At 46.9% G+C, this 70402-nt stretch overlaps 2 protein-coding genes across 2 annotated transcripts in view; both read left to right on the top strand.

Moving 5' to 3' along the window:
- Positions 1–4095, top strand: part of LOC137447757 (myosin-1B-like) — a 21204-nt gene extending 17109 nt beyond the window's left edge. The window contains exons 33-39 of the mRNA XM_068151632.1: positions 1–145; positions 1625–1828; positions 2391–2516; positions 2612–2782; positions 2872–2976; positions 3112–3207; positions 3809–4095. The exon at positions 1–145 is cut by the window's left edge and continues 164 nt beyond it. Of these exons, the coding sequence (XP_068007733.1) occupies positions 1–145; positions 1625–1828; positions 2391–2516; positions 2612–2782; positions 2872–2976; positions 3112–3207; positions 3809–3964 (1003 nt within the window). The 3' untranslated portion in view covers positions 3965–4095. The remainder of the gene's footprint in view (positions 146–1624; positions 1829–2390; positions 2517–2611; positions 2783–2871; positions 2977–3111; positions 3208–3808) is intronic.
- Positions 4096–28691: 24596 nt separating this feature from the next.
- Positions 28692–49514, top strand: LOC137447759 (myosin-1B-like). Its single transcript, XM_068151633.1, has 38 exons — positions 28692–28910; positions 28999–29142; positions 29235–29391; positions 30094–30121; positions 30220–30334; positions 30425–30517; positions 30999–31062; positions 31143–31241; positions 31335–31438; positions 31514–31652; positions 31896–32014; positions 32108–32257; positions 33681–33851; positions 36708–37014; positions 37123–37208; positions 37628–37715; positions 37810–37927; positions 38394–38517; positions 38603–38739; positions 38834–39089; positions 40695–40937; positions 41045–41221; positions 41307–41452; positions 41540–41630; positions 41719–42108; positions 42224–42350; positions 42583–42701; positions 43013–43209; positions 43599–43782; positions 43861–44026; positions 44134–44258; positions 44447–44755; positions 44919–45122; positions 47985–48110; positions 48206–48376; positions 48466–48570; positions 48706–48801; positions 49236–49514. Exons 1-38 carry the CDS (start codon positions 28707–28709, stop codon positions 49389–49391), a joined length of 5835 nt encoding a protein of 1944 aa, XP_068007734.1. The 5' UTR covers positions 28692–28706; the 3' UTR covers positions 49392–49514.
- The last annotated feature ends 20888 nt before the right edge of the window (positions 49515–70402 follow it).

The following is a 70402-nucleotide window of genomic DNA, read 5'->3' as shown; positions in this document are numbered from 1 at the left end:
TGAGATCAGGAGCAGGAATGAAGCCCTGAGGCTGAAGAAGAAGATGGAAGGAGACCTGAATGAAATGGAGATCCAGCTGAGCCATGCCAACAGAGTGGCTGCAGAGGCACAGAAGAACCTGAGGAACACACAGACAGTGCTCAAGGTATGCTAAGGGTAGGCACATAGATGTGTAACTTGTCTAATGTTTTAGTATCATTGAATCATTGAATGGCTTGGGTTGAAATGGACCTCCAGTGATCATATAGTCCAGGCCCCTGCCATGGTCAAGTATAGCATTTACTAGATCAGGCTGCTCAAAGCCCTATCCAACCTCACCTTGAAAACTTACAGTGACAGGGCATCTACAATGTCCCCTCAAGGTGGGGCCACACCAAGGTGTAACACAACAGGAATTCAGCTCCAACTGTGCCCTAGTTTTCCTGAACTTATCCCTGCACTTGGGAAGCATCCCTGTATTCTTCCCAGGATACATGTCTTTGGTTACACTGCCTGTTCATTTCCTGCTTAAGTTTTGGTTTGATCAAGAGGTTCTTACTTAGCCTTGCTGTCCTGCCATCTTCTCCTGGTTGCTTACACTTGGGAACTGAGAGCTTCTGCACTCTAAGGAAAAGGTTCGTAAAAGTGTGGCCCGCAGGGCTAGGGAGGTTCTGCTCCCCCTCTACTCTGCCCTGCTGAGACCACACCTGCAATACTGTGTCCACTTTTGGGCTCCCCAGTTCAAGAGAGAGACCTGCTGGAGAGAGTCCAGCAGAGAGCCATGAGGATCTTCCCTGTGAAGAGAGACTGAGAGCCCTGGGGCTGTTTAGTCTGGAGAAGAGCAGTCTGAGAGAGATCTGATGAACGTCTATCAATATCTGAGGGGTGGGGGTCAAGGGGAGTGGGCCAAGCTATTTTTGGTCGTGCACAGGAATAAGATGAGGAGCAATGGTTATAAACTTGAACATGGAAGGTTTCAATTCAACATGAGGAGAAACTTCTTTACAGTGAGGGTGACAGAGCCCTGGAGCAGACTACCCAGGTGTATTGTGGAGTCTCCTTCTTGGAAGACTATCCAACCCCACCTGGATGCATTCTGTCTGTGCAGACTGCCCTGGGTGATGCTGCTCTGGCAGGGGGGTTGGACTGGATGATCTCTGGAGCTCCCTTCCAACCTTTAATGTACTGTGATTCTGTGATACTGTGAAATAGAACTGAACAGAACTTTGAGCTCCAAGACTGACCTTCAAACTGGATCTTGTCAGTTATTCACCTGCTCTTGATTTTCAACCCAAGAGCATTGTGTCAGTTATTATATAGCACTTTAGAGGGTGGGGGAAGATTCTTTCCTCTGTCCCAAGCAGGGACTAAGGCCCAATTTTCTTCCTCTTGTAATTTAGTTTTGTCATTCAGATGGAGTTTGGGTTCAGGGTTACCTTCCCCATTCACAGCCTGGGACAGTGCCCAATACCCCTCCATCAACCTTCTGCTTGCATTTTTAGATACTATACATGTACTAAGGATTCTGCATATAGATATTTAATTATTAATATTTTCCTGACATAATAATTATTAGATTTATGTGCTAAATGATGCTGTGCAACAGTGCTATGCCACCTCTTAATTTCTCTTTCCTCTCTTAAAGGATACCCAGATACATCTGGACGATGCTCTCAGGACTCAGGAGGACCTGAAGGAGCAGGTGGCCATGGTGGAGCGCAGAGCAAACCTGCTGCAGGCTGAAATTGAGGAGCTAAGGGCAGCCCTGGAGCAAACAGAGCGGTCGAGGAAATTGGCTGAGCAGGAACTGATGGATGCAAGTGAGAGAGTTCAGCTCCTCCACACTCAGGTTAGATTCACAAGATTCAAAATTTCAGAAGTTGGGTTTTTATTTGTTTTGTTTTGTTGATTTCCAGATTTTTCATCTGTGTAACTTCTTAAAACCTCTCTTGCAATAAAAAAGTTGACCTCAAACGGAATTATTATCCTGGTACATAGAACTGAATTAGTAGGATTATATTAGGAGTTAGAAGTGCTCCTTAAAACTTGAACTCTCTACTGTCCAGCTGTGTATGAACTGATAAGGTGCATTTTGCCCGAGGAGGTGGTGGAGTCACCATCACTGGAGGTGTTCAGGAGGAGACTTGATAGGGTGATTGGTTTAGTTGATTAGGTGGTATTGGATGATAGGTTGGAAACAATGTTCTTGAAGGTCTCTTCCAACCTGGTCTGGTCTATTCTATTCTATTCTATTCTATTCTATTCTATTCTATTCTATTCTATTCTATTCCTTTGTAGGAGGGTACAAATATTTAGACATACAGATGGAAAGTTCAAATCCAAACAGTAAAGTTCTGAAATAAATGTTCTGGTTTTGGAATAACAGAGCAATATTTTTTGTTGTTCAACAGAACACCAGCTTGATCAACACCAAGAAGAAGCTGGAAACAGACATTGCCCAAATCCAGGGAGAAATGGAGGATACCATCCAGGAAGCCAGAAACGCTGAAGAGAAGGCCAAGAAGGCCATCACTGATGTGAGTTGGGGACTCCTTTTGGTGCTGGTTGTGGATGAATTCTGCCCCAAAGTGTCTCCAGCACCAAAATGGCTTTGACCCTTTGCTCTACTCAGGCAGCCATGATGGCAGAAGAGCTGAAGAAGGAGCAGGACACCAGTGCCCACCTGGAGAGGATGAAGAAGAACCTGGACCAGACGGTGAAGGACCTGCAGCACCGTCTGGATGAGGCTGAGCAGCTGGCCCTGAAGGGAGGCAAGAAGCAAATCCAGAAGCTGGAGGCCAGAGTGCGTAGTAGAGCTGGAATTGGTGTGTGAGTGAGGAGATCCCTTGGAGAGGTGTGAGGGAAGCTGCAAAGTTGGGCTTGTCCTTGCAGGTGCGAGAGCTGGAAGGGGAGGTGGATGCTGAGCAGAAGCGCAGCGCTGAAGCTGTGAAGGGTGTGCGCAAGTACGAGAGGAGGGTGAAGGAGCTGACCTACCAGGTAAGGCAGGAGACACCCTTGGCCTGACAGGCTCAGGAAGCCAAAGCTTTCACAGGAAGTCCAAGGCCAAAATGTAACTTTGTGTTTTGGATAAAGCAATAATTCTGACTTTTTCCTCTTTGCTCACTGCTTCAGTCTGAGGAAGACAGGAAGAATGTTCTCAGGCTGCAGGATCTGGTGGACAAGCTGCAGGCGAAGGTCAAATCCTATAAGAGACAAGCTGAGGAGGCTGTAAGTATTGCTCAAGGAAGAGGCACAAGACACCTTCCACTGGGGCAGCAAGCTCAGTGAGATGTGTGTGGGTAACAGGAAAGGGCAGGACAGAACCTGCCAAGAGACAACAGCCTTGGCAACACTCTGTCCCTATTGTGACATGAGGCCATGCAAAGTTCTGGGCACCCTGCAGCCAGGGCTGAACTGAGAAAAGCTCTGCAGCCTGTTTTAGAGCAGAGCTCAGACCAAACAAGCTCAGGGGCACATCCACTGTTGGAAGTGAACTGAAGTGCAGGAATCTCAGGGTCTTTCTCAGCCTAGCAAGTCACACTGACAATAGAGCAGCAAGTAGAGGAGCAGAAGTACACCAAAGAGAAATCCAAGGGACCAAATTTATTTCTCAAGCATGACACAGCCCTGCTGAAGCTTGTCACAGTGGGGTCCTGAATAGGGAGGATGAGGAGGTCTGTGGGAGGCTTCCATGTCAGCAGGGGTGAGTGGGGAATGGAGGTCTGAGCCTGCCCCCAAGGGAAGAGCTTCAGCCATGCAAGGCCAAGTGGCAGCAGGAATTAAGCCCTTGCCCTGGGCCCCTCCCCACCAACTCCCTCTCCCCGCACAGGAGGAGCTGTCCAATGTCAACCTCTCCAAGTTCCGCAAGATCCAGCACGAGCTGGAGGAAGCCGAGGAGAGAGCTGACATTGCAGAGTCGCAGGTCAACAAGCTCCGGGCCAAGAGCCGCGATTTCCAAGGCAAGAAGATAGGAGAGGAGGAATGAAGCTGTCATGAGACAGCAAAGTGCCCTGAGGGCTGCACAGAATGTGAACCTCTCAGGCACCTTCTCATGCAATGAGACTTTGTAACTATGTCAATGTCTAGAGAATAAAGACTGTAGATTCTTTGCACACACCCCAGGAGCTGTGCCTTTTGTTCTTATCATGCAGGTCTGCAGCTACGTAAGTTTGGGACATTTTCTAATTTCATTTTAACCCTTGGACAGTAGCAGAGTTTTAATGCTTCAGTATTTTTCTCACTGTTTCCTATTGCATTGCAATTTTATTCCCATACTGACAAGTGAAAGGTAGAAAGAGTTCTGTCTGCTCTGGAACAGCAAAAATGTTTCTGCCTTAAGGAGTCCTCTTTCTAAACAGGTGCAGTGCAGATCCTCTCTTTTCTGGTCTCATTCTCACTGTGGCAATGGAGGGGCAAGTTTCCCCATTAAAAACAACCAACCAACCAACAAAAAACCCCACCAAAATACTCAAACTAAATGGAATCTAAGTGCTTCTGGGTCCTCATGGGGAAAGTTATGCAAGAGCTGAGGTGCTACCTCCTTTGAACAAGGCAATTGAAAAATTGAAAAACTCTAGTGAGTGAGGAGCTTTTTACTGAGAAAAACTAAAGATCAGGCCAGGACTTTTTTATGGGAGAAGTTAGTAATAATCAGTGCTAAAGCTGCTGTGGTTTAATTCCAGCCAGCAATGAGGCACCAAAGAGCTGCTTCCTGTGTGGTATTCGGGGAAAAATATTGAAACTTGTGGGTTGTGACAAGAAGAGTTTAGTAACTGAAACAAAATAAAACATACTACTACCTGTAATAGTTGTAGTAACAACAATAGTAATAGTAAGAGTAGTAACAGTAATAAATAGTAATAGTAATGAAAAGGGCTATAACAAAATGAAGGAGAAATAAAACCCAAGAAAAGAGAAGCAATGCACAAAGCAATTTCTCACCATCCACTGAGCAATGCCGAGGCTGCAATCTGCCCTTTCTGCCTGAGTCCCTCCTATGCTAAGCATGACCTGCTATGGCAGGCAGCCTGCCTTGGCTAGTTGGGGTCAGGGGTCCTGGCCATGCTCCATTCAAGCTTCTTGTGCACCTGCTCAGTGACAGAGCATGGGAAACTGAAACATCCCTCACTTCAGACAAGCACTGCTTACCAACAACTAACCCAACAGCGCATTACCAACAATATTCTCACACTAAAGCCAAAATACAGCATTGTACCTGCTACTAGGAGGAAAATTAACTCTGTCCCAGGCAAAAGCAAGACAAAAGTTAAACAAATATGTTTGAATAAGAAGACACTGCCATTCCCTACTCTTGCTGTTGGACCAAATATCCAATATTAAGGCAGAAGGCTTCTCTTGTAAATGAAATGGAGGTTGATGAATAGGTCAGCAGGAGTGAATGTGAATGAGGGGACTCAGCATGGGATAAAGCCCAACCAACATAACATGCAGAGCCACCAGCACAAGCTGCAGCACTCTGTAGTGTTTTCAGGCATAATACTATAACAAGCTCTTTTGTCAGGGAACTGTTTTGATCATGTGAGGTAAGACTGAGTAATTCTGGGAACATTACAACTTTAAAGAAATTACAAAATCTAGCACTTTACAGAGCAGAAAACCCCAACTGATCATCATCCAAATTGTGTCCTACCTGACTGACTCCTGTGACGGCAGATGGGTTGGAATGTGGATGCTAACTGTATCACAGCTGAGCAGAGATGAAAGAAGTCACCTCCACCATGTGTGCTTGGCTGAAGCCTTAAACAAATGACAGCTTAAGAAGCAGGACAGAATGAGGAAAGGCTGTCCATGAGGAAGACCCTCAAGGCAGAAAGGATGGCTCACAGCTCCAGCCACTCTCATCAGTGCAGTCTGCGCAGAAGACATCTGGATACCATTGGTGCCTTAACTCTGAGGCAAAGATAATCGTACCCCCTGGGAGATCACGACAACACTCACATTAGTGCTTCATTTGTCTGGAATAGGAAATAGATGACTGCCTAATTACCTGTGTCTTAAAATACAGAACAACCATTCTGGCAGCACGGGAGCATCGCCAAGCTGCTAAAGGCCAGATTCAACAAGCAGATGTCAGGAATGCTAAAGGAGACTTGGCTCATTCTCACTACAGATCCCTCGAGGTTCCTGGCCAGCTCTATACAACTGCATTTTCAGGGAGCACTTCAAGAAGTTGTGAAGTTGCTGGGAAAGAAGCTGTGGCTCTTGCTGGGAAAATGGGGATGAGACAGCAGGAAAGAAGCCTTTTGTGCTGAGCACAGCAGCCAGAGTGTTTACAGCAACAGCAGTCAGGATTAGGAGGATCTCTGCCTCCCAGGCACACTGAAGTTTGCACCCCAAAAGTTCTCCCATGTTCTAACCAAATATGGAAGTAGTTTGCTAGGCAGCAGCTAAATATATTGAAGGCAAAGGTGACACCATGTGCTGACTCTTGTGGCACTGTAAGTGATGCTCTTGAGACAAGACAGCATCTTTAGGTGTGAAGCTGTGAAAGTTGCACCAGTGCCAGCAGCATCTGGGCACCAAAGAAGGGCAAGCACCCCTCTTGCCCCAGAGTGCTCCCAATTCTTTCTTCACACACTAAACTTCTCTTGCCTCACCTCCAGAGGAAGCAGAAGGACTCTGTTGGTACTAAACAAGCAAAATACCTCAAACTAATGATACCAAAGGCACAGCTTAACTCCAAAGTCAGTCTATGGCACCTGTGCCTCAGTAAAAGCCTGCAGAAGCTTTTCTAGCTCCATGGGTCCTTCTGTGCTCCTGCTGACTGACTGGCAAACACCACAGCAACTCTGGGGACTGTGTTTGGATGCTGAGAATCCCTCAGGCAACATTACAATGGCATCCAGGACAGCCAAGCTGTCCTGACTGTGCAAGCACCATGATGCACTTGAAGCATTTGGAAAGGTTTGGGCTCTTCTCTCACCTGTAAGAAGTAACAGCTTGAGAATCTGCTTGCTCCTAACTGCTGAGATGATGAAAGGTAACATTGCAGGTTGCTTAAATAACAACATCTTGGTCTGATGATCTGCTTCAAAGTGTGTGTGTGTGAAACAGAGCCAAGTTCCACACTTTGCACTGGGCCAGTCACTGGCCCTCCTGAAAAGCTTTCCTGGAGCCTTCTTGGAGTCAGAGTGGAATATTAATGGGAAGAGTGAGGAAAAGTGATTTCTCCTTAGCCTGTGACTTGCTGACTTAGCTGGGGCACAGGAGTCACTTTGCATTGACACCCTATTTCTGGAGTCAGACTGCCTGTGACCTGACAAGTGCTGATGCAAAGGTAACTGATCTTAGGGAAAATTATGTGTCCTTAACAGGCATAAATAAACATCTCTTAGAGAAGGTTTAAAATAGATGTAGCTGATGAGCTCCACTAGATCTGCTGTTACATGTGAACTATAGAGTCCTCTGACCTTAAATAGCTTTGGTGTGAAGTGTCCTATGTTTCCTGAGCGGAAAAGCATCAGCCATATATGGCACTAAGACATGAAGAATGTATCTATGTCCCAAAAAATGAAGTTCTTTACAGAGACTTCTTGCAGCTATGCCAGATTCTCTGTGCACATTTTTTTCTAAACATTGCCTTGACCAGAAATTGCCTTTGACCAATGACCGAAAAGGAGAGGAAGAGAATGTGAAAAATAAAGGAAAAGAGAGGGAGAAAGCAATGAGAAAGCAAAGGGAAGGGAAGCAAAGGGAAGGAAAGGGGAAAGGGAATGGGAAGTGGAAAGTCAAATGGAAGGGGAAGGGGGAGGGGAAGGAGAAAGGGAAAACGGGAAAGGGAAAAGAAGGAAGGAAATGAGAATCATTTAGCTGTAGTGTTTGGGTGGCTTCAGTGGCTAGAGTAGTCATGAAAAGAACACAGGTCTGCAGGGAACTCACTGCGGTGTCACAGCTGTGCCTGCACTCTGGAAGGGGAATCCACACTGCTCTTGTGAACCCATTGTCCACCCACCCTTTTCCTGCTCATTGCCTTGGAACATCAATGCTTGTCTCACTGGGTCAAAGAGAACCTTGGGGGACAGGCCTGATTTCTGAATGTCTGCTTTGTCTGGGCAATGCCAGGATGGGTAGGCAAAGAAACTGTGAATGATGCCGCTTCACATCCCAAGTCCCAAGAGAGGAGCACCTTGGGACAGCAGGGTCCTGGTGGGGACCACAAGTGTGGTTGGAGTGTGAGCCACTGCCAATAGAGTGGAGAGAGTAAGGGCACACTGAGCCCTGGGTGAGATGCTCTTTTGTAAGTGGGTGACTGAGATACAGTCAGTATGAATGTGACCTTAAAACAACTATGGACTAAATAGCAGCAAGGTCATGGTCCTTCTCACAGCTCCAAGCTTCTCCTCATGCTATCATAAGTATATCCTTGCAGGATCATCATATCCCAGAAAATAGACTGGAAGTGCTGTGTGAGGTTACAAAGACCTGGAACGGACATTTTATGGAGGCAATTTCAATCTCAGGCTGCATCCAAACCAGTGATAATCCCACTCTACTCACCACTTGCCAGGGCACAACTGGAGTGCTGTGTCTACTTCTGATCTCCATAATACAAGAAATACTCGGATAAACTGCAGATGGCCCAAAGGAGGATGATAATGACAATCAAAGGACTAGAGAAGCTGCCCTGTGGGGAAAGACTGAAAGAGTTAGGTCTTTTCTCTCTGGAGAAGAGATGGCTCAAGGGGGAAACCTCATCACAGCTTTCCAGTATGCAAAGGGTACTACAAAAGGACAGAGGCTCCCTCCTCTCAAGGAGCCACGTGAATAGAACAAGGGATAACGGATGTACATTGACTTAGGAGAGAATCCATTTTGATGTAAGAAAGAAAATCTTTCAGTGACAACAATCATTCACTGGAACAATTTCCCCAGGAAAATGGGGAAGTGTCCCCACTGCTTGAAGCTTCCATGATGGAACTGTACAAGGTGCTGGATAATTTTATCTGGCTTCCCATTCCTATAAAAGTTTGGACAGATGATCTGTTGAGATCCACTCCAGCCTGGGTTGTGCTAATCATTCTGTGATGGGTTTTTTTTGAGCTTTTACACAACAAAGGCTGTGACAGAAGAGATGCAATATTTATATAACCCCAGTGTTTTAGCCTCAAAAATGTCAGGCTTGAAAGTGAAGCTGATACATTTCCACACAAAAATCTGTACGTTTCTACCTCATCAGTTTATTTTTAACCCCTTCTCTCACTACAAGCTCCTCATTTGCTTTCTCTGGTTAAAGACATCCCTGCTCACTGTGGGAGGGTTGGACAAGATGACCTTCGAGGGTTCCTTCAAATCCAATGTGTTAAGTGATTCTATGATTTTAATACTGAGCTTTGAACCCTGATTTCTGTCATTTCTGCATCACTTTGCAACATTCCAGACGTTTCCAGATCTCATCTTCTTCCCTTTTGACTTCTCAGTCAATGAAGTGCAAATTGCTACATCCTCTGAGCAACTGAAGCTCCAGTGTATGGTGGAAAACATATCCTCATCTTATTGAAAACACTGCTCAGGTGTCATCCTCTCAGGCTTGTGTGATACTAGGAGGAGGGGAACTGGCTGACTGTCAAGAAATGCTGATCCTAACACGCCAGGTCAAAGTTCTTACTTTCCTGTCTAGACTCAGTAAAATGATTCCTTCCCCTTAACTGCAGATTATCCATCACTGTACCTTTCCAGAAAGCCTCTTGGAGTCCACACTGACAAAGGATGGGATCACCTTCACAAAAGTGCAACTCCCAACCTTCCATACCAAGACAAATAAACTGGTGGTTTCCATGGATTGAAGCAAGACTGTAAGTATATGCAAGCACTAAGAATAGAGGGACAGGTCTTAGGGAGAGGGGAGCCTGCCAGTCACACAAAATCCAACAACTAACCCCAACTTTCACCAACAATATTATCCTGGGGCTTACGCTCCAGATCCATGAAATTTAGTTTACACCTCTCAAGTCCATGCAACGAACATCCTGAGCAGCTTTTCATCCCAGGGGATGTGTTCAAGTTCCTTATTAATTATTGTCATTAGCAACTTTCTTCCAGAGGTCTGTCTGTGTTTCCCATGGTTTGTTTTTTTCCTGCACTAGCATGGAATTCTCTAATAGAGATGTCTGAGAAGATCTATAAAACATGTTTCTTACCAGGCAGCACCTTGCACCGGCCACAGTATGACGCGCAGCCTGCAGCAAAACCAAAAAGATTCCTTAATTTTATTTTAATCTGTCTTAATTCTTATTGATTCTAGATGCAAAGTATGTCCTTACCATCACCACGGTCCAGCACTCAGCTGTATCTTAGCAGAAGAGTAGGGCTGAGAAGTTTTGCTCTAGCAGATCAGAGCATTAGCATTTGTTTTCAGCTTGTGCTGACATTCCTGGCAGCTCTCGTTTTACACAGAGGGCAGCAGAACTGGTACTGAGCACAGGCTGGGAATTCCCTGTCACAGCTCATGGAGATGCCCAGGGTGCACCAATCTCTCCAGCACACCTTTCTCACAACGAGAGCAGGGCTGCTAGCAGCACTTGCAAACTGCAAACCCCGTTGGGAATGCTTTAAATAAAATAACCTGAAGGAGCAGGCAATCCAAAGAATGACAAACCTCAGCCTAACTGGAAGCTCTGCTGTGTTTGTCTGTGCTAGCAGCCAGCTTTCAGTGTAGCTTATGGCACGGAAGATAAATCTTTACATGACCCTTTTGGTATTTGCTACATTTCTGACAGCTTCAGTATTATCATAGAATCTCCATTGGATGGTTGAGGTTGTATGAGAAAATAATACACTGAACAGTGACACGTAAAATGCAGCAAATGTTATATACCCAGGAATATGTAAAAACCCCACAAGCCCCTCAACAAAATACCAGATTGAATTGTGGTAGAAGTGATCCCTTGTTTAAATCATTGTTATAGGTTGTGTGAGAAGAGAGCAGTAGTAGCCTCTCTGCAATATCCTTTCAGGTAGGTGTGGACAGCGATGAGGTCTCCCCACAGCTTCCTTGCCCTCCTCCGCACTGGCTCCAGCTCCTCTGCGTCTCTCTTGTATTGAGGTGCCCAAAACTGAGCATAACACTCCAGGTGTGGCCTCACCAGAGCTGAGTACAAGGGTGATATGCGAAAAAACTTCACAACGCCACAGCTGTAAAGTAGGTATGGATTTTATTCAGCGCTGAGGCACATGGGGATCATTCCTTCCAAGCAGGCACAACTTCAGCAACTCTAATTACCCTGTTTGTTCTCTGAACCGTTACATATGCAGTGAGTTTCACAATCCGCCTATACATACTCATTTCCTGGCCCCTGCCTGGTCTTGCTTCATATTATAATGAGCTTGAAGTCCTTTTGTGCTTGCACAGCGTTCTCTGGTGGTCGTACAAGATGAAGTGAGTAGTCTTCCTCAGAGATAAACTTTTCACCTTTCTTCCACAAATGCTTCCTGCCCTCCTTGCAAACCGCTTATCACAGCAGCCTTGCATCTTCTAATCCTTTTTTCACAAGCAGTTAAGCAATGTACCCTTCTATCTTGTATCCTTTCATTCTGTTCTGTGAGCAATAAATGTCAAGGTCTTTCCATCCTGTTTTTCGCAAGCAATGAATGTCAAGTGATATGTATTGTCCACTCAGCTGCCCCTAATCAATCAATCCTTCTTTCACTCCTAATTCTCTTGCATCAAGGGCACAGTCACCTCCCTGCTCCTGCTGGACATGGCATATCAGGATGCCATTGGCTTTCATGGTGTGGTGGTTCAGGCTGGATGCACTCCTGCTGTGGCCACATAAGACATACCCCTGACAGACCCCTGGTGTCCCGAGGGTCCAGCCCAGTGGGTGGACATGGGAAGCTATGTATTTCATCCCACAATGACCTGCTCCCTTATAAAACCACCTAGAGAGTCCTGCACTTCCTCTTTCTTCCCTCACCACTCCTATGGAGATGGTCCCTATCTGGTAATAGGGAGGAGTCCTCTTCGAGGCCTCTTGGGGCCTGGCTAGGCCCAAGGCCAGGAGCAGAGAGGGGGAAGGGCAATCTCAGATCTGGCCAGCTGAGATTAGCCTAACAGTGGGAAGGGGGGGGAGGGAGGAAGAAAGAGCCCTGGGGGTTTTGGGTGTACCCTCGGGTGGGGAGAGGGACATGTGGGGATGTTTTTGGGTATGCTTTGGGATCTGTTTTGTCACTGTGCTTGTGTTCTCTGTACAATATTCACTGCTTTTCCATTTAAACTTTCCACCACTTTTGCAATCTGCTTGTCTGAGTTTTGGTTTTTTTTTCTGCCCATGGTGGGAGGGAAGGGAGGATTCTCCACTCAGCTGCCCCTAATCAATCAATCCTTCTTTCACTCCTAATTCTCTTGCATTAAAGGCACAGACACCTCCGTGTTCCTGCTGGACACAGGATGCCATTGGTTTTCATGGCCACTTGGACACACTGCCCATGTGTAAGAACATGGGTAAGTGCACTATGAGGAGATCTTGCAAGGCATACATGGGCTCCCACATGACATGGACAAAAAGTTGCTTTGATTGGAAAGAAATATTTACCTTGTGAAATAAGACAGGACATGAAACATGGAAATAGAAGCTTAGCTGATGTGGGAAGCCATGAGCAGAGATTGTTACAGGGTGCTCCAAAACCCCTTCCCCCCAATTCCACCTGCAGAGGTGTGAATCAGGAAAGATAAAGGCATGGAATTGTCTTCCCCTCCCGCTGGGGGCTTGAGCGAAGAAAGGTAAAACAGGTGCCCTTTGCTCCCACCAGGAGCTTAAGTCCCTCATGTGCATTTGCACAAGTATTCACCTGTGCTGCGATTTGCAATTGTGATTGGCTGGGCTCTTCATGCCCAGTATATATTGGCACTGGACACATTGTCTATGGAAATATTAAACAGAGTGATCAGAAAGCAGTCTCAGACTTGCTGTGAACTTGGTTTCCTGGGATTCGTGCTGGGACTCACTAGATTCATGGTGACATCATCCTGTAGCACCCAGACCTGGCTTCTCCCCGGACTTGACTACTCTGGGGTCCTGCTCCTTGCCCCATGCTGGAGTGATCCTGTCTGCCATAAACTGTGGATATTGGCTGGAAACACATTGGCATTGTGGCTTCTTTTGCGCTGCTAAGACAGTGCTGCTCCACGAGATCTTGCTCGTGGGAGATGTGTCTAAGGACACTTTAACTTTGATAGCTCCCTTTTCCTTTGGTTTTATGCCACATGATTCACAAATTGGATTATAAACTTGCAGTCTGGAGGTGGCTGCGGAGAAGAGATCCAGGGTTCTGCCCTGGTGAGTAAAATCTGACTCATAAGCTTTCCCTAGGCTCCTGGCTTACCTTTGATTTTATAAGTGAGGTAGAGTTATTTTGTGGCTTAGCCTTTTCCATTTTCTGAATTCTCTAAATTGTACCAAAGTTGCCCATAAGCATCCTTGTACAATTTGTGACTGACTAGACCCTGCAAATAAAATCTAATCAGTTTTGTGCGTAATTCTGAGGTGGGGTTTTCAGCACAATAAAAATAACTACAATTACCACCTTGTTAATTTAATCCCAATCCAAACATATTATGGCGCAGTGAGCAGGATTTTCCATAGTTGAATTCTCTCATAAAACATAATTACTGGAATTTATTTGGCTTGGGCACACGAAAATTGTGAAAAACCAGAGCTGATTATGGCAAAAGTAGCTGAAAATGCTGAGGATTTCCTCTGTCATTCCCCAGCTGAATACTACACTGTGGTCCTGGGTTCAGTGGTGGTCCAGGCACAGGACGAATTTGCGATTCATGAGGACAAGATTTAGGCTTTGGAAAAGGAATTAAAGGACAAAAAGGCACAAAACCAGAATCTGGAACTAGCCCAGCCAGATGACCAGACTCTCCCATGGTGAGCTGTGAGGAGAGTTGTAGTGAGAAGGACATTATTGAACATAAAAGCATTCATCCAGTGACTAAAACAGAGGTTTCAGACCATATTGGCAAGCACGGCGCCATGATCACAATTACACAGATATATGCCAGCGTGCAGCTCCGTGAGCTACAGATTCAACACCCGAGGAAGGCAGATCAGTCTGTCACAGATGATGTTTGTCGGGTGTCCTGCACTGGGGGGGATAAAATCTTTTTGGACTTAGAAGTGGCCAGGGACTGGGAGGAAGATGTATTTTTAACTTGTGAACTGGACTTCCTGACTGCACGATTAGCAGTTTAGGGGCAAACCATTAGAGTCAGAGGTTCCCAGCTCCTCTGAACTGACCAGGACACTTTGTAGGCTTGCCAGTTTACAGGCAATATATGACAAAGGGAAATATGAATCTCCATTAAGTGTGCCAGTTGACCCAGACCGGCTACATATGGTTATGAGGGGGTTGCCTGAGAGTTTGCAGGGAGGGATGTGCCTCAGCAATGGAGGCAATTGAAAAGGCAATAGAGGGGGATTGCATATCAAAAAATTCCTGGGAACATGTCATGATGCGGACTGCACATTTGCTGGACTTTTGGCCAATGCATAGCAGCAAGGCAGGTAGTCCCCCTTGGGGTCAGCATGTGGCAAAAAGGCCATGGAGACCTGGAGCCCAGGTGCTGCTGCTGCAGAGCCAGGGCAGGCTCTGCTCCCTGGGAGGGGAGGGTAGGCTGGGCATGGGCAGTGCCACTGATTGTGGCTCTGGGCAGAGTGCACCTGTGAATTGGATTAATTCAGAAAATAAGGCTTCTCACACTTGATAAGCGGGATGATTAATTTACAAAAGGAATTAATTTATTTTATTAATAATAATTTTCCACACCAAACATTAATAAACCTATTTATAATTTGTTTAGGTTCGGGTATCCGGTGGGGAATCACTTACACAAAATATTGGTAATACTAATGATGTGAACACTTTAGATAGAGGAAGGATTCGATCTAGAGTAACTACACTCCTGATATCAATCTCAAAGTTGAAGGGAGGGCAAGGAGCCGCAATTCCTGACTCAGTAACAAAGTGGGTCTCCTTTGCTCCCTGATGGAGCAAAGGCAGAGGGGAAGAAGGAAATTAATGTCCAATATGCTTTATGAAATCAATAATCAGAATCACTTACAAAGCAATATTCAGCCCAGGGATTCTGAATCAGTCCAAGACCTGGTGTTGAGAGCAGCGGGCAGGAAAGTTTATACTCCAGAATTCTGTTCTCGGTATAATTTTGTAAAGCCAAAGAAAAGTAAAAATAGGACCCAAGCGCATTGTCTGACACTGAAAGCAAAACTGGAGTACACGTGGTAGATGCTGGAAGAGGGAGATGGATGAGTAGCATATGGCTCGCTGGCTGGAGATGAGCCGGAACCATAGGAAAAAAGGGGCTGGGTTACTAAAGAATCCCTCTGTTTAACTGCTTTTTTGAAACAAAACTGACCACTGGCAGAAAAGTGATTTGAAACTTAACCAGTCACCTTCTGGGCATCAGCACAGCGGTGAGTGGTCAGGATACCTGCCAAACAGGTTTGGCTGGCTTTTTACTGGTACATGTTTTCTTTTGTCTATCTCCCTCGGCTTCTTAGGGCTCTTACTGAAACTTGTTTTGGGCCTAGTCATGCCCAACCAGGACAACCTGGGAAGGAAAAGCACTCCATGCATTCATGGAGAGGATGGAAAGCTGCTGGAGCCATGTCTAGCTGGGATCCTCTCCTTGTCTGGGCAAAGCAGCCTTTGCCATGCCTGGTAACACTGGCTTCAGGCAGCTCTTGGGTTTGAGTTTGGCAAGTGTATGAAGTGCATGAGACAGAGAGCCCAAGGAGGCAACACGCATAGGATGGCTTTGCAAGGATCTGTCCCACCTGAAGCAAGGGGATGGCTGGTCAGTGCCTCTTGTGCACTGGCCAAGGTCCAGAAGGAAGGGCAGTATGCTGGCACATCATGGAGGGAGGAGGAGCTGAATGACTGGGCCTGAGGCCAGGCCTAAGGCATCAGTTGAGGTGCCTCAGACAGAGGCAGGAGCAAGTACGGTAGCAGGAGTGTGTGGCAGACAGACATTAACACCCTGCTCAGGTCTGGAGCTGGACAGGAGTTTGGTGAGTAGGTCCTGTATGGGGTTAGTTGAAACTGAAGGCTGTCTTGTCCCTCCAGTATATTCACCTGAGCTTGTGCAGATCCAGTGTTCTTAGGGTTTCATACAGTATCACTGCTGTTATCCCAGCAGTTTCCAGATGTCACCTGATGCACTCAGCATCATCTTGCTTCTCTTTGCCTATAGCCTATAGCACTCCTGTGAGTTCCACCGGTGCTCCGAGATCTCTCTCCAATGTTTTTGCTACCTCTGTGTTACACAGCTCACACACCAAGGTACCATTTCAGCTCTCAGTTTAGCCTTCACGACAAACACATTCCAGGAAAAAAACTAAACCAAAAGCAGAAAAAATGGCTCAGGTTTTTGTGCCAGAGACAGCAGTCAGGGTAATACCTTTGTAAGAATCACACAATTTTGACATGTCCTCATTTTGAGCTGGAGGTAACATGCACATGCCTGGGATTATGAATTTCTTGACATTAACTTGTTCTAGTTTCTTGCAGATGCAATCTCAGTGTTGACTTCTTTGAACCTGTCATGGTTCATTTTAGGAGCAATTCCATGCATTTATGCTTTGAAATAATTACTAATTTTTGTCTCATTGTGACCTTATTCTTTATGCTTTCTTTTGGGTTTTTTTTAAGCACAATACCTCCTCTCATATTTTTTTCTTTCTTAAGACCTGTTTGTAGGCCTCACAGTTGCAGAAATAATTTCCTGAATGGGGGATCAGCAAGTGCAAGGTTTCTGGGGCAAGAATTTTTGCAAAATTACTTCACCCACGGATCTGATCAGGTCTCCACATCCAGTGCTGGCCGAAGATGTTCCGGTGTACAGAGCCTCGTCATTCTACCTGTAGTGGCAGAGTACTTTTTAGTATTGACAATCACTGGGTCTTCTGGGAGCTTTGAAGCAATAGATCTGCCAGGTATCATCATATCTCTTCATGTCAATCAAATCTCCATATTCTTTACCATACTAAAAACTGTAAAAGTTTGATTTTTTTGTTTGTTTGTTTTTTAATTTGAGTGGGTCACGAAACAGTGAAATTTTCCTATGGAAACACATTAGGTTGTGCCCCAGAGTGATGTATAAAGTGTCCCTCCAGCATACAACTACCCAACTCCAGGAAATGGGTGAATTCATAGACTAAAAATCAGTTTAGATGTTAAATGCAGACATTTTGAATGGCTGGGAAAGTGTCCAGGTACAAATCAAAGGGGCTGTGGGAATATTCTCAGCAAGATCCACACTTGGTGTGTTCATATATTCTTGGTACAACATAGTCACCAATGACCTGGATGAAGGGCTAGAGTGTACCCTGAGCATGTATGCTGGTGACACAAAAGTGGCAGGGGTGGCTGACTCACCAAAAGGCTGTGCTGCCATCCAGCATGATCCAGAAGGGCTGGAGAGTCAGGGGAAAGGAATCTTCTGAAGTTCAACAAGGACAAGTGTAGGACCCTGCACTCAGGGAGAAATAACCCCAAGGACCCAGAAAGCAGTTCTGACCTGGGAGTCCTGGTGGACAACAGGCCGCTGACACCATCCCCCACAGCAAACTCTCAGCTAAGCTGGCAGCCCGTGGCTTGGACAGCAGCACTCTGAGCTGGGTTAGGAACTGGCTGGAGGGCTGAGCCCAGAGAGTGATGGTGAATGGTGCCACAGCCAGCTGGAGGCCAGCCACTAGTGGTGTCTCCCAAGGATCAGTGCTGGCCCCCATCCTGTCCAATATCTTTATTGATGATCTGGATGAGGGGATTGAGTCCATCACCAGTAAGTTTGCAGATAACACCAAGCTGGGGGCAGGAGTTGATCTGTTAGAGAGTAGGAGAGTTCTGCAGAGGGACCTTGCCAGGCTGGAGAGATGGGCAGAGTCCAATATGATGACATTCAACAAGCCTAAGTGCTGGATGCTGCACTTTGGCCACAACAACCCCATGCAGTGCTAGAGGTTGGGGTCAGAGTGGCTGGAGAGCAGCCAAACAGAAAGGGACTTGGGGGTACTAGATGATAGTAGGCTGAACATGAGCCAGAAGTGTGCCCAGGTGGCCAAGAAGGCCAATGGCATCCTGGCCTGCATCAGAAACAGTGTGGCCAGCAGGAGCAGGGAGGTCATTCTGCCCCTGTACTCAGCACTGGTTATGCCACACCTTGAGTCCTGTGTCCAGTTCTGGGTCCCTCAATTTAAGGACATTGAGAATCTTGAAGGTGTCCAGAGAAGGGCAACGAGGTTGGGGAGAGGCCTCAAGCACAAGCCCTATGAGGAGAAGCTGAGGGAGCTGGGATTGTTAAGCCTGGAGAAGAGGCTCAGGGAAGACCTTTTTGCTATCTGCAACTACCTGAAGGGAGGTTGTAGCCAGGAGGGGGTTGGTCTCTTCTTCCAGGCAACCAGCACCAGAACAAGAAGACACAGTCTCAAACTGCACCAGGGGAGGTTTAGGCTTGAGGTGAGGAGAAAGTTCTTCATAGATAGTGTTGTTAGGCATTGGGATGTGCTGCCCAGGGAGGTGGTGGAGTCCCCATCCCTGGAGGTGTTCAAGAGGGGATTGGACATGGCACTTGGTGCCATGGTTTCGTAGTCATGAGGTGTTGGGTGACAGCTTGGACTTGATGATCTTTGAGGTCTTTTCCAATCTTATTGATTCTATGAGTCTCTGATTCTATGATTCTATGACCTTGTGGCTAGGAAGGTCAATGGCATCCTGGGGTGCATGAAGAAGAGTGCCCCATGTTGGGCACCAAAGAATGTATTTGGTTAATGAACCCCTGTGTAACCTGCCTGCTCCCCCAACATGGAAGTGAGGGAAGAGGAAAGCACAAAACCAGGGGTCAAGATAAAGAGATAAGAGTTTCATATAACAAGAGATATCAGAATCACAATGCATAATGCATAACATTCTCCACCCCTTATTCTATACCATCTGTATCATGCTCAGCAGCAATCAACATCAAACAATACACATCAGACATCAGTCACTGTCCATTCTCACTCAAAATGAGATCACTTTGCAGTACACAGAAGACTTCTCACTGTAGATGTTCTGGAGTTCCACAGTTATGGACCAGTCCAGGACCAGTCCAAACACTGGGGATGTGTTTCCACATGGAGCAGCTGGGTCCAGTGACTCCTTTCACCTCTCCAGGTGAATGCAAAGTGTGGCTTTCATTCTGGTGCTCAGCTTCCAACACATACAGGAGTGGAGAACTCTCTGTCACATCAGAAACACAGATGGGTTCCACCTCTTCAACCTGCCAAGCCAGTAGTTCTGTACAGTCCAATAAGCCCAGATGTCCCTCTCCTCCACTTGGTTGGAGGCAGGGCCCTCTAATTCTGACTGGAATCACTTGCACCTTGTGAAGAAGCCTTGGAAGTCCCTTCAGGAGGATCAGAAGCAGTGTCAGCTTGTCTGCTCCTTTTTGGGTGACTTTCCACTGGAAAGAGGCAGCATTCTTCGAGGGAGAATTCCCCTGTAATTCATATACTTGTGCAGCCAGGACTGCAGTGGGGTTTCCATCTCACTTCCTTGTGTCTTGCCCATGGTCACACAAGTAAAACCATGGAGTATGCTGGTGTGTATACTTCCCAGATTCTCTCCCTTGGACAGGGGAGCACCTGCTCCTCATGGCTGAAACACAGGACCGTACAGGTGGGGGGCAGAATGTGTTCTTGTGGAGTTGATGGACCTCCTGAGACAGTTCCTGAGACAGTCTGGCCTGCAGGTCAAGGGAGGATCTCTTCTCACTCTGCTCTGCTCTGCCCTGGTGAGGCCTCATTTGGAGCACTGTGTCCAGTTCTGAGCTCCAGAGCTCAAGAAGAACAGGGAAGTGCTTGAGAGGGTACGGCAGGAGGCTGTGCAGATCATCAGGGGACATCTGCCTTGTGAAGAAAGACTGAGGGGTTTTGGGTTTTCTAGCCTGGAGAAGAATGAGTGGGGATCTCACCAGTGCTTACAAATACTTAGAGGGTGGGGGTCAGGGGGATGGGACCAGTCTCTTTTCAGTGGTGCTCAGTGCAGGACAAGGGGTGATGAGCACAAACTTGAATAGGAAAGCTCCATCTAAATATGAGGAGAAACTTCTCTAGTTTGAGAGTGGTGGAACATTGGACAGGCTGCCTGGAAAGGAGGTGGAACCTCTGTTTCTGGAGACATTCAAAGCTCACCTGGACACTGTCCTGTGCAGCCGGCTCTAGGTGGACCTGGTCTGGACAAGATTATCTCCAGAGGCCCTTTCCAACCCCTACAATTCTGTTGATTCTGTGATATATTCTGTGTGGAAATCTCCTCTTGGCAAGTGTCAGAAAGAAGATCATGGGCTAGGAAGATCTTGATACAGCCATTCTTATGTTCATTCCCATAATATGAGCAACCAGTAGGACTCAAATGTGACAAGAGGAATTTCACAGCATCAGAAACAAGCATTCTTGAGACATTTCCACTTACTTCTATGATTGAAATGGTACTAAAATGTGGTCTCTCTCAGGTTCTTTTTGATAATCACAGAACCTGGGGGACAAGCACTTGCATAAGGTGTGGTAGAAAGTAAAGCAGCTCCCTGATCTGGGTCTAGGTGGCAACTGGGGTCTAGGTGGCAACTGGCTTTAGGTGACTCTACTTGCAACGGGGGTGGGGGGGTGGGGGGGGTGGACCAGATGACCTTCAGAGGTCTCTTTCACTCTGTCATCCTGTCTATCTGTGATCTTCTCAAGATCAATCTCTTTTCAGCATGTCTGAATCCCTTTTCCTTCCCTGGGGAATATCAACACTGCAGTGCTTTGCCCAAACCATGCTGCTGTGCAGGACAGTTTGTATCCAGAGATATGTTTCAGTCTGCATCTTCTCTTTCAGCTGTGTTGTTTTTTGCCTTCTGCTTCAGTAGAGTGCAGCCCTGTAGAGATGGATGAAAACAAGAATAGCAGAAAAATGATGGTTGGCAGGAAGCACTTCATGCTTCAGAGTTTGCTTCATTTGTCAGATATTTTCCACAACAGAGAACTGCTGCACTCTTTGGGCACTCATTACCTAGCTGTATTTCATAAACATGGCAAAGCAGTGCTTCCCCAGAGCTGTCCCACAGTCCTCAATCAAATTATGCAAGCATGACAACAGAAAAAAAAACATTTTAATGTAGCAATAGTGTAAATACCTCAGAAATCTGTGACAGAATTGAACTGCTCCATTCAACAGATTCAGCATCATGTCAAAAGGGACACTCAAAGGTCATCTTGTCCAACACCCCTGCACTCAGCAGGGACACCTCCAACTAGAGCAGGCTGCCCAGGGTCACATCAAGCCTCAACCACCTCCCTGGGCAACTTGTTCCAGTGTCTCACCACCCTCATTGTGAAGAACTTCCTCTTGATGTCCAACCTTAATCTGCCCTGCTCCAGTTTCCAACCATTGCGACTTGTCTTGTCACCACAGGCCCTTCTGAACAGTCCCTCCCCAGCCTTCCTCTAGGTCTCCTTCAGGTATTGAAATGCTGCTCTAAGGTCTCCCAAGAGCCTGAACAACCCAATCCTTTCAGCCCATCTTCATAGCAGAGCTGCCCAACCTCCATCAGCTGCTCAGCACTTACCGTGACAGAGATTTGTGAACAGTGAAATTTTAGCTGAACCTAAAGAAACAGTTTTTGGAGATGAGGTGAACTGAAGTGGCAAATTGTGCCTGAATATGATGGGAGAGCCCACATCTCCTCTCCAAGGACTCCTCTTCCAGGCCTGAACAAAAATAAAGGGCAGGGGAAAGGCCAGTGAGAACCAACTCTCCTGTTTCATCAGAAGGCAGCTGTTGCAGTGGCTCCAGTGACTGTTACAACTATCTCAGTTTATCCAATGGGGAGATGAACAGGTAGTGACAGACAGTGACAGAGAGTGGCTGTGGTAGCCCTACACTGAACAAAGTGAATCTGCCCAGGAATAGACAAGAAAACTGCAATCCCTTTTTCAAGGATGAACAACAGAAGGCTGTAGTCATTCATATGAGAGGCCTTTACTGGACTCTCTCTGGTATGTCCATGTCTCTCTTGTACTGTGGATCCCAGAACTGAACAAGTATTCCAGGTGTGACCTCATCAGTGCTGAGCTGAGGGGAAGCACCACTTCTCAACCTGCTGACAACACTCCTCCTAATGCAGCCCAGTACATCACTGGCCTTCTTTGCCACACCACTGGCTCAGATTCAGCTTGGTTCAGGACCTCCAGGTCCTCTTCTGCAAAGCTGCTTTCCAGCTGGATCACGTCTGGAAAATACTGGTACTGGCAACTGTTCCTCCTCCCCAGATGCAGGCTCATTTCTTAACTCAGTGAGGTTCTAGTCAGTCCATTCTTCCAGCTAGTCAAGGTTCATCTGGAAGCAACCATATGGTATATTAGCCCCTAATATACAGTGAACTTGCTAAGGATGAATTCTGCCCCATTATTTAGGTCGTTAAATGAAGGTGTTAAACAAGATTGGACCTAACATTGACCCCTAGGATATGCCACTAGGTATTGGTCTCCAACTAGACTTGGTGCCACTCATCAGCATTCTCTGAATCTGGCCATTCAGCCAGCTTTCAATCCACCTTTCTGTTTGTTCATGCAGCTCACATTTCAACAACATCACTACAAGGATCTTACAAAAGACAATGTCAAACTCCTTCGTGAAGTAAAGGTTGGCAACCGCCACTGCTCTGCTCTCATCTACCAGGCCAGTCACTGGAATGTGACACAGTTGATCAAGCAGGATTTCCCCTTGGTGAGTCTGTGCTGAGTACAGGCATCCTTCAGACGCCTGGAAATGGTTTCCAGGATTGTACTTTCAAGTGGCTCAGTTGGTGGTGCATCAGACCCTTAATGGGAAGGTTGTGAGTTCAAAGCCTGCAGTGGGCAGTAGTGTCCTCCCTACTCTAGTCATGAGGTCTGGGGTGACAGGTTGGACTTGATGATCTTTGAGGTCCCTTCCAACCTTAGGAATACTGAATACTGAATATTACTTGTCCCAGAACATTTCCAACAATCAAGGTGAGGCTGACTGACCTGTAGTTCCCTGGATCCTTCTTCTTGTCATTCTTGAAGACAGAAGTGACATTTCCTTGCTTTCAGTATTCAGGCACTACTGCTAATCACCATGGCTGATCAAAGATTATTGAGTGCGGCCTTACAATGATACCAGCAGTCTCCTTCAGAAGGTGTAGTGCTTCAGGGCCCATGGACTTTTGTATGTCCAAGTTTGCTTAGGTATTCTCTGACTTGATCCACTTCCACCAAGGCTATGACTGCCTTGCTCCAGATTTTTTCCCAACCTCTGACATGAAAGACTCCTGAAGGTCTTGCCAGCAGCATTTAGTACCTCAGCTACCATGTTGTGTCTAACAGGGCCCCTGACACCTTCAGCAATGTGCCCGCATTTTCCCTAAGCTTCTTTAGTCACCTGTGCTCTTATAGAAGCTTTTTTTGCTGTCTTTGACATCTTTGGCAAGATTCAATCCCATTAGGGCTTTGGCTTTCCTAATCTTAGCCCTGCATCTTTGGACAGTGTCTCCCAAGGCTCCTCCCAGTTTACCTGGCATCTTCCACTCTCTGCATGCTGCCTTTTTATGTCTTGAGCTTTGTCATGCGCTCCTTGTTCACCCACACAGTCCTCCTGGCACTTTCTTCACCTCAATCACCACTCCCCTCTGCCCATGTCCCTCGAGAAATGATAAAATCACTTGTTGGTACTTGTGGTGTTTCACATATTTGAGTCTCAAGTGTTAGACCCCTGTCAGCTAAGGATGAAATACTTCTAGCCTTGAAAAAAGCATGTCTATGTTGCTCAGGATTGTCCCTGATAAGATAAAATTATTCTCAATGGGCAAAAGTAACCTGAGAATGGTTGTGAAGAAATTCTGTGACTCTTGCACTGGGCACCATGTTGATAACTGCCAAGTAATGTGCATAGGAAAAGCAACCCTGACTGCCAAGTAAAGTGATGGAGAGTGTTCAGAGCTCGGGGGGTGCCCAATTAACACTGCAGGACATCAAATCTACAGAGAGAGAAGGTAAAACTAGAAAATTATAAGGGATAATGTCAGAGCTAAAGAGAACTAAACGATTTTTGTACAAGGAAATGTAAGCTTCAACTTGTTATGTGGAGAGAGATTATTGGTTTGGGTTTTTTTTCCTGTCCGATAGGAATAAGCAGGGATTGACAGGAAAATAAGCACCACTGAATTAAAGGGAGTGCTTTTCAATTAATTTGATTAAATGTCAGTGAATTTAATTGAACTAAACTTGATTAAACTCTTGTTGCCAGAGAGCTCTTTGGATGTCAAGAAGTATGATTGGCCTTAAAATCAAAGGGGAAAAAAAATCTAGCAAAGGTTATTGAACACAGCCAAGTGCCCTCCTGTGCATCTCTAGACTCAAGACTTCCAGGATGTTGGAAGAGCACTGAATCATGGAATGCTAGGGGTTGGGAGGGACCTCCAGAGACGACTGAGCCCAACCCCCTGCCAAAGCAGGATCACCCAGTGTAGGTCATACATGAATGTGATATTTTGTTTATATCCAGAGATGGAATATAGCTGACTGAACTCTGGGTATGGTTTGAGGTGGTTTTTCTCCCTGATATATCTTACCTTTACCCCAACATACTATCTTTACATGTATTTTCTTACAACTGAAAGAAGTGAAGCAGCATAGTGTTTATAATCTGATAAAGATAAGCAGTGCAGAGAAGAGGAAAATCCATGTCTCATACCCAAGCTCCGTAAGCAGAGAGCTCTGTAACAAGACAGCTGTCATCAGACTTAGGGTGGCCTCTGAAAAAGTTAAGCTATGCACACAAATGTCACAAGGCTTGTTCAGTGAATGATTGTGCCTGCTCCCTTAGCTCACATTCATGGAGCATCTATGGCCTACAGTTACTAGCAGTTATCCTCATCCCTCCAGTCAGCATTAGCAGATATTCCTTCCTTAGGAATCATCTCATATTATTTATAGGAGATTTGTTCACATAGCTGGTGAGAGACCCAAAATGTCTAATTATATCCAGTAACATCACTTCCCAGTTTTCTGTTCGTTCTGTTTGCCAGACAATGCTTTGCCAAAAACAAGGTTTGCCAAAAATGCTTTGCCCAAAGACAGAGGAGGCATCTGCAGCATGTGCTGAGCAGACTTTATAAAAGAGTTCTTGAATCTGGGCTGTCCATATCCAGAGAAAACTTCATGGTAAGTGCATGTCTGCCCCTGCAGCGCCCAGGTCCCACCTCAGCTCTCCTCTCAGGGTTTGCAAGGACTTCATACCTGCCAGATAAAGCCAGTTGGTATTCTGTCTTTGTGGCCTACCTGTGGAATTCTGTGCAGCAGTAACGAGGGATCTACTATTTCTGCTTTACAGCACTGATGGTCTTTCAGCCTGCAAGGCATCCTCTCGCATCATAGGAGGTAAGAGCCTAATCTACTCACGTTTCGAAGAGAAGCAGCTGGCAGATTTCTGCAGAACAGATTTCTTTGTAGGGACAGCTCTCTGTAAAATTTGTTGGGCAATTGCTGCATGCACATTTGATCCTGACCACTGCTCAGCCATGGTAAATGCAGCGTGCTGGTGGTTTGGCAGGCTGCTCATGGCAAGCAAGCTTTCCAAAGTGGCTGTGCTTGAAGCCACTAGCCACCAATGCCACTCCAGGAAATGCTTCTCAGGGATTCCTTGTGTTTAATTGCGGATCAGCCAAGTAAATGATCTGTTCTGGCACAAAGTCCAGACAGACAGAGCCAGCCAGCAGGACTCAACTGCAAACTCTGTAATCTTGGTAACAAATCCTATGTATTAGTGGAGATGAGAGTGGGTAAACATTTCTGTGAAAGCAGTTTTCAGGTGACACAGGAGTGCAGTACTCTGTGTGTGAGCCTTGTAGAAGGCAACTTGTTAAAAATGCAGAACTCAACTAAACAACTAACCAAACACCACAAAAAGCAGATGTGCTGCTCCTACTCTTCTGAAACAAAGCAATGTATAGAGGAAGATCTATATGATGCAAATTATAGCATTTGGTTGGCTTCTTTAGGTAACCAAGAGTGATGACCTGACATCTAAATAAGTTGTGTTCCTAGGAACAAAAATGCTTTCTGCTACTGGGCATGTGGTGTTTCTTTGGAAATCCAGTACTGCATTTAGATATCCAGTTTGATTAGCAAATTCTTGAACTGAGGTTTCTGACTTTGCACATAACCATTTCCACAAGCAATTTGCACACAAAGAAATCATTGTGATGCAGTATTTCAACTTCTCTGTCCTCACAGAGCATTAACTCACATGCTAATTCCTGGAGATAAGTCACTTGCAACAGGTTACTGCCTTCATCAAGGAAATATCAGGGTGGCTGGTTTACGGTGAGAGCCACACCAAAATTTGGGCAGGGTATCTCTTATGTAAGTTAACTGTAACTTACACATTTAGGGTTTTGGACAAGGCAATATGGTGAAAAGAAAGAGAAATCTTACTTTGTTCAGAGAGAACAGATCTCTCCAATTTTCAGTATGACTTTCTCAGATCATTGAAATTGTTTCACTCTCCATCCCCAGGATTATTTCTAATTTAGATCTGGGGATCTCTCTCTGTTGAAACCCAGAAACAAATTTGCTTGTGTATCTAGGACATTCAGAGGACACAATCTGACATCCAAGAGGGCCTAGCTAGCACTGACTAGTACAGCTGATAGCGCTGCTAACACTGACATCATTTCAACAGTAGGAATGCAGATGTGTACATCCAATCCCCACTTTATAATCAGAATCTATGTTAAAAAACAAGGTAGCTGGAATCTGAACTTCCTTTAGCCTGAGGGAGTTTGGTTTGCCTCAGTCATGCCTTAGGAGTTGCCTTTGCCATAAGACTGGAAGAAATTCATCACAGGACCTTTTTTCCTGCTGGAGGAGCTGTGTTATTGTGAAACCAAGAAGGCGACCTTCAGCAGCATGGCAGAAGGACAAGCAGGATGGCAGTTGCTGGAAGGATGTAGTTGTGTAGAATTTGTATTGTGGTGTCTCTGGCCCTACAACTGCTCTTTGCACAAGGAATCACAGAAAAATCACAGAATGTTAGGGGCTGGAAGGGACCTTGAAAACACATCCAGTAGGGGCCAGCACATCCTGCCCCCTAGAGCAGGTCACACAGGAACACAGCCAGGTGGGTTTTGAATATTTCCAGAGAGGGAGAATCCATAACCCCCCTGGGCAGCCTGCTCCAGTGTTCTGTCACCCTCACAGGAAAAAAAATCTCCTCTTCTTGTTTCAAAGACTGATGTTATGATACTGGGCTGCTTAGACAGCTTTTTATTATGAGAAGGAAATAACTGTAGGGAATTATTCAGAGCACCAGCAGAAAACGTCATACACGCAGTCCTCAGAACACTTTCTGGACTCACCTGGCTCTGTTTTGTGCATAAGCAAGTGAGGCCTTTGACAGCTTTGGTAACTCCAGGTAGGTGCAGTGAATACTCTTTTTTTCTTGCATGATGCCTCACTGTGATCCATCTGCTCTGCTTTGGAATCTGTTGCTTGGAGTTTACTTGCAGAAGGACACAGAGTATGCTTTTAAAGCTTTGAGCTCACAAAATTTTAGTAACAGCAATACGAAGGAAAGAACATCTCAGAATCCCAAGAGAGCTGGAAGAGATCTCTGGAGATCATGTAGTCCAATCCCCTGCTAAAGCAGATTCGCTTAGATCAGGTTGCTCAGGACCACAATATCCAGGCGGGTTTGGAATCTCTCCAGAGACTCCACAACCTCTCTGGGCAGCCAGCTGCAGGGCTCCAGCACCCTCACAGCAAAGAAATGTCTCCTTCTGATCAGATGGAACCTCCTGGGTTCCAGTTTGACCTCACTGCCTGAATATTCCCATAGAACAGGATGTGTTGTCTGCCATTTATCTAGGAACCACCTTTACTGCAAAGGGTCATGTACCCTGGTGCATGTGTCAGCAGTGTACCTTTGGGGGAAGGAAGGTCAGCAGCACTTTGTCAGGCAGTCACAGCAGTGTAGCCAGCAGGTAAAGGGAAGTGATTCACCCAACTCATTCAACTCCTGTGTCCAGAGCACTTTGTTCATTTGATGATCCCTGGTGACAGGAAAGACATTCACATTCTGGAGTGAGTCCAGTGGAGAGCTTCCAGCATAGGTAGCAGCAAATGACGTATGAGGAGAGTCTGAAAGGGTAGGGTCCATCCACTCTGGAGACCAAATAAATGTGCTTGACTCGTTGCTTTCTTCAACACAAAGTGAGTAGTTATTCAGAGAAAAAAGGGCCAGACCCTTGGATGTGCAGGGTGAAGGGATGGTGGACAGCAGACACATGTTGCAGCAAAAGAAATGGTTATAATGTGTTAGAAAAAGATGATTCACCATCAGAGTGGTCAAATGTTAAACAGGTAAAGGAGATAAGGAAGATAATCAAAACCTCACTGGAAAAAACTTATTCTGGGTACCTTGATCCAACATTTGTCCTGCATGGCACAGGAAGGTGGAACAAAGAACCGCCTGAGGTTCTTCCCAAGTTGCACAGTCTGTGATGCTGTTTAAGTTTTTTGACAAAGGTTGTGACTCATTTGGGCACACATCTGTTCCTCACAGTGCTCTCTATCTGCTCCTCACAGTGCTCTCTATCTGCTCCTCACAGTGCTCTCTGCAGACAAGATCCTCCATAAAGTGCAGCCATGTCGACAGACGCCGAGATGGCCATCTTTGGGGAGGCTGCTCCTTACCTCCGCAAGTCAGAGAAAGAGAGAATTGCAGCCCAGAACAAGCCCTTTGATGCCAAGACATCTGTCTTTGTGGTGCATGCAAAGGAGTCCTTTGTGAAAGGGACAGTCCAGAGCAAGGACGGAGGGAAGGTCACCGTCAAGACTGAAGGTGGAGAGGTTGGTAAAATGCAAGACTGACAAACAGCATTTAATTCCCCCTCTGAGATCTCCAGTGACACAGGTGTATCTTTCCTTCCTCTGACAGAGCCTCTCTGTGAAGGAAGATCAAATCTTCCCCATGAACCCTCCCAAGTACGATAAGATTGAGGACATGGCCATGATGACCCACCTGCACGAACCCGCAGTGCTGTACAACCTCAAAGAGCGTTATGCAGCCTGGATGATCTACGTAAGTAGCAGCAGCAGTCTGCCTTTGGGTGCCAGCAGCATCTGCTGTGCCAGGCTGAGGGGAAGCCAACCTGCTGTCTCCCTTCCCCACAGACCTACTCGGGTCTCTTCTGTGTCACTGTCAACCCCTACAAGTGGCTGCCGGTGTACAACCCGGAGGTGGTGTTGGCCTACCGAGGCAAGAAGCGCCAGGAGGCTCCTCCACACATCTTCTCCATCTCAGACAATGCCTATCAGTTCATGCTGACTGGTGAGTGGCTCTCAGATCCCTCCAGAAACACTTGAAATGGAACCACAGAGTTTCCCTGATTAGCACACCATTAGTCACAGCATCGATTGCTATCAATTGGAACAGAGTTCTTTCACATCAATATCTCTCAAGAGCAAGTTCCAGAGTCTGTGTGTCAGGAAAACCATAAACCAAATGGAGCAGTGCAAGGAGTCTGCTGATGTCTGTAATGAAAAGTGAAAGTGAACAGGGCAGAGATCTACCTGTGATGTGGAAATTCTGTCCATGATGTGAAGTTAATTCATCAAAGAGCTACAGGAAACATTCAGATTTGTCTTAGGAAAACCATGACAGGAAAAAGTGAGGAAGAATTAGGGACCCAGGCTCTGGGTCCCTTTGCTGTGGATCCTTACACTCTTTTTCTCTTCTGCTTTAAATACAGCCTGTGTAGCAGAAAATGAAGTCAACCTAGAAACAATGTCTTGTATGCAGGAAATAAAAGGGCATGTGGTACAGTAGGGAAGCAGCACGTGGCTGCAAGGGCTGTCACTGTTCATGGAAAACAATCAGTTTGCAAATAAATGAATTTTTAAAAAGTGTTACTGGTAAGCAAAGGAAATTGCTTGCGGACTTTTTTCTTGTCACAATTTGCCCTTCCTGCATAAATTTTCAGGCTATTGGTATTCTTCATTTACAAAGCCTTTTTGTTTCTGTCTCTCACAGATCGGGAGAACCAGTCCATCCTGATCACGTAGGTACCCTCCCTGCTTGGGTCCCTGCAGGGCTGCCCAGTGCCAGGGGACCTCCTGCCTGACCCCAGGCTCTCTGCTTCTCCCTTTGCTTTGGCAGTGGAGAATCCGGTGCAGGCAAGACTGTGAACACCAAGCGTGTCATCCAGTACTTTGCAACAATTGCAGCCAGTGGGGAGAAGAAGAAGGAGGAGCAGACATCAGGCAAGATGCAGGTAAATTAAGAGATCGTGGCTGGAACTGATGCTTTTCTCTGTTCTTGCTATGATTTCTGCAAAGGATAACCACTGATGACCATCCTGCAGGGCACGCTTGAGGATCAAATCATCAGCGCCAACCCCCTGCTGGAGGCCTTTGGCAACGCCAAGACTGTGAGGAACGACAACTCCTCTCGCTTTGTGAGTTGTTGATCAGGGAAGCTGACATTTATAGGTGAACAAGGGTGTCAGAACAGGAGCTGTTCCTTCTGAAGTGTCATGGTTGGATGACTCTATTCATCAGACCAGTACTTTCCTCATATTTTTTGTCAACTAAAACCAATCTACCTCATTTATCATTTACACTACCCAAATGCACCTTTACAGCATCCCTATATGATTAAAAGTTATTTCTCTATATTCATAAGTTTGAACTGAAGCATAGATGACCTAATAAAAGGCTTGTTTGTGGTTTTATTGTTCCTCTGCAATCAGGATTATGTACCAAATAATAGTAACTTGGCACAGAAATTTACCTCAGCGTTGCCAGTTTTGCTTTTTTAAAGAAAATTAAGAAAAATAATCAAAAAAACCTCCTGTGTCTAAAATCTGTCCTCTGTGGAGAAGGAAAGGCTGCACAGTGAAATTTCAAAATCTCTTTCTTTCTCTTCTTCCTTTGAAGGGCAAATTCATCAGAATCCACTTTGGGGCCACAGGCAAACTGGCTTCTGCTGACATTGAAACTTGTAAGACACCGCCATTCCTTTCTTCCTTTCCACCTCAGTGTACTTTCTAAGGCCTAACTCTGTCCTACCCTCCTTGCCAGATCTGCTGGAGAAGTCCAGAGTCACTTTCCAGCTCAAGGCGGAAAGAAGCTACCACATATTCTATCAGATCATGTCCAACAAGAAGCCAGAGCTAATTGGTAGGAAGTATTACAAATTGTTTGACAGACTCTGAATATGTTTAACATTTATCTTTGTCCTTAAGGCCAGATATGTCCCATTCCTCTTTACAGACATGCTCCTTATCACCACCAACCCATATGACTACCAGTTTGTGAGTCAGGGTGAGATCACTGTTGCCAGCATTAATGACCAGGAGGAGCTGATGGCTACAGATGTAAGTAACACAGAAGATAGTGGCAAAAGTTCCTTTTGATGTCCCAGAGATTTATTTGACTCATTCTGTTGTCAGAGTGCCATTGATATCCTGGGCTTTGCCGCTGATGAGAAGACAGCCATCTACAAGCTGACAGGGGCTGTCATGCACTACGGGAACCTGAAGTTCAAGCAGAAGCAGCGTGAGGAGCAGGCAGAGCCTGATGGCACAGAAGGTACTAATCTAAAACCCCTAATAACAACCAGCTACTTAGCTGGCAGTTGGCAGTCAAGTATCTTGCTGCAAATTGCAAAGGCATAAATCTCAGCTTCCATAATGCATAATACAGAATACTTTCAATTTCCCTTCGAGCTACCACAGGACTGCAGTGCTGAAACCTACAGCTACTTCTTAGAGGACATCCAGTTTTGACGGTCACTTCTCCTGGGTCACTGTCTCCCTCTCTCTTTGTGTATAGTTGCTGACAAGGCTGCCTACCTGATGGGTCTGAATTCAGCAGACCTGCTCAAGGCCCTCTGCTACCCTCGAGTCAAGGTTGGAAATGAGTATGTGACCAAAGGTCAAACCGTGCAGCAGGTAACAGCCAGTTAGTGATGGTGAACCTCTGCCTTGATTTACTCTCTTGCTTTGGGTGCTATTTTCCTTCTGCTGCCTTCTTCTTTGGTTTAGGTGAACAACTCAGTTGGTGCCCTGGCAAAGGCTGTCTATGAGAAGATGTTCCTCTGGATGGTTGTTCGCATCAACCAGCAGCTGGACACCAAGCAGCCCAGGCAGTACTTCATTGGTGTGCTGGACATTGCTGGCTTTGAGATCTTTGATGTAAGTAGCACAGAAATGACAGTAAAATACTGAAAAGGAAATTAGGGCTCAAGAAATTCTGGAGAATTCTGGTGGGGTTTTCTTAACCTTCCCATTTGCCTGCAATTTCAGACCAAGTTTGGTATTTTTTGAATAAGTGTAGTTTTAATTTCCTGGAAATATTTTCATTCCTAGAATTTGCCCCTGCTGTTTCTCCAGCAGAATCCATGAGCTTCGGTGTCTCTCCATGTAATGGCTTTGTTTATCAGGAACATTGTGTTCAGCAAGAGTAGGGAAGTGGCTGAATCCCTGTACTAGGCACTGGTGAGGCCGCAGCTCAAACCTTGAGATCGTTTGGGACCCTCACTCCAAAAAGAACATCAAAGGGCTGGAGCAGGTCCATAGAAGGGCAACAGGGCTAGGGAGGGACAGCTGAGGAACCTGGGGGTGTTTGGCCTGGAGAAGAGGAAGCTGGGAGGACACCTCATTGCTCTCTACAGCTCGCTGAAAGGAGGTTGCAGTGGGGTGGGGTTTGGGTTCTTCTGCCTAGTATCAGGTGACAGCATGAAAATAAATTGCCTGAAATTGTGCCAGGTGAGGGTTAGGTTGGAGATGAGGAAAAATGTCTTTGCTGCAAGAGTGGTCAGGGATTGGCACAGGCTGCCCAGGGAGGTGGTGGAGTCCCCATGCCTGGAGGTGTTCAAGAAATGTGTGGCCATGGCACTCGGGCCATGGTTTAGTGGCCATGGTGGTGTTGGGTTGATGGTTGGACTCAATGATCTTAAAGGTTCTTTTTGCATAATTAAAGTTGCTTTTTGCTTAATTAGCACAAATGCTGTAGCTTTTCAACAGTTAGAGCTTAGTATTTAAAAAGTGTGCTGACTAACAGCATGTAAATACTACAGACACAACATTGTGGAGTGTGGGAAGAGAGAGGCAGTCTGGAGTCCCACAAATATTGTTTCAAGGCTTTGGAAAGAGACAGCAATATATATCATTTGCTTCTGAAGAGCAGGGGATGATTCCCACAGAGAGAATGGTTTGGCTGCCTTTAGGGCAGAGAAAGGAATTCTGCAGATGTTTGGAGAAGGTTCCTGAGTCCAAGCCTGGAGTGGCAAACAGAGGAGATGTCCAACCTTTCTGTAAGGGCAATGGAAAAATCTACACAATATGAGAGAAAAGAGTGACATAAATTGCACCTTGATAGAGATAAGAGCACAAAATAATTTTGGATCTTGATTTAAAAATCCATTATCTCTGTAAACAGGCATCAAAGAGCCCAACACCCCCCCAATTTATTTAAAAATAGCTAATGGAATGTTTTAACATTGAAAAGGATCTTTGTTTTACCTGAGCACGGCTGCATGGGATTCCGAGTGCACAGGAGAAAGCTCTACAGACAGTTCTTCATCTTGAGAATGAGTAAAACCTCTTTCCTGAACAGTTCAACAGCCTGGAGCAGCTGTGCATCAACTTCACCAACGAGAAACTGCAACAGTTCTTCAACCACCACATGTTCGTGCTGGAGCAGGAGGAGTACAAGAAGGAAGGCATTGAGTGGGAGTTCATTGACTTTGGCATGGACCTGGCTGCCTGCATTGAGCTCATTGAGAAGGTAAGTTGATTACATTTCAGGTTTTGTGATTTCTTCTTGTTGTGGGTTTAAGACTAACCATAGAGTTGAAAAGTCCTCCAAGGCACTAGACAGATACAGGGAATTGCAACCTTTTGTTATTTGATCCCATAAGCCCTGCATCCACTACATAAACTGGTTGCAGAGTCAAATCCTCCCTTTTCTGCCTCTCTCTCTCTTATTCTTGTGATGTGGTGGAGGTTTGCATCCTGGCTCGTCCTGGGCAAAGCCTGCTTGGTGGCACAGCCATTAGGCTTGGCATGGTGGGGTGGGGAGCCTGGTGGGGGGCACTGAAGCCTGGGTTGTTGGAAGGCTTTGGGCTTGATGAGCTGGTTGTAAGATGAAATGTGAATTTGGGTGTTTCACTTCCATCTAAATAGTCTATCAATTTAAATTTCCAACACTACTTGGAGTGCTTTTATTTTACTCCCTCTGGGAGGGGTAAAATATATTTTCTGTCTGCTCTAAAACTAAACGAAGACATTTCTTTGTGACAGAACTCTAGGATGTTCAGCCTTGTTTTTTTCCTGGCCTTAATGCTTCATGAACTTAAGTTTATAAACAGTTTATGTTCCTGGCTATTTGAATTCAGCAAGTACATTTTCATTTCAAATGTTGTGTGAATTCAGGAGGTAATTTCCAAGGAGCTTTGTGAATAGGGTACAAATAAGTACCTGCAGGTTTATCCTGCAGGTCCTGCATCTGGGTTGGGGCAATCGCAAGCACTGATGGGCTGGTGCAGGGACAGGGACTGGCTTGAAAGCAGCCCTGAAGAAAAGACCTTGGGGGTCCTGGTGGATGAGAAGCTCAACATGAGACAGCAGTGAGCACTTGTAGCCCAAAGAGCCAAGCAGAGCCTGGGCTGAATCAAGAGAAGCATAGCCAGGAGGGCCAGGGAGGTGATTTTCCCCCTCTACTCTGCTCTGCTAAGACCTCACCTGCAGCACTGTGTCCAGTTCTAGAGCCTCTACTACAGGAAGGATCTGGAGGTGCTGGAAGGTGTCCAGAGAAGGATGAGCAGAGGCCTGGAGCTGCTCTGCTATGAGGACAGACTGAGGGAGTTGGGGCTGTGCAGTCTGGAGAGAAGAATGCTCTGAGGAGACCTAACTGTGGCCTTCCAGTATCTGCAGGGGGCTACAAGAAAGCTGGGGAGGGACTTTTGAGGGTTTCAGGGAGTGACAGGACTGGGGGGAATGCAGCAAAACTAGAAGTGGGGAGATTCAGATTGGATGTTAGAAGCTGTTACCCATGAGGGTGGTGAGAGACTGGCACAGGTTGCCCAGGGAGGTAATGGAAGCTTCACCCCTGGAGGTGTTTGCAGCCAGGCTGGATGTGGCTGTGAGCAACCTGCTGTAGTGTGAGGTGTCCCTGCCCATGGCAGGGGGGTTGGAACTCAATGAGCCTTTAGGTCCCTTCTAACCTTGACAATTCTGTGATTCTATGATTCTCTCCACTAACTACATTATTCTGCATTCTTAAAAAAACTGACTGCAACTTTGTTTGCTTGGCAGTAGATGAACTGCTGAGATCACATTATCCGATGGCAAGGATTCCCTCTAGGTGTCTTTTCTACTCTACAAAAATGAAATACTCTTTCTTTCTTTCTTTTTTTAGCAATCCAGACACAATTTTCAATAGGATGATTATGATTTCAGTACTAATACTGTGGCTTCCGAAACAACTTTCCTAAGTGTCCAAGTTTTGAGCCATGAGCTGCCCAGGACAAGAGGACAGAAAATTATTTCACTCCTTTCTCAAGGAGTAAAAATAACAATTGCTCCCCACTGGTTGGCTGTTTAAATGGAAATTCTATTTACAAATATATACAACAGGTATTCTGGTAGGAAGAAGACATTTGCAAACTAGGCTCAGTCCTTCAGCTGTGCCTAGCAGACCAAAACTTCCAGAGCCTTCCAGAAACCTTCATCACCCTTAGCCTCAGCAGGGCCAAGAGCAGCCACACTGCCCCCTGAGCAGTGGTGCAGCTCCAATTTCCCTGCCAGCTAAGGCCCTCTCCTCCACATAAGATGAGAGAGGGAGAGGGAGAGGTTGGGAGAGGTTTGGAGAGGAGAGGTTTGGAGAGGAGAGGTTCAGAGAGTTTCGGAGAGGAGAGGTTCGGAGAGGAGAGTTTCAGAGAGGAGAGGAGAGGACGAGGAAAAAAGAAATCAGTTGCACACCCTCCTTAAATAGTGAGATACTGGAAAAGGGAATAGAATAACAAATTTCAATATCCTGGGACAAATTGTCCATCCCCCTAGAACCTCTCTAGCTTCAGAAGGACTGTAACTTTATGGTTTTGTAAAGGCACTGAGCCTCAAAACCATAACAGTAAGTAAAATTGTAGATGTATATTGATAAAGGGACCTGATGATTAGGGATAAATAAAATCATCACTGTGAGCTGACACTGCAACATCCTCTTGTATGGGAAGGAAAACCCAGGGATATCTCATCTGAAGTAAATTGTTAGGATGCAGCTAAAAGAACCTGTTGGACTGCTGAACCAAGCTTAGTTTTAGTAAGGCATCTTCATCCATACAAATGTACCTTGGGAAAGCATTAGTGCAAAAAACAACCCCCAACAACCCTGCTTTTGATTCTTCAGAGTTTATGAACAAAATGCTGTGTGATTATTGTGACACTCTCTGTTCTGAAACCTCAGGTTCAGGCACAAATTCTTATTTTGTCTCAAGCTGCATGTGAACAACTTAACAAAGTTTTAATCCATTTTGATCCAAAAAAAGAAATCAATCCACACCTCAGTCACCTATGCCTTACTGCAGTCTCTATCTGAAGGCAGATCTGTATTTTATCACTGTTATTATTTTACCTCTCCCAGCCCATGGGCATCTTCTCCATCCTGGAAGAGGAGTGCATGTTCCCCAAGGCAACTGACACCTCTTTCAAGAACAAGCTCTATGACCAGCATCTGGGCAAGTCCAACAACTTCCAGAAGCCTAAACCTGGCAAAGGCAAGGCTGAGGCTCACTTCTCCCTGGTGCACTATGCTGGCACTGTGGACTACAACATCACTGGCTGGCTGGAGAAGAACAAGGACCCTCTGAACGAAACTGTCATTGGGTTGTACCAGAAATCGTCTGTGAAGACTCTGGCCTTGCTCTTTGCCTCTGCTGGTGGAGAGGAAGGTCAGCTCTGTCAAATGTCATCTCTCTGGTGTGCAGTGGCTCTGCAAAACTGTAGAATCATACATAGGCTTCACTGACATTAATGTTTCATTATCTTCACTTTATCAGAGGCTAGTGGTGGTGGAGGTGGTGGTGGCAAGAAAGGTGGCAAGAAGAAGGGTTCCTCTTTCCAGACTGTCTCAGCTCTTTTCCGGGTAAATGAACACTTTTAGCATTTTCACCTATGCAAATTACAATTAAACTGCACGTTCCACTCACTTAGGCTTAGTAAAGCACCAAACACCTTTCATTGAGATCCACAGTTAAAAAAACCTACACCAGTCTCAAGGAATGAAAACTGACTCTGTAAGGTTCTAAACTCACTTTTAAGCAAGAATTTACTCATAAAACTATGAAGTCCCCACCCCATATCACTCATTGAGTTCATGGCAGCTACTTTTCTTATCCTGGGAGTTGCTGTTCAGTGTTCAGAATCAGAGTGAATAGAGGGACAGACTGAGGTGTTACCAGCTGGGTGCATATCCATTGACAGACCTATTATGACAAGTTCAAAGCACATAGAGTTAGTTTTTCCATATTTCATACAAATGCTTACTGAGTCCTGTTCCCACAGGAGAACCTGAACAAGCTGATGACCAACCTACGGAGCACTCACCCCCACTTCGTCCGTTGCATCATCCCAAATGAAACAAAAACCCCTGGTAAGATGTTCAAGCAGAAAGAGAACTCCCTCTGGTGCAGTCCTTGGCCTCTGCACTGGACACTGTGGCATTGCCTTGTGCTCTGAATTGCTAGGTGCCATGGAGCACGAGCTGGTGCTGCACCAGCTGCGCTGTAACGGCGTGCTGGAAGGGATCCGCATCTGCAGGAAGGGATTCCCCAGCAGAGTCCTCTATGCTGACTTCAAACAAAGGTGAGAGCTATGAAATGATGTCTTGTGCTGATTGACCGTAGCTCATCACACTACTCTGCCAGTGTCTCAGTGTAGATGGAGTCGTGACAGAGCTGCACCAGCCAGTGATGACAAGACAGGAAAATGCAGTTTGGGAAGTGGCTACAACAGATTCTCAGACTAAAATTGCAAGCTCAGATAGAGTCCTTTGGCCACTGGATCTGCTGCACATTGCAGGGGGAGGTGCCAATGTTCCTCCATAGGAAAAGATTGGACTGAAATGGCTGGAGATCAGTGTCCTCTTTTCAGCTATGGTGGATCACCTTCAAGACAACAGAAGTTATCAGATTAAGACTTCATTATCAGGGTTTCTCTAAAGAAGGAGGACATTCCAGCTTCCTCAGCCTTACTCTGCTCTTGTTGGCTACAGTTAATTTCACTACACTCTACAGCCTGATGACTTGAGATTCACTCCAATTTCCCACAGGTACAAGGTGCTGAACGCCAGTGCCATCCCAGAGGGACAGTTCATTGACAGCAAGAAGGCTTCTGAGAAGCTTCTTGGGTCAATCGATGTGGACCACACCCAGTACAAATTTGGCCACACCAAGGTACAAACCCTCCTTGACTCACTCTCTGTGTGCCTGTGCTGTGCTCTGCCTGGCAGTCAGGTGCTGCAATGTTCTCTTTCTCAAGGTGTTCTTCAAAGCTGGGCTGATAGGTCTCCTGGAGGAGATGAGGGATGAGAAGCTGGCACAGCTCATCACCCGCACACAGGCCATGTGCAGAGGCTTCCTGGCAAGAGTGGAGTACCAGAGAATGGTGGAGAGAAGGTAAACATTGCTCATCTTCAGTCAAGTCACTGTACTTGGGGGGAAGGAGCTGGCACTTGACACATGGAAAATATTCATTTGAATTCTGCTTCAGGGAGTCCATCTTCTGCATCCAGTACAACGTTAGGTCCTTCATGAACGTCAAGCACTGGCCCTGGATGAAGCTCTTCTTCAAGATCAAGCCCTTGCTGAAGAGTGCAGAGTCTGAGAAGGAGATGGCCAACATGAAGGAGGAGTTTGAGAAAACCAAGGAAGAGCTTGCAAAGTCTGAGGCCAAGAGGAAGGAGCTGGAGGAGAAAATGGTTTCTTTGACAAAGGAGAAAAATGACCTGCAGCTCCAAGTGCAATCTGTGAGTTAATCACCATTTATTTCTCACTAGAAAAACATCCTGTTCATCTAGACAGCTCTTTTGCAAGCAGAAGGTCAGACTACAGATGACCAGGTGTCATTCCTTTTTACTGAAGTATGCATCATCCTGGCTGTGAAGCTCTAGAAAGTGGTATCTCAAAGTGGTATCTCACAGTACCAGGGTGACACAGGGAGCTGCAGTGTTCTTGCTTTCTGAGGAAGTAACCATCTATAGCTAGCCAAGATGAAATGCTCAGGACATAGACCTGAACCCCCCCACTCCCTTTCAGCAGGTGAGTCCTGCAGGCAGCATTTCTGTCTCACCAGGGTTCCTTAATTTTGGATAGTAAATACAGCCTAGAATTCATGATTGAAAATTCAGCCACTCAATGACTTATGGATTATTGTTCACTCAGGAAGGGGGACATATGACTTTAAATTTCTCCTCAGTCTAAAAGGACTGCTGAGCTCCTGATTCTGCTCAAAAGTCTCCTCTCCAGGGATGTTCTATGGTGCTTTACTGTGCACAAGAGCAGTCAATGTTCCCTAGGAAGATTAAAAGGAACAGGCAGATTCCACCTGACACAGGAAGGTGTTGGATCTCCTTTTTGAAATGGCTGAGTCCTGCTTTAATCAATAACCCTTAAGTGCAAAATGTCTGTACCAAACCAGCTCCAGGCCCCAATTAGGCAGTCCCAGGCCCCAGTTAGGTAACCTCAGGCCTAATTGGCAGCATTGCCAAGGCTGACAGCAGGCCTCAGTCCCCAGCCAAGAGAAGTAAGACCCTGGGAGTCCTTCCCAAGAGGAGAGAGGGAGGGGAAAAATTGATTTTGCAACCAGTTTATGGGTATGCAGGACTTACGGCTATGAGACACATCTTCCAGTCCAACTCCTGGACACTCTAGCCCCTCTGGAGGTCTGTAACTTTGCGGTTCATAAAGGCACCCACAGCCTCAAACTGCCACACAGACACAGATTCTGATCTTCCTACTTACAATGGTATCTGGCAATTAAACTCATTGAGGACAAAGCCACTCAAATGAAATCCCAAGTAGAGATTCCAAGAAGGAATATAAAGCTGGCTGAAGTCAGCACTGAAAGCTCCAGACATACAGTCTGGAAATATGAAGAATCTGCACACTTCAAAAAGCCAAAGCCACTGCAGTGTGCACAGGACTTGCAAGGAATGTAGAAGAATAATCTTCTTCTTTTTCTCTAATACTTTTTCTCTTGAGAGAAATCCCCACATAAACCTGGGTTCAACATCAGTTAAAAAAGAGAAGCCACCAATTGCTCTCTGTAAAGCAAAGATCCTGTAACTCCTTTCCACTGAAAAATTAGGGACAGAGACAGTGACTGTTCTGCGATGCCTGTAAGAGCAGGAGCTACAAATCCAGAGAAATACTATTGAAAGGGTCAAGAACAATTGAAGGTGTTGAAGTGCACTCATAACTATATCCAGGCAGAAAAACTGGCAGCACTGTTCACCTTTTGAGTGGAAGGGGATTTAAGACGAGGTTTTCACATAGGCCAGAGTAGTAAGATAAGAGATATTGAAGACAAACTTTTGAATGTTTTAGACAAACAAAATCTGTCTCCCAACCAGGAAGCTGATGCTTTGGCTGATGCTGAGGAGAGGTGTGACCAGCTCATCAAAACCAAAATCCAGCTGGAAGCCAAAATTAAAGAGGTGACCGAAAGGGCTGAGGATGAGGAGGAAATTAATGCTGAGCTGACAGCCAAGAAGAGAAAACTGGAGGATGAGTGCTCAGAGCTCAAGAAAGATATTGATGACCTGGAGTTAACACTGGCCAAGGTGGAGAAGGAAAAGCATGCCACTGAGAACAAGGTATGAGGCAGGAGGGGTCACCCACAACTCAGAAAGGAGCACTGTGCTCTTCCAGGGCTTCTATACTTTACACTTCCTTTATTCACACCTCTCCCTTCTTCTCAAAGGTGAAAAACCTGACAGAGGAGATGGCAGCCCTGGACGAGACCATTGCCAAGCTGACAAAAGAGAAGAAAGCTCTCCAAGAGGCTCATCAGCAGACACTGGATGACCTGCAGGCAGAAGAGGACAAAGTCAACACTCTGACCAAGGCTAAAATCAAGCTGGAGCAGCAAGTGGATGATGTAAGCACCCAGGCAAAGAGCAAGAAGAGGACAGGTGTGGAGTTGGAGCTGTGTGGCAGAGCACTGATGGCCTTCTTGTCTTTAGCTGGAAGGGTCCCTGGAGCAAGAGAAGAAACTGCGCATGGACCTGGAGAGAGCCAAAAGGAAACTGGAAGGAGACCTGAAGATGAACCAGGATTCCATCATGGATCTGGAAAATGATAAGCAGCAGCTGGAAGAGAAACTGAAGAAGTAAGTGAGGCTGTGGGGCAACTGAGCACTCTGCTGCTGAACTTGTCTGTTTCCTTTGGGCTCTAATATGGTTTGCTTTGCCCAAAGGAAAGACTTTGAGATCAGCCAGATCCAGGGCAAGATTGAGGATGAACAAGCCCTGGGCATGCAATTGCAGAAGAAGATCAAGGAGCTGCAGGCAAGTCTCTGTTGCTTCTTCTCTTTCACCTAGACTCAGGTCAGGCAGGAGAAGGCCATGGGTGTGAAGGGTCTCTTGTGTTCCCCAGGCTCGCATTGAGGAGCTGGAGGAGGAAATTGAGGCTGAGCGAACCTCTCGGGCAAAAGCAGAGAAGCATCGAGCTGACCTCTCCCGGGAGCTGGAGGAGATCAGTGAGCGCCTGGAAGAGGCAGGAGGAGCTACATCAGCTCAGATTGAGATGAACAAGAAGCGTGAGGCAGAGTTCCAGAAGATGCGCCGGGACCTGGAGGAGGCCACGCTGCAGCACGAGGCCACGGCTGCCGCCCTGCGGAAGAAGCACGCAGACAGCACCGCTGAGCTTGGGGAGCAGATCGACAACCTGCAGAGGGTGAAGCAGAAGCTGGAGAAGGAGAAGAGTGAGCTGAAGATGGAGATTGATGACCTGGCCAGTAACATGGAGTCTGTCTCCAAAGCCAAGGTACACAAATACCTTACTGGCTCATTGACCCCATGGAGCCCGACACAAACTCTTGCACCTGCTGTCATTAAGAGTTTGGCCAATAACTTCTCTCCTTCTGTTTGTTGACTCCCAGGCAAACCTGGAGAAGATGTGCCGCACCCTGGAAGATCAGCTGAGCGAGATCAAGACAAAGGAAGAAGAACATCAGCGCATGATCAATGACCTCAATGCTCAGAGAGCTCGTCTGCAAACAGAGTCAGGTGAGACATGGACAGCTCTGATGTGCAAATGAACAATGTCAGAGAGGGAATGCAGAAGTTACCCTTCTGGGCTGATGGTTTGAGCACCAGGCTTTGGATCCCCTAATGAGAAATGCACGAGATGAGATCACAAAGTTCTGCAGGCTCTGCAGACTCTGTGGTTTTACAGCCTGAGTGTCGCCCCTCCTGTCCCCCATGGCACTCAAGGCTGTGTGTCTGCCAACTCTCCCAGGTGAATATTCACGCCAGGTGGAGGAGAAGGATGCTTTGATTTCTCAGTTGTCAAGAGGCAAGCAGGCATTCACCCAGCAGATTGAGGAACTCAAGAGGCACCTGGAGGAAGAGATCAAGGTGAGAAGGATTTCCAAATTTCATAGTACCCATTGGATTCCTGCTGTCAAGGAGGAGCTTCAGAAACAACTGAAATTACAGAGCCAACAAGATGAGAACCACGCTGGCAATGCAGCAGAGGACTTCCCACACTGCCTTTGGTGACCCTTACATGCAGCCTGTTGATGACTACTTCTGCTGCTTCCTGCCTCTTCCTTTCCCACTCAGGAACTTGCCATCTTTCTCAGAGAAGAATGATCCAGTGTCTGTCAGCATTCCACTCAGCACATTTCCCAGGGTATCTCCATTCTCTCTCTACTATTTCCTCTCAGGCCAAGAACGCCCTGGCCCACGCCCTGCAGTCTGCTCGCCACGACTGTGACTTGCTCCGGGAACAATATGAGGAGGAGCAGGAGGCCAAGGGGGAGCTGCAGCGAGCCCTGTCCAAGGCCAACAGTGAAGTGGCTCAGTGGAGAACCAAATACGAGACGGACGCCATTCAGCGCACGGAGGAGCTGGAGGAGGCCAAGTACGGGGGGAAGGTGGAGCAGGCTGGAGGGGCCAAGAATGGAAACTTGAGGAGACCACTGGGATGTTGTCAGGAAGAAGTCAATGCTCTGCTTTGGGGTGGGATGCCAGGAAGAGAAAATGTAACTGAGAGCAGGGATCAAAGGGAAAAGGCAGAAGCAGCAAAGATTTTCAGAAACAGAACAGTAGAGAGAGCCTTGTGTGTGCAGCACAGTGCTCATGAAGGCCTGGGGCCAGGCACAGAAATGCAGTGGTTGGCTGGGAGACATCCTGCACCTCTATGCAAACAGTCACCACATGCAGCTAGGCAGCTAAGGGCACTCTTCTGAAAAACATACTGGCTACAGACACTTTTGCCTTCTCACCTGGAACTCTGCTCACCACCCACAGGAAGAAGCTGGCACAGCGCCTGCAGGATGCAGAGGAACATGTTGAAGCTGTCAATGCCAAATGTGCCTCTCTGGAAAAGACAAAGCAGAGGCTGCAGAATGAAGTGGAGGACCTGATGATTGATGTGGAGAGATCAAATGCTGCTTGTGCAGCTCTGGACAAGAAGCAGAGGAACTTTGACAAGGTCTTTTGGGCTCCAGTTCCAGGGCAGAGCATGTCCTCCTGACCAGCACAGCCATACTCACATCCCATTTCTCTTCAGATCCTGGCAGAATGGAAGCAGAAGTATGAGGAAACACAGGCTGAGCTGGAAGCCTCCCAGAAGGAGTCTCGCTCTCTCAGCACAGAGCTGTTCAAGATGAAGAATGCCTATGAGGAGTCCTTGGACCACCTGGAAACGCTCAAGCGGGAGAACAAGAACTTGCAGCGTAAGTGCCTGGCCCTCTGATCCTGGATGGGCTTTTTCATAAGCTTGGCAGAGGCTTTCCCATGCTACTCTCTTGCTTAACCATGCCATTGGTCTTTGCTCCCACAGAGGAGATTTCTGAACTCACGGAGCAGATTGCTGAGGGAGGAAAGGCAATTCATGAGCTGGAGAAGGTCAAGAAGCAGATTGAGCAGGAGAAATCTGAACTCCAGGCTGCTCTGGAGGAAGCTGAGGTACATGCTGCTAATTGTTGTTTTCCAAAAAGAATTACTGTGGAATACTTTGAGAGATTAAAAGAACAGGAAAGTCAAGGCCTGTTTTCACATCCCCCAGTTGAATACAGTCCTGTTTCTCAGTGTAGGTCAATTGCAAAAGAACAGCTGGAAGTAAAATAATGACACAACATATTTCTTTTATTCAGGCCTCCCTGGAACATGAAGAGGGGAAGATCCTGCACCTCCAGCTTGAGCTCAACCAGGTGAAGGCTGAGATTGACAGGAAGATAGCAGAGAAAGATGAGGAGATCGACCAGATGAAGAGAAACCACCACCGAGTGGTGGACTCCATGCAGAGCACTCTGGATGCTGAGATCAGGAGCAGGAATGAAGCCCTGAGGCTGAAGAAGAAGATGGAAGGAGACCTGAATGAAATGGAGATCCAGCTGAGCCATGCCAACAGAGTGGCTGCAGAGGCACAGAAGAACCTGAGGAACACACAGGGGGTGCTCAAGGTGTGGCAAAACAAAAAAGGTGCTTACTGGATCCTGACTCAGCTAAATATTTCCCAGTTGTACAATTCTGTCACTTCAATACTGATCTGAAAGAGGAAATAAAAAAAAAAGTAATTAGAAGAGGAAAAATGCACCTTACAATCCATCTTGTCTCTCTTTCCAGGATACCCAGATCCACCTGGATGATGCTCTCAGGACTCAGGAGGACCTGAAGGAGCAGGTGGCCATGGTGGAGCGCAGAGCAAACCTGCTGCAGGCTGAAATTGAGGAACTAAGGGCAGCCCTGGAGCAAACAGAGCGGTCGAGGAAATTGGCTGAGCAGGAGCTGATAGATGCAACTGAGAGAGTTCAGCTTCTGCACACTCAGGTAAGTTCTAGTCTTAAACATGGATCATATCTACAGATGTATGAGAACTGAAATAATAGTCATAGAGTCATAGAGTCATCCAGGCTGGAAAAGACCTTGTAAATCAGCCAGTCCAGCCATTTCACCCACTCCACCAAGTCTGTCACTACACCACATCCTCTAGCACCAGACCTAGATGGCTTTTAAATATGTCCAGGGATGGCAATCCAACCACCTCCCCGGCAGCCTGTTCCAGTGCCTGACAACACTTTCCTTCGTTTTTTTTTTGTCTAATGTGCAGTCTAAACCTCACCAACACAACTTGGGGCCATCCCCTCTCATTCTACCGTTAGCTACTTGTGAGAAAAGACCAGTGCCTGTCTCTTATGAAGGTCTCACCTGCTCTGCCCCTCCCACCCCTGTCTTTCCGCTCAGGGGCCTGGGTGACTGGGGAACAACTACTTCTACTGCTAAAGCCTGAGGCAAAGGCAGCATTAGTACTTCAAGACTTTTCCTTATCCTTTGTCATTGTTACCCCCTGTATACCATAAAGCTGAAGGTTCTGCCCACTCCTTCTGTTGTTAATGTGTTTACAGAAACATTTTTTGTTGTCTCTATCAGCAGTAGGTAGGCTGAGTTCTAACTGGGCTTTGGCCCTCCCAATTTTCTCCCCATGTAACCTCACCACATCTTTGTAGTCCTCATGAGTGGCCTGCCCCCTATTCAGGGGCCACAATCTCTTCTCTTCTTGCTGAGTTCCAGCCAAAGCTCTTTATTCAGCCAGGCTGTCTTCTTCCCTGCTGTCTTGTCTATTGGCACATGGGCACAACCTGCTCCTGGGTCTTTAAGGTTTCCTCCCTGAAGTATGTCCAACCTTCCTGGACTCCTTTACCCTTGAGAACTGCTTCCCAAGGGTCTGCCTTCTGGAAGTCCAAGGTAGCAGTTTGGCTAACCCCTCTCTTGACTTCCCCAAGACAGAAAAAAATCTATCATTTTATCATCATTTTATGATCACTATGCCCCAGACAACCTCGAACCATCACTTCCCCCACAAGTCCTGCTCTGTTCACAAGGAGCAAGTCCAGGAGAGCACTTTCCCCTGTTGGTTCCTTCACCAGGTGCATCAGGGAATTATCCTCTGCACACACCAGGAGCCCTCGGAACTATTCTCTCTCTGCTGTGTTGTATTTCCAGCAGACAACTGGGAAGTTGAAATCCCCTGATAGGACAAGGGGGAGTGATTGTGGAACCTCTCCCAACTGCTCACAGAATATTCTGTCCAACTCGTCATTCTGGTTGGGTAGTCAAAAACAAACTCCCACCACAATATCAGCTTTGTTGGCCTTCCTCCTGATCTTTACCCACAGGGACTCACCTTCATCATCACTCTAATTAATCTGTAGGCATTCATATGTATTCCTAATACAGAGGGCCACCCTACCTCCTCCTTTTCCATTCCTATCCCTTCTGAAAACTTGCTGGTCGTTGATTGCAACACTCCAGCTGTGTGAGACATCTCACCATGTTCCTGTGATGGCAACTATATCATAGTTTTCCTGTTGCACAATGGCCTCCAAATTCTCCTGTTTATTGCCCATGCTGCATTTCAGCCAGGTTTATTATCCTGCCACTTTTGGGGGGGAGACAAGCCCTAAATCCTACCTCACCATGCTCAGACACTTCTGTAGTTATCAACCTACCACTACCCTTCATGTCTTCACTACCAAATCCTCCACTGAGACAACAGACTGCAAGTCCTTGTTAGCACTTTTACCCATAATCACTGGCATGCTGCTCACAGGCACCACTCTAGGAATCATGGTTTCATCCCAAGGGGCAATGGATATAAACTACAGCACATGAGGTTCCACCTCAACATGAAGAGGAACTTCTTCATTATGAGGGTCACAGAGCACTGGAACAGGCTGCCCAGGGAGGTTGTGGAGTGTCCTTCTCTGGAGCCTTCCAAGACCCATCTGGATGTGTTCCTGTGTGACCTGTGCTGGATTCTACGGTCCTGCTCTGGCAGGAGGTTGGACTCAATGATCTTTGGAGATCCCTTCCAACCCCTTACATCCTATGAGCTTGTGAACCCCAAGCCCCTTCAAACCTAGTTTAAAGCCTTTAATGAGGCCTGCTAACTGTTGTCCCAAGATCCTTCTTCCCCTTCAGCTTAGGCTTTCCCCACCTGTGCATGCCTGGTGTCCTGCACTTTAGCCCACTGTCAAAGAAACCAGGATTGCTGTGGTGGCTCCAGCTACGGAGCCCTGCATTAACAGACTGAATTTGTCTGTTTATTCCACTGTCACTGCCTGCAACTGGGAGAAGAGACAAAAAGATAACCTGCACTCCTGAGTTACCACCTGTCCCAGGGTGCAAAAGTATCTTTTGATTGTTTTTAGACTACCAGTCACAGCCTGCTCCCCACCCATGTGTAAGATAAATAAGGGACAGGAATCTGAGTGCTGTACTAAACCAGGGAGATTCCTGAGTGATGTGCTTTCCAGGCCTCTGGGAAGACAACACACAACCTTGTTGGGAGGCTCCACCTGGCATATTGGACCCTCTGTTCCCCTAAAGGAGGAGTCACCTACAACTATAACGAAGTCACCTACAACTATAACCTTTCTTTTCTTCCTCTTGGATGATGTTGTACAAGGGGTGGTAGACCTTTTTGACTGGGGACAAAAATCATCAGGTCTGTTTTCCTTTTATAACAGCTTTATATCTCTGAGTCTTCAGCAATATACCATTCTCAATTATCAGCAGGGCATATTTTTCATTATAATACACTAATGAAACTATATAAAAAATCAATTGTTTTGTTTTTTTTTCTAAATACAAAACCCCACAGTATAAAAACAGTGCATTTTTGTTCAACAGAACACCAGCTTGATCAACACCAAGAAGAAGCTGGAAACAGACATTGCCCAAATCCAGGGAGAAATGGAGGATACCATCCAGGAAGCCAGAAACGCTGAAGAGAAGGCCAAGAAGGCCATCACTGATGTGAGTTGGGGACTCCTTTTGGTGCTGGTTGTGGATGAATTCTGACCCAAAGTGTCTCCAGCACCAAAATGGCTTTGACCCTTTGCTCACCTCAGGCAGCCATGATGGCAGAAGAGCTGAAGAAGGAGCAGGACACCAGTGCCCACCTGGAGAGGATGAAGAAGAACCTGGACCAGACAGTGAAGGACCTGCAGCACCGTCTGGATGAGGCTGAGCAGCTGGCCCTGAAGGGAGGCAGGAAGCAAATCCAGAAGCTGGAGGCTAGAGTACGTAGTAGAGCTGGGATTGGTGTGTGAGTGAGGAGATCCTTTGGAGAGGTGTGAGGGAAGCTGCAAAGTTGGGCTTGTCCTTGCAGGTGCGAGAGCTGGAAGGGGAGGTGGATGCTGAGCAGAAGCGCAGCGCTGAAGCCGTGAAGGGTGTGCGCAAGTACGAGAGGAGGGTGAAGGAGCTGACCTACCAGGTAAGGCAGGAGACACCCTTGGCCTGACAGGCACAGGAAGCCAAAGCTTTCACAGGAAGTCCAAGGCCAAAATGTAACTTTGTGTTTTGGATAAAGCAATAATTCTAACTCTTTCCTCTTTGCTCACTGCTTCAGTCTGAGGAAGACAGGAAGAACATTCTGAGGCTGCAGGATCTGGTGGACAAGCTGCAGATGAAGGTCAAATCCTACAAGAGACAATCTGAGGAGGCTGTAAGTATTGCTCAAAGAATGGGCAAGCTCTGCTTTCTGTGGGTGTCACAATGGTGCAGAAGAGAGGAATATCAGAAATTTAAAACATGTCAGTGATTAATAATGGATGGTGTCAGGGTCTTTAGTATCCAGATAAACCACCCTGATACCTCAGCACCAAAACAGTGGGAGCAGAAACACACACAAAAGGAAATCCAAGGGACCACATTTGCTCCTCAAGAGTGACACAGCCCTGCTGAAGCTTGTCACAGTGGGTTCCTGAATAGGGAGGATGAGGAGGTCTGTGGGAGGCTTCCATGTCAGCAGTGGTGAGTGGGGAATGGAGGTCTGGGCCTGCCCCCAAGGGAAGAGCTTCAGCCATGCAAGGCCAAGTGGCAGCAGGAATGAAGCCTTTGCCCTGGGCCCCTCCCCACCGACTCCCTCTCCCCGCACAGGAGGAGCTGTCCAATGTCAACCTCTCCAAGTTCCGCAAGATCCAGCACGAGCTGGAGGAAGCCGAGGAGAGAGCTGACATTGCAGAGTCGCAGGTCAACAAGCTCCGCGCCAAGAGCCGCGAGTTCCACAGCACGAAGATAGGAGAGGAGGAATGAAGCTGTCACGAGGCAGCAAAGTGCCCTGAGGGCTGCACAGAATGTGAACCTCTCAGGCACCTTCCCATGCAATGAGACTTTGTAACCGTGTGAATGTCCAGAGAATAAAGACTGTAGATTCTTTGCACACACCCCAGGAGCAGTGCCTTTTGTTCTTATCATGCAGGCCTGTGGTTACATAAGATTTTTCATGTTTTCAAACTATAATTTTCAGGAGTAAGCTCCAGAAATTAATTTATTGTCTGGACCAAGATCCAGAAATTGGACCCTGACAGATACAGCCATCCGAGCAAACCAAAGTTGTGGAACTACACTACAGAGCTTCCCAGCAATGGATTTGCAATTTAAGGTTAGAATTAATCACTATACACAGAGAAATTGTGAGCCAATGTTTTGCAAGGTTTACAACTACACAAATCAAGAGGATCTGATTTTGATTATCTAAAACTGGAAAGGAAGACAGCTGAGGAAACACGACAGCACAGAAGAAGTGTTGAGGTCTGACACTCTGAGAATACAGGCAAAAAGTAACAATGGCCACTCCACACTGCCAAACAGCGCCAAACAGTGACCAGGGAACACTTCAAGAAGCTGTGAAGTTGCTGGGAAAGGGAGCTGGAGCTGCAGGAAAGAAGCCTTTTGTGCTGAGCACAGCAGCCAGAGTGTTTACAGCAACAGCAGCCAGGATTAGGAGGATCTCTGCCTCCCAGGCACACTGAAGTTTGCACCCCAGAAATTCTCCCATGTTCTAACCAAATATGGGAGTACTTTGCTAGGCAGCAGCTAAATATATTGAAGGCAAAGGTGACACCATGTGCTGACTCTTGTGGCACTGTAAGTGATGCTCTTGAGACAAGACAGCATCTTTAGGTGTGAAGCTGTGAAAGTTGCACCAGTGCCAGCAGCATCTGGGCACCAAAGAAGGGCAAGCACCCCTCTTGCCCCAGAGTGCTCCCAATTCTTTCTTCACACACTAAACTTCTCTTGCCTCACCTCCAGAGGAAGCAGAAGGACTTTGTTGGTACTAAACAAGCAAAATACCTCAAACTAATGATACCAAAGGCACAGCTTAACTCCAAAGTCAGTCCATGGCATCTGTGCCTCAGTAAAAGCCTGCAGAAGCTTTTCTAGCTCCATGGGTCCTTCTGTGCTCCTGCTGACTGACTGGCAAACACCACAGCAACTCTGGGGACTGTGTTTGGATGCTGAGAATCCCTCAGGCAACATTACAATGGCATCCAGGACAGCCAAGCTGTCCTGACTGTGCAAGCACCATGATGCACTTGAAGCATTTGGAAAGGTTTGGGCTCTTCTCTCACCTGTAAGAAGTAACAGCTTGAGAATCTGCTTGCTCCTAACTGCTGAGATGATGAAAGGTAACACTGCAGGTTGCTTAAATAACAACATCTTGGTCTGATGATCTGCTTCAAAGTGCATGTGTGGGAAACAGAGTCAAGTCTCACACTTTGCACTGGGCTGGCCACTGGCCCTCCTGAAAAGCTTTCTTGGAGCCTTCTTGGAGTCAGAGTGGAATATTAACGGGAAGAGTGAGGAAAAGTGATTTCTCCTTAGCCTGTGACTTGCTGACTTAGCTGGGGCACAGGAGTCACTTTGCATTGACACCCTATTTCTGGAGTCAGACTGCCTGTGACCTGACAAGTGCTGATGCAAAGGTAACTGATCTTAGGGGACAACCTGTTTGCTATCAGATACTTCTTGTCAATAACTCGTCATAAAAATGTTCATTGTTACTGCTCTCCAAGCACTCACCAGTCATATACTCAGCACCCAGAAACATTGCCTTGCAAGCCAAAATTCAGAGAGAGGTAGGAAGGAAGGAATAAAAGAAGGAAGGAAGGAATTTGGAAGGAAGTAAGGAAGGCTTATTACTTCAATGCTTGTCTGACTGGGTCAAAGAGAACCCTGGGGGACAGATCTGGTTTCTGAATGTCTGCTTTGTCCTGGCCCTGCCAGGAGGGGTAGACAGGCAAGCTGTGTCTGATGCCTCCTCACACCCCAATTCCCTGTGAGTGACAGTGCCAAAAGAAATGGCTGACAGCACTGAAGGGAGGTGCAGCTTGAGACAGCAGTGGTCCTGGTGGGGACTGGGAGGGCAGTTGGGTGTGGGATGCTCCATGGGGAAGCTGAGAGAGGAAGTTTGTATTTTGGGCATTGCATGTCAAACTACTGCTTTGTGAGCTGGTGATGCTTTTATATAGAGATCCTAAATGCAATGATCACCATGGCAGATGCACAATGAATGGAGTAGTAGGATTTAAGCTACGCAGGAAGTTTTCCCACCGCTAAGTGCTCTTGGAAATGTTCAGAATTTCCTTCTTTTTGGTACACAGTATTCCAGATGTCCCATCCTGAATGACACCTACCTTGGGCAGCCAGACTTTTTCCTTTAATGAGGGACTAACTAGAGCTCAGTGACTCCACATTGCAGTATGGAACCACTGAAATAAAACAAGGAAACACTGAAGATGAATGCACAGAAACTCTGTTTTTCGTGGGGGTAGGATTGTGGGTAAGCCCTCATGCAGCTGAATGGCATGGGTAAGATATATACAAATAATCCACAGTGGTTCTGTGTGTAACTCCATGTGATTTACTCTATTGTCACCAGATGTTCTGAGTGTTCCATAAGTAATTAGTTCCATAGGCACCTAAGAACAGTACAGCCACAGCTGGAAGGATGACACACATGTTCCTTCTAGTCACAGCATTCAAAAGCAAGGCTTCAGCAGCGGCTGATGGTGTTGCATCTGTGTTATCTGATCAACATGTTCTGAGAGCTTTTTTGGGAGAGTAGTCACTTTCTCAGACTTATGCCATACTACCAACCCTGATTTCCCTTTGCACCCTTCCTTCTTCTTGACTCCTTCTATCGCCTCTTGTCTCTTTTTGCCTGTTCTACCCAGATACCATTCAACCTCACCTTACTCACCTGCTCTGTAACAGGAGCTCCTCAGCTGCTATGTTGAGTGATGGAAAGGGCATTCTTAATGTCATGTCCTCATCCAAGACCCACTCTCCAGTTCTCCTCCATTGGTGCTTGCTGGAAAGACAGGAGGAGACTAAAGCAACTGTGAAACTTTGACAATCATTTAGCACCTGCCCAGGTAATACTTTTTAATCTTCTTGTCCTCTTCACAGTGAAGTGGTGCTGAGCTATTTTTGGAGTCCCAGTTGCTCTCCTCCTGCCCTCTCCTCTGAAAGACATGATTGCCAAAGTGAAGCATTATATGTACTCAAGTGGCAGACTCCTTTATACCACTAAGCTATATCAGAAACACATTGCAAAAATTAGCCTTGGAGCAGAGCTCAAGAGATTACAGTTAGGAGGCAGAGATATTCACAGGGCATCCATGCTTTGGTGCATGGGACAGGGCAGGCTTCACAAGCAACTTCTAGTCTCAGAACCATGAGCTTACATTTGCCATGGCGAATGCCATGAAGAGCCACACCTGCACTGTACCAACTCTCTCTGTATCCTCTGGAATATTTTTCTCTTTCTGGTAGTTCTGCCCATATATTTATTTTTGTCAAAAATCAATTAATACCTATGCTCTTATCTCATGCTCACTATGGGATGTTTTTTTACACTACATTAACACAATAACAACTCTTCAGATTAGATACCTTCTGCAGGGGATGTTAAAAGCATGCATTTCATTAGTCAACAGGAGAAAGAGAGGTTTTAACCAGGGAAGTGTGTCCTACCATCTCCAGAGTCCAGTGCCCAGCTGCATCTTGGTGTTGGGAAGTGCTGGGATGACAGCCCTGCTCTGAACGATCGGCGTTTCAGACATTCTGTTTCTTTGGTGCTAACATTCCTGGCAGCTCTCATTTTACACAGAGGGCAGCAGAACTGCTGCTGCAGCAGAGACTGGGAATTCCCTGTCACAGCTCATGGAGATGCCCAGGGTGCACCAATCTCTCCAGCAAGCCTTGCTCACAGCGAGAGCAGGGCTGCTAGCAGCACTTGCAAACTGCAAACCCCGTTGGGAATGCTTTAAATAAAGTAACCTGAAGTAGCAGGCAATCCAAAGAATGACAAACTTCAGCGTAACTGGAAGCTCTGCTGTGTTTGTCTGTGCTAGCAGCCAGCTTTCAGTGAAGCTTATGGCAGAGTAGATAAATCTTTACATGACCCTTTTGGTATTTGCTACATTTCTGACAGCTTCACTATTATCATAGAATCATAGAATCAATATGGTTGGAAGAGACCTCAAAGATCATCAAGTCCAACCTGACACCCAAGACCTCATGACTATTAAACCATGGCACCTAGTGCCATGTCCAACTCCCTCTTGAACACCTCCAGGGATGGTGACTCCACCACCTCCCTGTGCACCACATTCCAATGGCTCTGTGAAGAACTTTCTCCTCACCTCCAGCCTAAACTTCCCCTGGCACAGCTTGAGACTGTGTCCTCTTGTTCTGGTGTTGTTTGCCTGGGAAAAGAGACCAACCCCCTCCTGGCTACAACTTCCCTTCAGGTAGTTGTAGACAACAACAAGGTCTCCCCTGAGCCTCCTCATCTCCAGGGTAAACAACCCCAGCTGCCTCAGCCTCTCCTCATATGGCTTGTGCTCGAGGACTCTCCCCAACCTCGTTGCCCTTCTCTGGACACATCTAAGAGTCTCAATGTCCTTCTTAAAATGAGGGGCCTAGAACTGGACACAGTACTCAAGGTGTGGCCTAACCAGCGCTGAGTACAGGGTTGAGTACAGCCCTGACTGTGACAAAAGCTGTCACTGAAGCGATCCCGTCGACTGCATCACTGGGACTAATCTGTTCCAGTGTGATAAAAGGTTCTAAAAGATGGTCCAAACGGTCTCATCTCAAACATCAATGTATGTCTGTAAATCTTTATGTCTATTATTAGCATTTTAAGATCAGAAGGCCTGGGTGGAAGATGGCAGAAGAATCACAGAATCACAGAACATTAGAGGTTGGAAGGAACGTCCAGAGCTCATCCAGTCCAAACCCCTGCCAGAGCAGCATCACCCAGGGCAGTCTGCACAGGAATGCATCCAGGTGGGTTTTAAAAGTCTCCAGAGAAGGAGACTCCACAACCCCCCTGGAAAGCCTGCTCCAGGGCTCTGTCACTGTCACTGTAAAGAAGTTTCTCCTCATGTTGAGGCGAAACCTTCTCTGTTCAAGTTTGTATACATTAGCTCTTGACTTGTTACTGTGCACCACCAGAAAGAGCTTGGCCCCCTCCTCTTGACCCCCACCCCTCAGATATTGATAAACAAGAAACAGTAACAAGTGAACCATAAAATGAGCACCAAGGGGAAATGACCACTAAGGGAAAACAAGCAGAAAAGCTCAAAAATTTTTGCTGGTTTTTACTTCACAAAGGAGGAAGCTTCTGGAAAATAATTTCTGTTCATCATTTTAATGACCAGCAACAGCACTTAGGAGATACAGATCCTGTGGGAAATGTTTTTCAAACAAAGTGCTGTATCAAATAATCCCTGGATTTATAACAGCTGTTTTTTTCCCTTTCTTTCTCAAAATCTTCATCTTTTTAGTTATTCCTGAAGCACAGCTTAGTCATTTATCTGACATGAGTCATGTGTGGTATAGCTAAGTGCAAGGAGTCTAATTGCTTCTGTGAGTGAGGCTGACAGTGACTGTCTGAGGGCATATTGGTTTTCACATTGATCATTGTCGAGGGTTGGAAGGGTAAGGCCAAACAGCCTCTTCCCTCCCCCCTGTAAAGTAAAGGGAAAGAAAATTGAAGGGAAAGGAAAAAAAAACTCACAGCTGAATTAGCAAAGCAATGAGAGCTGTATATTTACAAAGCAATATAGGATATGCAGGGAAATATATACAAATTTACAATATTTACAATATATACAAAGATATACAATAAAGTAGCACAGAAATGAGAGTTCCCCCCTCTGCTGAGGGGGTTCCCCACCTCCGCTCTCCCCCTCTCTCCCCCTTTCCCCAGAGCGGGTTAGAAAGAGAAAGAAAAGAGAGAGAAAGAGAAAAAAGTTAGAAGCAGTTATGTGTTAATTGGAAAGCAGTTAATACAGGCCTTGCAGTTTATCAATTTTTCAAGGTCAAAGCCTTGGCCGAAAGCCCAGCACAGAGAGAGCTGCTGCTCGGCGGAGGAGCGGAAGAAAGACTGAAGATAAAAGTACCGGAATGCCCAGGATACCCTCCTGCACTCCCAGTTCAGAAGGTGCTTCCTCCCACTCTACCAATGAAATTAGTTTAGATCCTTCTATTTGTTTACCAACTTCCGTCCACCATATTCCCTTTCTTAAAGGCACCCTCAACCGGTCACAATCATTCTCAGACATCTGCTCTGCTGTGATAATAAAGATGCTGCACCACAAGAAATTCTTACCAATGCCATCAAGGCAAAAATAATTTCTAAATGAAAGCAGCCTGTGGAGCTGTCTCTAGATCACCAGAAACCTCAGGGGAGCTGCTGCTGAGTTTTTATTTTCAAAGATTTCAGGAGCATTTAAAAAGCAAACAGCTCATCAGGCTGCAAAAAAGAGCACAGAAGAATGTAAGAGCTCTGAAAAAAAGTGGATTTTTCACTACAGAGTGGTTAGTGATATTTCTACTCTTTCATAGAAGAGGTTCTGGAATAAATAGAATCACAAAATGTTAAAGGTCAGAAGGGACCTCCAGAGTCCACCCCCCCGCCAAAGCAGGATCACCCAGGGCAGGTCACACAGGAACCTACTCAGGAGGGTTTTGAAAGTTTCCAGAGAAGAAGACCCCACAACCTCTCTGGGCAGCCTGCTCCAGGGCTCCAGCACCCTCAGAGTAAAGACGTTTCTCTTCATATTGAGAAGGAACCTCCTGGGTTCCAGTTTGTACTCGTCATTCCTTGCCCTATCACAAGGCACCACCACAAAAAGCCTGATACCTTCATCTTGACACCCACCCCTCAGATATTTATAGGCATTGATAAGATCCCCTCTCTGCCTCCTCTTCTCCAGACTAAACAGAACTATGCCTATTGAGACCTAAAAATGTTTTTAGAAGGTTATCAAGGATAAGAGCATTGTCCACTGATGGTAGCTCATCATCCCTTCATTTAGACAAGAAAGATTTGCCCACACCACTGTGAGCTTTCATCCCAGGCCTAAGATCTTTCTCTTTGCTGGGATTCAGTTCTGAGGGAAGTTCAAAGCAGAAGAGGCCAGGAGAGAAAGGTGCTCTGGTTTTGTAAGTTATTTTAATTTTGTCAGTTCTTATATTCACTTCATGAGCAGTACCAGAAATGGTTGTGTTTGTCCACATAGGAGGGCAGATGCTTGGGACATCTGAGAAGCACATGAAAAGCGACTGCCAGCATATCTTCAGAAAGGATGTAGGCCTAAGTTGCTCAGAATGAAATTTTAAAAAATTTTAAAAATTACAAAAGAAAAAGAAAAGGAAAAAGATGAAAAAGAAAAAAAGAAAAAGAAAAAGAGAAAGAAAAAGAAAAAGAGAAAGAAAAAGAAAAAGAGAAAGAAAAAGAAAAAGAGAAAAAGAAAAATAAAAAGAAAAAGAAAAAGAGAAAGGAAAAAAAAAGAAAAAGAAAAAGAAAAAAGAAAAAGAAAAAGAAAAAGAAAAAAAAAGAAAAAGAAAAAGGAAAAAAGAAAAAGGGAAAGAAAAAGGGAAAGGGAAAGGAAAAGGAAAACAAGGGAAAGAAAAAGGGAAAGGGAAAGAAAAAGGAAAAAGGAAAGGAAAAGGAAAAGGGAAAGGGAAAGGAAAAATGAAAGGAAAAGGAAAAGGAAAGGAAAAGGAAAGGAAAAGGAAAAGGAAAAGGAAAAGGAAAAGGAAAAGGAAAAGGAAAAGGAAAAGGAAAAGGAAAAGGAAAAGGATACAAAGCCAGGGTACTATAAGGAATGGCAATGAACTGAACCTTCAGAAAGGAATTAAAACACAAAGCATAAAAATAAAACAGGAACAGAGAATCGGACTCATATGAAATAAAACCAGGCAGACATTAAAGGTAAGTTAGTACAGCCTCTGAGTTGAAGAGCAGCAGAGGTTTGCAGTGCCAGATGACTTTCTGATACCAAGGAAAAGTTTGCTGGGCACATGGCAGCCACAGCACAAATTTGCCATGCAGCCAGACAGCAGTTTCAGAAAAGACCTGGGAAAGAAAATCTCATGGGACACCCATGCAGGCATGGCCAAGGGCTGTGATGTCTACCTTACAGATGTATGAATGCAGCAGGGTCCAGGTAGTCCAACTGCTTTTCTGAAGTGAGGAAATAGGTAGTGCCATAGTATTTTGATGATGAAGACAAGGCAGGAGGCAATACACAGCAGGCACCAACCCTGTCTCCAAATGTCAGGAATGGGACTGACATCCATCAGGAATGTAAACACTGAGTAATAGAATGGTTTGGGTTGGAAGGGACCTCCAGAGGTCATCTAGCCCAGCCCCCCTGCACTCAGCAGGGACATCCTCCACTAGGTCAGGTTGCTCAGAGCCTCCTTGAACCTCACCTTGAATATAATCAGGGATGAGGCCTCAGCTACCTCTCTGGGCAACTTGTTGCAGCATTCAACTTGTTCCTAACATCCAATCTAAATCTCCCCTTCTCTAATTTCAAACCATTGCCTCTCACCCTGTTGAGGGAACCCAGGGGTGGCAGACAGTAAGATGTTTGTCTGGCCTTCTCATCTATGTGGGTACAGATGGCAGTTGATGGTAACAGACTGCTGCCTAAGGAACACAGGGGATGGTAAATGGTAAGAGGCTTTGGTGAGCCCTGAGTCCATGTGAGGCAGGATGGGAGCAGGGCTGTGATGAAATGGGGAAGCTGCTGGTGAGGAAAACCCACCTCTCAGAGTGAGTGGAAAGAGTGGCTCCAAGGGCCAGCAGGCTGAGGGAAGGGAAGTGAAGCATGTATGAACCTCTCAATAAACAGCCGCTGGTCTCATGGCTCAGGGCCATTTGCCTGCTGTGGCAAGTGGTCACCTGTCCACAGCTGGTCCCTCAGCTCTTCCTCCAGCTCAGCATGGTGGGGCCAGCCCCATTGGGCCCACTGTATTTACGACACAGGCAATCAGAACCACACCTGGCACTGTGGCCTTGGGAAACAGGGAAACAGGCCTGCTGCAGCCTTCTCAGATCCCCCTTCACATACCGAAGGCCAATATCAGGTCTCCCTGGACCTCACAGGAGAGGGGCTTCAGCCCCCTTATCATCTTCATGGCCTCCTCTGCACCTGCTCCATCAGGTTCATGTCCTTCCTGTGTTGAGGGCTCCAGACCTGCACACAGTGAGCTGCTACCACAGCAGAGTAAAGTGGCAGAGTCACCTCTGCCCACCTGCTGGCCATGCTGCAGCCCAGGCTGCCACTGGCCTTCTAGGCTGCCAGTGTCCATTACTGGCTCATGTCCATCTTTTCACCCACCATCACCCCCAAGGCCTTTTCTGCAGGGCTGCTCTCAATTTCATCATCCCCTACTCTGTATTGATATCTAAGATTGCCCTGCCCTCGGTGCAGGACCTTACAGTTTACCTTACTGAACCTCATGAGATTTCCCTCAGCTCACCTCTCCAGCCAATCCAGCTCCCTCTGGACTGAAGTCAAGTCCAATGCGGGGGAAGGAATGTTTAATAACAGTTCCTTTGCTCCTTTGCATGATCCATTCATCTTGTCCTTGCTGAACAATGTGGTAGTTTTAGCTACATGAATGACAGCATGTGAGCCATCCTGCAGTAAGCACAAGCAGGCTCTGGAAGGGCATGTCCAGAACAGTGACAGCTACGGAGATAACAGTGAGGAAAATGGGAGAACTGGAGCTGCTGGGGCCCAGACATACAAAACACTTCTGTAAAAATCACATGCTGCAGGCTTCTGCAACCAGGTGGAACTGAAAGGAGCTGGAGAAGTCAGTAATTTTACATGAGAACAAGAAAAGCAATGGTGGTTAACAGAATTGAACCACACCCTAAAACTGTAAACGATGCTGCAAAACATTGCTTTGTCCAGCAGGAGCTGGTAGTCAAACACAGGATACCTGAAGGGAAGAGGAAAAGTCTTCCCATTCTTTCAGACCTCTAACACCTGTCCAGTCCCTTTTCAGGAGGCTGACTTCTTATGAGCTGTGAGGAGCACACTTGGTGACCAGGGGAGACAGGGACCTGAGGAGTGCTGCAGGGCACACTGAGTGTCTGTGCCCAGATACCAGCAGGTTCCCCTTGTATGTATCTGTAGCTACATTGCCACTGTCAGGCCTTCACCCTGAAGAGGCAGCAGGATGAGGCCACTTGTGCTACTTAGAATCATAGAATAGTCAGGGTTGGAAGGGACCTCAAGGCTCAGCCAGTTCCAACCCCCCTGCTATGGGCAGGGACACCTCACACTGCAGCAGGTTGCCCACAGCCACATCCAGCCTGGCTGCAAACACCTCCAGGCAGGAGGCTTCCACCACCTCCCTGGGCAACCTGTGCCAGGCTCTCACCACCCTCATGGGGAACAACTTCTTCCTAACATCCAATCTGAATCTACCCATTGCTAGCTCTGTTCCATCCCCCCCCCCCCCCAGCACCCTGACACTCAAAAGTCCCTCCCCAGCTTTCTTGGAGCCCACTTAAGACACTGGAAACCCACAAGAAGGTCTCCTCAGAGCCTTCTCCTTTCCAGACTGAACAACCCCAACTCTCTCAGTCTGTTTCCATAGGAGAGGAGTTCCAGCCTTCTGATCATTCTTGTGGCCCTTCTCTGGACACCTTCCAGCACTTCCAGGTGCTTTTTGTAACAGGGGCTCCAGAACTGGATGCAGTACTCCAGGTGGGGTCTCACCACTTGCCTGTGTGCCAGAGCCATGTGCTCACTGTGCTGAGCTGTGTGAGCAGCTGTATGTAAATGCAGAGGTGTTGTATATGTGCCCCGTGTGCATGTACCTTCTGGGAGCATATACTCAGCATCACTCCTTGGTTGGACCTGAGCTTGGAACTGTGGTAGTCTTGCCTCTGTTACACTGCCAGATTCAGCCTTGTTCCCTGACAAGAAACACCTCTGGAACAAGGCCAGTAGGGAAACTGCTGTTAAGGAGGAAAACAACAGTCAGGTATTGAGCAATGTCAGGTAGGGAGAGGAGAGTTTCCCTACAGGACAGCCAGCCTGCCAGCTGACACTATTCATCTGGCAGTGCTGCAGAGGCTTTTGCTGCTCAAAATATTCTACTAGTCTCTGAGGATGAATGATGAGCATGTTTGGAAAGTTTCTCTAGCTGCCCTGGCTGGAAGGCATAAGCCTCACCATTCCTGGGCTGTGTTAGCCACATCTGTTGCTTGCTTAGTGCTGACAAGGAAGAAGCTTCATGAAAAGGAAATTGATCAAAATAAAAAGGAGAGGAACTGACCAAAATGGCAGGTTTGTATCAGTGTCCTGCCCATTATGCCCTGAAAGAACTGTTGGTAAAAGCCTTTTGCCACAGGCCAACCAGCCTTGATCACCAGGGACATTTCCCAGCAGGAGAAGCAGCACAGCACTTGACTCAAGGCAACTGAAAATGCAGGTGTGTGGAAGCCCTGCACGTTACCCCAGGCACAGACACTCTCACACACACTCACCCTTACACAGAGCCTAGAAAGGGCTCCCTTTTGTCATCTGCAGTTTGGCAATCACAGATCAAGAAACACCTTTCTGGCATTTTCTCCTCTGAGTCTTATATTCAAATCCCTCCCTTTTCCTTCTCCTTTCTGAGAAAACAAAGCTGTGCCAGTGTTAGCATCCAATCCATGCCCTGCCCTGGCTCTGAACCACTTGCTGTGTGCATGCCTCCCTCCTACTGCACTGCATGATTGACCTGTGCTGGGCACAGCCTGGATGCTTTGCATGATGTGGAAGCTAAACTCCTAGGTGCCAAACTTCCCTGTCATGCAGATAATCCAGCATTTAGCAGATGCCAGGCCACTCAGGTTCTGCCCAAACAATCCAAGTAGCCTTTGCATGTGTGGATTGTTTCCTGGGCATGTTAACAAGCCCTTGGATGCTGACAGGTCTGCCAAATGGACATCTCAGCTGAGGCTGTGAGGGAACTGCTGCTTTGGCAAGAGTGAGCTGATGGAAGCCCAGCGCTTTCCCCGGAGCTAAAGGCAAGCCACTGTCAGCACCAGCCTGGTCTCCTCTAGTCACTGTGGTAGGTTGTGGAGTTCCTGATGACACCACTCACTTTTCTGCAATACTTCTGTGACCACTGAGCACAGCCTGTCATCCCTGCCACTCTCCTAGCCTTCCTGAACAGAAAGAGGACAGCACTCGTTGGAGTGTGATGTTGCTAAGTGAAATCTTCCACGAAAGCATTCAGACACAGGGGACAAAATTTTCCCCCATCATTTTTTTGCAGTGCCTCTTAAGATCCCTAGTACTGGGAACTCTCTGGAGCCCTCAATACAGGAAGGACATGGACCTGAAGGAGTGGGTCCAGAGGAGGCCATGATGATGATCAGGGGGTTGGAGCACCTCTGCTGTGAGGACAGGCTGAGGGAGCTGGGGGTGTTCATCCTGGAGAAGAGACCTTCCACTACCTGAAGGAGGCCTACCAGAAGGCTCTAGAGGGACTGCTTCCAAAAGCCTGCAGTGATAGGATGAGGGACAATGGTTTCAAACTATAGAAGAGTAAATTTAGTTTGTATGTTAGAAACAACTTCTTTAGCATGAGAGTAGTGGAAGACTGCAACAGGTTGCCCAGGAAGGGGTCGGGGCCCCATTGCTGGAGATATTCAAGGTTGAGGCTCAAGGAGGCTCTGAGCAACCTGATCTAGTTGGGGATGTCTCTGCTGACTGCAGTGGGGGTTGGAGTGGATGACCTTTGGAGGTCCCTTCCAACCCAAACCATTCTATGATTCTATGCTTCTGCCAGAGATGCTGCTTCTCACAAGCCTAACACGAGATGATCCTGGTACCCTGTAGAAATCTGATGCCCCGTGGGAGACCTCCCTCCTCTTGTATTACAAAGACAACAGGGAAGTGTTAGTCCAACAGGACATAAGGACTCTTTTCACCGTTCCACAGCCACACTTCTGCCAAAGAAAGAAGTGAATCCACCTCCCAGTGCAAAAGCAGCAGTGAAGAAATCTCTCTCTGTGGAACAATTTTATCATACATGGAGAGGGAAATCCCGGAATCAGAATTGTTTCAGTTGGAGAAGACCGACAAGATCATGGAGTTCCACCATCAGCCTTAGACCACCATGACTATATTTGGTCTCTGGCACAAAGGACTCTCTTTTCTTACCATAGAGAAGTATAAATGTTGTTTCATGTACTTGTGTGAGAACTGGGATGATGAAACAGAAAAAAGGGGGAACATAGTCATGGTCAAAGGTGTCCAGAATTCTCTGAAGAGGAACTAGTGTGGTTATGCATTCACCTGTAGATTCCCTCTCAGAAAGGCTTCAGTCTCTGCACAGCAATGGCAAGGTAAATCCAGAGCAGAAATTTTAGACTACCACACATACTGTGGGACAGGCACATGTGAGTAGGGGTGTAAGGAGAACCATCACTTTAAATGAACTTCTAACATCTCAAACAAATGTCTAAATCTCCAGGTTCTTATATTTGGCCCAGATCATGTTCCCTGTGCAGCTGGTGGAGCCAAATGTTTCTCTTACTCCCCAGAGACTTATGACCTCCCCCTCAAATTTTACAATGTCAGCGAAAAATTAGATTCTTTGTGCTGAAATCTGAGCCCTGAGGGCAGTGATATCAATACCCATAAAAACAGACACTTCATCTGGGGTCCTCAGGGGTGTGTTTGCGTTGGAACTGCTCAACCAAGAGATTTTCATACCAAATCAGGCTCTACTGGGTTCCCCCAGTGCAGGCAAATTAATTTGGGCCACATTACGCAGTTTCTGTACACTGGCAGACAGGCAACTTTTTCTTCTCTTCAACAAAAACATGAAACTGAGTGAGAGAGATTTTCAAGCACCCTACAGAGGTCCCTCCTACTGGAAAGAGCATTCAGTGTCATCTGGCACACATGTCTGAAATGTCCTTCAGCACTTGAAAATGCCCAGTCAGCCTTGGGGCCTTCAAGCTGGAGAGTGGACAGCCAGGCAGATGTAAGGCAAGGTCTGTAAAACCAAGAGAGGACAGTGCGAGGAAGGAGACCAAAGAATGACTTTTCCTTCACAAAAAGTAGGGGCATCAAGTCAAAATAGCAGGTAGCCAAAGACTGAGATTCTTCCTACCATGCACAGTTAATCTGTACAGCTCCCCATCACCACCAGCATGACTAGCAAATGTTTCCTCTCATTCCAAAAGCTGCCACACAAATCCATGGGAGGAGAGCCAGGTGCAGACTCCTGGCTCCACACCCAACGAGCACACCAGGACTGGGATGTGACTGAGCCAGGAGCACCTGGGGAAGCAGCCAGTGCTCAGGGAAAGCCTCAGCATGTCTGCTTATCCCCAAAATTCCCATACTTTGTCAGCCTCAGGCACCTGTGATGGTCTCAGACACTGCCACGGAGACACTGCTCCGGGATGGCCTTTGGCTTGACCCAGAGCAGCAGCCATGTCCTCACAAACCAATGCATAGCAGCAAGGCAGGTAGTCCCTCTTGGGGTCAGCATCTGGCTAAAAGTCCATGCCATGGAGAGCCTGGAGCCCAGGTGCTGCTGCTGCAGAGCCAGGGCAGGCTCTGCTCCCTGGGAGGGGAGGGTAGGCTGAGCATGGGCAGTGTCACTGCTTGGGGCTCTGGGCAGATTGCACCTGGAAGGCAAAGAACTCCATGCACCTACACCACGGCCACTGAGCTGCAGCCTCAGATGTCCACTGGGTTCAGGTGCTGTGGTGTGACTGCAGCACAGCTGGTCCTGCTCACAGCTGAAGAGATCCCACCCATGGGCTGCTGTGGGCAGTGGTGACACACTAGCAGGGCTTTCAGCAGTGCTCTGGAGTTTGTTATGGATGCTGGGTTACTTCAGTGCCTGGCCCACAAGCCCTGTCTGATCAGTGAGGTAGGATCTGAGCTGGGTTGGCATCCTGTCACAGCACATCTGTACTGCAGTCTGCAGCACCATGCAGAGACAGGAGACTGAGCCAGCTGCAGGCTGCTTCTTGCCTAAGCAGAAGAGCCTTGCTGTGCTGCTTAGCCTGCTCTGTAGCTGAGATCATGAAACAGGCCTCAGAAATCAAATTATCACCCAGAGCTATTTGTGACCATGTCATGTTCTTGGCAGTCTTACAGCACAAGTAGTTCTTCAGATGAAGACATCCTTTTCTTCCACTGGATCAAGTATCCTCCTTCACTGAAAGTTTTGGGGCTGACTTAGACCAAACAAAGTAAGCTCTTGTATTTAATACTTCTTAGATCAGCAATTAGGTTTCTAGATGACTTTTTTACCTGCACAACTTCCAGCCTGGTCACTTAAAATCCTGCTCTGACTTCCTAGGGCAGTGGGGACTGGTACATCATCTTTATGTCTACAGAGGTGACAATGTAATCTTTCAAGGCCTGGGATTACAGTGCTTGGAAGACTGGAAAAGATGCTGTATTGAGATCTGTTCACACCTTCAGAGCTTGAAGGCCTTTCTGCAGCTCAGAGAAACAAGGACTCTGGACATAACTCTCATACATTCAACTTGTTCTCAGCCTTTTGCCACTTACAGCTCAGACAGCCTCAGCAGAGCCGAGCCAGCTCCCACACAAGTCTCTCTGGCACACCAAGGCAGGACCTACAGCGTACCTGTGGTTCTTGCTAATGTCAGAGACAAAGTGAAACTAAGCTTGTTGACCCTTGGATCAAAGAATGCTTTGTGCCACATTTTAGTTTAATAATGCAGATGAAGCCTGAGTTTTCCTCATTGGGGGTCATTACATCTCCTGTTCTAACATGAGACCCTTCCAAAAGGAAATTCTGCTGCTTCCATAAGGCACTCATGTGCCTGAAATAGAACTGTGGGGAAAGTACTGTTAGGAGCAGGGAATAATGCAAATTCTGAGTTACAGCTCACAATGCAGCATCTAACTAATTACTCTTTCAGAAAGCTCCTGAGGAAAGATCAGAGTGGTGCAGACTGTTACCTCTGTCAGAAACCTGTTTAAACCCAAGTACAAGTTGTGTCCTCATTAAAGATCCAAATATTTAAATGTGCAAGCCTAAAATCTGTCAAAGCCTTACAAAGCCCCATCCACAAGGAGGGTCGGATGGAGGAACCTGGAACTCCAGGCCTGGCAGCCTGACCTCAGTGCCAGGGAAAGTGATGGAGCAGATTATCCTGGTGGCAATAACTGTGCACCTGAAGGGTGGCCAAGGGCTCAGGTCCAGCCAACATGGATTTAGGAAGGGCAGGTCCTGCCTCTCCAACCTGATCTCCTCCTATGATCAGGTGACCTGTCTGGTGGATGTGGGACAGGCCGTGGATGTGGTCTGCCTGGACTTCAGCAAGGCCTTTGACACCATCCCCCGCAGCAAACTCCTGGCCAAGCTGTCAGCCCCTGCCTTGGACAGCAGCACTCTGAGCTGGGTTAGGAACTGGCTGGAGGCTGAGCCCAGAGAGTGGTGGTGAATGGTGCCACAGCCAGCTGGCAGCCAGGCACCAGTGGTGTGCCCCAGGGATCAGTGCTGGGCCCCATGCTCTTTAACATCTTTATTGATGATCTGGATGAGGGGATTGAGACAGCCACCAGTGATTTCCCCCACTGCCACATGCTCTGTGAAATCGACCCCCAGCTACAGCAGCTAAATACATTTGGTATGACCAAGAATCCCTTTTTCATGTGAATGTCTGACAAAACCAAAGTATGTTGGGCTGTGACAGAATCTCACAGGAGGAGCTTACCCCTACCCCTGGATCTGCTGTAGGCAGCCATGGCAAGAGCACGTTGCTTGTCATGACAGGGAGAAAGGATGTAGGTTCCAGCATGATTTTGTTTTTCCTGAAGAGATGGTGATGTGGCTGAATGTGTCTGGGAGGTAAATCCCTCTGGAAACCAACGGCAACAGGGAAAAATGTGAAAGAATAAATAATTTGACAAAAGCCAAGATGGAATTTCATAGAATCAGGGAATTGTTTGGGTTGGAAAAGCCCTCTAAGATCATCGAGTCCAACCATCAACCCAACACCACCACTGCCACTAAACCATGGCCCCAAGTGCCATGGCCACATCTTTCTTGAACACCTCCAGGGATGGGGACTCCGCCTCCACCCTTGGCAGCCTGTGCCAATCCCTGACCACTTGCAGGAAAGAAAGTTTTCCTCACCTCCAAACTAACCCTCCCCTGGCACAATTTCAGGGCATTTCCTTTCTTTCTGTCATCTGAGACTAGAGAGCAGAGCCCAACCCCCACTTCACTGCAGCCTCCACTCAGGGAGTTGTAAAGAGCAATGAGGTCTCCCTTCAGCCTCCTCTTCTCCAGGCTACACAACCCCAGTTCCCTCAGCTGCTCCTCCCCAGCCCTGTTCTCCAGACCCTTCATCAGCTTCATTGCCATTCTCTGGACCCGTTCCAGCCTTTCAGTGTCCAAAACTGAACCCAGTATTTGAGGTGGGGCCTCACCAGTTCCACACTGGTGGCTCCTGCTTGTCACACTCTTGCTGATCCAGGCCAGGCTGCTGGTGGCCTTCTTGCTCACCTGGGCACTGCTAGCTCATCTTCAGCCCCTGTCAACCAGCACCCCCAGGGCTTTTTCTGCCAGCCAGTTTCCAGTAACTCTGCCCTAAGGCTGGAGCATTCATGGGGTTGTTGTCACCCAAGTGCAGGACCCAGCACCTGGCTTTGTTAAACCTCACTTGTACTCTGAAGTCTGCTGCGACTCAAACCTGGTCACATTGTTTATTTAATCTCAGTTCATGCTGCACAGACCACAAAGCAACTAGGGAAGGCCACAGCCCTTCCTCTTTCTAATTAGCCCCTAAAAGAAGGACTTTCACAGTAACTCAAGATTCAATCACAGCCTGAGGTGAGAAGGTGTGAACAAGCTGCAAAATCTCAATATCCAATGTACTGCAAGGGGAGGGGTGGGCAGGAAGGGTTGGACAATGCAGGTTTCTTTCTGTATCTCAGTAAGAAAGGTCCAACAACAAATGGCTTAATTAACTACCCAGCTGCATAGCAGCTTGCATCCAGTCCTGTCCACATACTGCACATTCTGTGATATCCTGGAAGCTGGAGATACAGAATCATAGAATCACCTGGGTTGGAAGGGACCTCCAAAGATCTAGCCCAGCCCCCCTGCAGTCAGCAGGGACATCCTCCACCAGGTCATGTTGCTCAGAACCCTGTCAAGCTTCACCTTGAATATCTCCAGGGATGAGGCCTCAACCACCTCCCTGGGCAACCTGTTCCAGTGTTCCACCACTCTCATGGTGCCAAGCTTGTTCCTAACATCCAATCTAAATCTGCTCAGCTCTAATTTCAAACCACTGGAACCAGTCCCTCTGCAGTCTTCTTTCAGGCCCCCTTCAGGTACTGGTAGGCTGCTATTATGTTTCCCTGGAGCCTTCTCTTCTCCAGGCTGAACACCCCCAGCTCCCTCAGCCTGTCCTTGCAGCAAAGCTGCTCCAACCTCCTGGATCATTTTCATGGCCCTCCTCTGGACCCACTCCAGCAGGTCCATGTCCTTTCTATATTGAGGGCTCCAGAGCTGGACACAGCACTCAGGTGAGGTCTCCCCAGAGCAGAGGGGCAGGATCCTCTCTGTCCATCTCTGGCCATGCTGCTTTGCATGCAGCCCAGGATGCCATTGGCCTTCTGTGCTGCTAGCTCACACTGTCTGCTCATGACTAGCTTCTCATCCATCAGCATCCCCAAGTCCTTTTCTTTAGGGGTGCTTTCTATCACCTCCTCCACCAGTCTGTATTAATAGAGATGAAGACTCATGTCTATGCTTCACGTGCCAAAAATCCTGTACCAAAAAGTGGGTCTGGGGTATGAAGCAGCCTGGCAATGAAAGCAAGCATGGTGTGGAAAAGGTCTGCAAGGTGCCTGAAGCTGTTTATCTTTGGGAGGAGGACGTGCCACTGGTGTGGTACTTCTAGAAGCCTATAAGGACATTTGCAGAGGCCCTGTTAGATGTATCCTGATGTTCTGATTCCATCACTTGGTTATGGAATGTGTTGTGGTGCTTGTTTTCAAGGCCCTGTGTTATGGTAGCTCTATAACAGCACTGGCACTAGATCTCTAGAGCAATACCAGTAGCTCTCCACTTTTCATCCAAACATCTCCAGGCTCTGTGTGTGTGTGTGTGTTTCATAGTAGTATCATAGTATCATAGTATCATTCAGGGTTGGAAGGAACCACAAGGATCATCTAGTTCCACCCCCCCTGCCATGGGCAGGGACACCCCACACTAGATCAGGCTGCCCAGAGCCTCATCCAGCCTGGGCTTAAACACCTCCAGGGCTGGGGCCTCAACCACCTCCCTGGACAACCCATGCCAGGGCTTCACCACTCTCATGGTGAAGAACTTCCTCCTCACATCTAGCCTGAATCTCCCCACCTCAGCCTAGGACAAAGAGACCAGGAGGGAAACTCAAGGAGTTCAGCAATAACTCCAAGCATGGGAAGAAACACCTAAATCAAAGACAGCTGAACAGCAACTATAGCCCAAACACCAAAATGCCTCAGTGAGCATTTTAGAGCTACAGAAAGGATGGCTGTGGGCACACCAGAGCCTGCCTGAGCTACTGCACTGCACCTGCACAGAGAGCTCTTGCAAGTGTTACAGCAGTGCTGCCTTTCCTGCCTTTGCTGCCTTAAAATTGGTGGGCAGCACTGGATGAGGGTAGTAGCACAAAGATTGCCTTCTATGAGTCAACACCTCTTTTGGAGCAGTGTGCTGTTCATGGCAGTTATTCCCACTTGAAGTGTGAAAGTCACCTCTGCAGCAGATCGAACAGGAGGAAGAAAATTTCTCTTGTGTGTCTTGGAAGAGACAGGCCATAAACTGAGAACTTTGAGGTACTGCAGCTTTGCTTACCTGAGCTGCTGAAATTGCCTATCTGTCCTTTCTGGCACCCCTCACCAAGGGGGAAGGGAAGTCATGTCTTCAGATCTGGCAGAGTCTGAGACAGCTGCCTGATCTCCATCTCAAGAAGGAGCTATTTTCAGCATCTCAATCCCCTCCTCCTCTACAGGGAATGTCAGCGCTCCAGTGCCTCGCTCACACCACATTCCTGTGCAGGATATTCTATATCCAGAGATGGCTTTCAATCAACCCCTTCTTTATGGCTCTGCTGTGTTTTGTTTCTAGTGCCAGAGAAGTCCAATCCTGCATAGATGGAAACAGAAGTGACAGAAAGTCAGTTGTTGGCAGAACCTCACTTGTTTTCCTTTTTGCACCCAAGCATTTCTGGCTCTTTCAGGGCTGCCCTCATTCTCTGGCTGAGTCTTGTTTAGATCTGGCCTGTGAGTCACAGACTGACAGCAATGCTGCTGTAACTGTAAATTTCAGAGGCCTTTTTGTGTGTGGTTTGCTTTTTGTGTGGCTTGGTTTTGTTAAAACACTCAAGCATAAACACCCCTTCACTCCCCCAGGATTGTCATCTTCCCTCGGTTGTACCTACCTGTGACCCTAACCTATGCATAATATTTGCATTTCCCTTTATTGAATATCATTTCTCCAGCCTGCCAAGGTCCTTCTGAATAGAAGCAAGCAATACAGCAAGAGCATTCAGTAACATCAGTTCAAGCAACTGTCCATGGGACTGATCAACAAAAACCCAAACCAAAAGGCTCACAGATGGTGCCCAAGCATCTGAGCCCAGGAAGTCAGGAAAGAATGTAGGAAGCAATCACAGCTGTCCTAAAAAGAGCTGAACTTCACAAAAAATGGGACTTTCATTTTAGATAAACCTCTGGATCAGCTGAGTGGAACAACTGTTTATGGAAATCATTTTCATACTACGGTTTTTGTTGGAAGGGACCTTAAGGATTCAGTTCCAACCCCTCTGCCATGGGCAGGGACACCTCCCACTAGCCCAGGTCACTCAAGGCCTCATCAAAACTGTCATTGAACACCTCCAGGTAGGGGGCACCCACAACTTCCCCAGGCAACCTGTTACA

Source organism: Melanerpes formicivorus, unplaced genomic scaffold (genome assembly GCF_026170545.1).
Source record: "Melanerpes formicivorus ecotype bairdi unplaced genomic scaffold, bMelFor1.0.p_v2 SCAF_21, whole genome shotgun sequence".
Taxonomy (NCBI): Eukaryota; Metazoa; Chordata; class Aves; order Piciformes; family Picidae; genus Melanerpes; species Melanerpes formicivorus.
The sequence above is the reverse complement of the archived record's forward strand: the minus strand, read 5'-3'. Positions and strand labels throughout refer to the sequence as shown.

Excerpts from the sequence above, each read along its gene's own strand:
- LOC137447759 (XM_068151633.1), top strand. The coding sequence starts at position 28,707 with ATGTCGACAGACGCCGAGATGGCCATCTTTGGGGAGGCTGCTCCTTAC. Across the intron at positions 29,143-29,234 it reads ATGCAGCCTGGATGATCTAC|ACCTACTCGGGTCTCTTCTG; the intron begins GTAAGTAGCAGC and ends CCTTCCCCACAG. Across the intron at positions 30,122-30,219 it reads AACCAGTCCATCCTGATCAC|TGGAGAATCCGGTGCAGGCA; the intron begins GTAGGTACCCTC and ends TTGCTTTGGCAG.